This window comes from Tiliqua scincoides, chromosome 3 (assembly GCF_035046505.1).
Source record: "Tiliqua scincoides isolate rTilSci1 chromosome 3, rTilSci1.hap2, whole genome shotgun sequence".
In the NCBI taxonomy this organism is placed as follows: domain Eukaryota; kingdom Metazoa; phylum Chordata; class Lepidosauria; order Squamata; family Scincidae; genus Tiliqua; species Tiliqua scincoides.
The window spans coordinates 86,149,750-86,221,690 of NC_089823.1; the positions used below are offsets into that span (position 1 = coordinate 86,149,750).

Consider the following 71,941-nt stretch of genomic DNA (forward strand, 5'->3'; position numbering starts at 1 on the left):
ATACACAGGAGTCTCTACATGCAGGCTTTTGCTTCCTCTGGGTTACTGTCAGTGATCAGACTTTCAGGATAATATAATCTGACCAAAGGTCAACTTCAATCCCAGGCAATTTAGAAGGTCAACCTCAAAACCAGACAATGGAGAATTGTCTATCTCTAAATACAGGAAGAGATGCCTATAAAGCCTTGGAAAGCACACTGGCACAGCTCCAATTTGTTTAAACAGGGCTTGTGCCAGAGAGCTTCCCTAAAGGATGATGCCCTTAGTCTACTTCCCTGCCCCTCCTTGGGAGATGTAGCTACTCCACAGGCAAGAAAGCTCTTTAGAAGTCAATAAACTCATATGGTATCTTGGTGGGTGTTCCCCTCCACCATCACAGGCAACAGAACCATGTGATATCTCAAAGGCTATGTGCCAACTGCTCATTAGCAAGTATTCTCCTGAGAAACCTCTTCACCAAAATGGCTGCTCTGACAAAGCATTTCCTACACATAACATGGCAAGGCGGTTTCCCATACCTGCAATAAGTATGCACCATGAAGCGTGAGCAACAATTAATGGTTTGTAATATAATAGCACAGTTTACATTAACTCTGTAGCAATCCAGTATGAACAGTGAACATTGCAGTAAGCTCCTCTGTAATTAGCAATCAACACATATTTTTCTAATTTCCCTGAAGACACAGTTCTTTGCAAATGGAACGCAATAGTTCACTGCAAGGACTGTTGCAGAGGCATAATGCTTTTTCAATTAGCACCATATGCCTTTCCCTTCCTCCTCACCTCACAGCATCTGTTAAGTAGTGCCAGCACAGATAGATTGTTTTAGAGTAGTACATTAGATTATGATATTGAGACTTTGGACTTGATTTTGTCAGGTAGAGATTGGATATTTCTGTGTTTCCATAAAAAGCTGAAAAAGAAAGGGAAATCAATATTTTATAGTAATCAATCACCATAGTATAGTATCAAATCACCATAGTAATGAGATTTGATAATCACCATGGTCTTAACATCAAGAAGAACAATGGAACTGCACAATTCCTATGTCTGCATCAAGGCATTTTTTACACCTACATCAATAACCTGGTTTTGTGGCATGAATCTTCAACACATGGAAAAACCACTGAATAATGTTTGATGTAACATGACCAAAGCAACAAGGAAAGAATGTCAGTACACCTCTTGCAAAATTTACTAAAGGAAGAAAATAAGATGTAGTAAAAAAATGTAAAAATTGTACTGTTCTCATTTGGATCTATCAAACATCTTTTTACTTAAGTCCCATGGTAGAAGATCCTGGGGTGTTTAATAAGCTCTCTTAAAAATAAAATATTTCAGCGTCATCCATGACAAAATGCAAGAGGGAAGGTTATTACCCACAGCAATGGTACAGATTTCATTCTCTTGCTTGTTTTACTGTTGCATAAGCTGCAAAGTGTCATAAGTGTGTTTTGTGAATTGGTCTTGCTCACTTTAATTTTCAGACATGGGCTGAACCCTGCAGTGATTTGCATCCATCAGTATATATACAAATAAAGAACATGGCTGTAAATACAGCATGTGGAAATTCCATCAGTTAATTGCCCAGGTTTCTTGAAAAACGTTTCAACCCTGGAGATTTTTCTGCCTATTACCTCTTCACACTGTCAGAGTCCTAAAAGCTCTTAGCCATTCCCACAAGTTTTCCCATTAAGACTTTTTCAGTCCCTCTGTCCTGATCATGTGGTAGTCACAAACTGCTGCATACATGTTGACCTAAACTCAGAAAAAGATGGCTGCTGGTGATCCTTCTGGAGAGTCTGAGCCTCAGAAGTCTAGAAGTTAACTAGAGGTTCTGAATCAAAGCTGCAGCAGGTTCTCGGTTTAACCACTTATGCAAAATATCTAAGCAGATGCAGGATTCATTCTGTGTCTGAAAATATCAAGCCTGGTACAGCAACCCCATATTCAGACTGCTGGCCTAGGCAAGTGTTTTCTCTGCTGATAACTGTGGCCATAATTTAGCAGGACGGCTATGTGCAAAGCTCTTTACAGCTTCTAAGAGTCTTTCTTCCATGGAGTGTAATTATACTTGCCCTTTGACAAAGCATTTTGAAATCTGGAGATTTAAAAGCATTCTGATGCCATACAATGAGATGCTATTTGGGGGACAAAAAGCAACACTGATATCTTACACACACTAGCCATCCAACTGAAGCAACTCTCAGTATTGTAAACTAGAGATGGACAACTTTTTGAGAGATGAAAGTAGTTTGAGAAAGACATCATCTCCCATGTTGGTTGTACAGACAGACATGTCATTTGTCCCACTGTTATCTGCGGCATTTGGGTTTGCAACTTTTTGAAACATGCATAATGAGCACACATGCAAGCAGCAACCCCTCATTCAAACTGCCCCCAACATCCTGAAGCTATCATCTCCAGGCATTGCCTGTACACAAGCACCAAGGTAAGGTGCTGGGAGAAGGTGGCCAGTATCTCATCCTTACCTCCTTCCTCTTTCACTTCTACACTCAGAAGCTTTAAACCCACACATGCATCTAGCAGCCTCTCAGTTCCATGGAGGCTGGTACCCAGTCTTTCAGCAATGACCTTTGAGGATAAGTTCTCCTTTGACTCTTTCAACAAATCAAATACTCCCAATTCGCAGGCAGCAAACATAACCTGAAACGAAAGGAAACAAGCAGAGAGCTTCAGCTTAGTAATCTTGACTGTAAAAACGAGTGATGACACTTGCTGGTTTCCACCCACAGTCTGAATGTCTGTTTTTCGGCATGATAATAAAACAAGCATATCAAAGCCTATAGAGCCAGCACGTAACATGAAGACAACAGATTTGCCCCAGAAAACCCTATATAAACTGATTACACATATAGATAGTATATCCATAATAAAAAGGTTTCTCTTTCAGATTCTAATATCTTTGAAACATTATTTGTAAGCCTTACCTTTGATATTAAGAATCCATTCTGGTACTGAATTAAGATATGAGGATATTCGAGGTCTTCTGTGGAGCTCATTTTTCTCTGCTGCTGTGAGAAATCCTCTTTCCTTCTTCATTTAAATAAGCCTCTTTTGCCTGAAGACACAGATCATTCTGGGTAGTCCAGTTTAACTGTATTAATGCCAATCCATAATGTCAGGACTCTTGTAAAAGTGCTGACTGAGTCTCTGAAGGTTCAGCTTTCTACAAGAGAATGCCTATATCAGGATTCATTTGCTCCAATAACAGTGGATCAGTCAGAATAGTTGTGAGCTACCCATTAAAAGACAGAGAAATGTTAAAATATATTGTTTTGGGAGTTAATGCATGACTACTGAATAGCTTCAAGTTTGCAAGATTTGCTATGTGCAATGAGCATTTTATATTCTTTTCATTCCTACCTTTTCCTAGCAAGGCTTAAGCATGAGCTGGTGTAATTTTCCAGTCTTGATTATCCTGATCACGATTTTCATGGCAGCACTGTGCTGACCTGCTGACAGCCTTTCAAGGTTTCAGCTTTGCCAAGAGCGGGCTGTACTGTACAATTTACAGAGAACTTGATGATTTGGCAAGCAATTTTGCTGATTGACATGGCTATTAGAGGCATATATGGAATGCATTACAATTAGAATAGGTAGAGGCATATATGGGATGCATTACAATGACCAGAAGGGGCAAAGAATCTCCTTTTCTCCAAGTCATCAGTGAAGGCCTGGGGTGCCCCAAATAACCTTTTCCGTCCTCCACACAGTGGACTGAGGGCCCAATCCTATCTAATTTTTCAGTGCCGATGCAGCAGTGCCAATGGCATATGCGCTGCATCCTGTGGTGGAGGGGTAGTCACAGAGGCCCCCCACAAGGTATGGGAACATGTATTCCCTTACCTTGGGGCCACATTGCAGCTATACCAGTGCTGGAAAGTTGGATCGGATTGGGCCTTCAGGTTATTATGGAGGATACAAACAAACATTTAAATAGTCAGTAAGTATGCAATTCTTCACACAGTTACTTAGGAGTCTCATTAAACTCAACAGGACTTCTGAGTAAACATGCCTAGGATTTTACTTGCAAGTTCCACTATTTGATAAAAAGAACACAGCATATTGATCTTCCTACCGCATAGCAATTTACACATACATCTTCTCATTTCTCTTGCTGTGTAATGTTTTGTGAAGTTTTCTGTTGAAAAACAGCGTATCAAAATAATACGTAATGAATTATATGCCAAGTTACCCTTCTTATTCATGTGTGGAGGCCTGTGCCTGTGGTTGCAATAATCCTGACTATATTACACACTTATGCAGCATTGTTGATGTCACACACAAAATTGTCTGCATCTTATTGTTGTGCAATTTCTTCAGCATGCTCTTGAGCAATTGCTCCCAAAATAGCACAAGTTGTCACTTCATGTCAATGCGTGTGCCTTAAGATACCGCCCCATTATTTGCACGTCTGTACCATGGAGTTAACCAGATGCAATAATTACCTTCCTGGCACAACTCAACAAGCAGCTGTCTCTCTCAAGGATATCCAAGATAATCAGCTAAAAAGATTTTCTACCATGCTGCATATGAGTAGAAAAGAGGATCGTAGGGCCCAGTAATTCAGCTGATTGTGCAGAGTTTGCAAAGTGTTCAACCTCCGTGTATTGTTATTGACAATTACTTTCTAAGCTCCTTATTAGAATATGAAGAGGATAACATGAGGATTGCTTTCACTGTGCAAGAATGTTTTAAGGTACTCAAGCCTAATGCTCCAAAGTGCTTTTAGCTGTTGTGAAAATCTGTTACTTGGGTCTGCCAAGATTTTCTCTTTCTTCCAACATATTATAGAATAGCCATCACAGAAATGTCATAATACAGTCATGCAAAATATTTGAAATTGTCATCTGAAGCCAGGCTTAACAATAAAAAGAGAACACAAATGAGAACTTGGTGCTATGCTCCTTGCTTTCCCAGATTCTGTCACCATCTCATCCAGGGAAGGGAGGGAGAAATCAATGTTTAAAACTATGCCTGAATATTTTCAAGGTTAAGCTATTACAAGGACACTCATTATATTTGTTCAACCTCATCAGAAAAATAGGAATTTGCCTTACCTTGAGTAAGTCTTGTTCCTGGTGGAGGCAGGGGGCATTCCTCACCAATACAATTGTCCCTCTCTGTGCTGGAGGTAGGGCCAACGAAAAGACAGACGGACTTCCAGGAGCACAAGGATCCAATCCCCAGACACTACTTGCCCAGCCGCCGCAGGATCCTCATACATGCGACCGCGGCTAGTTGCAAACTTGCATCACAATTGCATGCTGTTTGGAAAACTGCTTTGCACATAAATGGGGAGCCAAAGCTCAGTTTGAGAACCACTGAAGTAGGATGTTCCCAGTTCTAACTGAAGATATTCCTCCCCCAGAGTAATGTTGGAAATTCTTGGCGGCTCTGTTGAAATCTCCACAAATACTTTCAGTACTCATGCAGATAGAAGGAGATTTCTGGACACACCACTCCATTCCTAAAGGGTTAACTATTCTACATGAAAGCAGTTCTCTCCTACTTAAGGCTTTATTTATGAACCAGTGACCATGCAGTAAGCATGGTAGGGGGAAAGGGAACACATTACCAGGGCCCAGGTTTTCTCAGGCCCAGCCTGGGCTGCAAGCATTTCATGAGACAAATTTGGTCTAATTGCATATCTTAGTATATTATTGTTAATAGAGTTGGCGTCCGGACTTGGTAGATATCTGGCAAGGCACTAAGGACAACTTAGTCCTTATATCTGTCTTTGGGGTGGTGGTAGTGCAAACAAAAAGTAGTGTCTAAGTCGCATTGTCACCCATGCAGAGTTTGTATACATACAATGCCACATCACCATGTTTGGCTGTACATTCATAGCCAGAAAGGTGGGAGCTTATACCATCAACATTTTTAAAGGCCGAGATGCCATTACTCCCACTTTTCAGAACAGTCAAGCCTTTTGGAATTAAGTTTTCAGGTTTGTTCCAGGCCCAGAGAATGTGTGTCCAGGCATTACCAGCAGCAAACAATGACTTCCATGTTCAGTGGGAGTACATCTGCAGTCAGATCAAGCCACAGACAATGTATGCCCACCATGTCCTCTATGTGTGCTTTCCAAGAGAATTCTCATTTACCACTGTTGAGAAACAGTGCTGGGATAGATTGACCTTTGGGATAGACCAGCAAAGAAATGTTCTTGCGAGTGACATTCAACATCATGGCCTCCCATTCCCCGTCTGCTGCTCTCTTCGGTTCTCTCTTCTGCAAGTGACAGTCCTTGTACTACTTTTGATTTTTCAACTAAATTCAAAAATTAAGACCCAAAAGGTTGCATATCTGTAACTGAGCAGTGTTTTGTTAGTTTTCAATCAATACATTAGAAAACCAATGGAATTTGCCCTCAGAATGAATGAAAGGGCCTTACATTGCTTGGCTAAATATGAAAGTAAGTGAAACAAGAATGTAATAATTACAACTATCAATGGAAATCTTACAGAACAAATTTACTGGCTTCAGGCAGCACAGAAATAGGAGGACCCTTTTCCTTGCAACATAATCCTACACAGTTACAAGTCAAAGGGTAGGCACTTATTAGGAAGCTTTAAAGAAATTCTTAGGACACTCATCGTAAAAGCACCAGAAGTGAACAAGGCAGGAATTATGAAAGCAAAACTTTGGCCAGTGAATCCAAATTAAGGATTAACCTTTCTGGAATGTAAGGCAAGTTTACTATACAATAAAGGCAAATTCTAACAGAAAGAAGCCTCCTTAAGACTTCAGCCTCCAATACACTGTTCTGCTTTTGAAATAACTGAAGGATTCCTTTTAGTAATTTGATATGTTTGTTTTTTGGACATTTTTGGACATAGTTGAAGGTAACACTTGAGGTTTTTGATAGTCAGAAGATGTTGTGTTGGGCATAACAAAAATGCTAGTCAGAATCTATGCCAATCCACCTTTCAAAAAATCTAGTATATTACAACTTCTCAATACAGTCAGTTCTCACTACCCACTAGGGCTAAGTTGCTGGGAAAACCTAATGGATATTGAATTTGCAGATACTGAATCATTGAGCCTATGGGAAAAATGGGGTTTGGTTCCATGAGAACACTTCACCATACACTCTCTGAACGTTATGAACTTGAATCTTATCTTGAAGTCAGTGGGGCTGGGTGATGTGAGGGCTCATGCTTCCTCCTCTGTGCTGGCTACCCTTGACGTTGAAGGTTGCTGGCCCAACAAGGCCTCGGAGTTCAGTGGTAGATAGGGTTGCTTCACCCATCTGCCTCTTCCACCTTTCTAGGTTCCTGGGTTTGTTGGTTGCTGTGCTGAGGGGGGGGGGGCTCTCTGCAAGCAGGCTGCCCCTCCCGAGTGCTGACGCAACCAGCTGCAGTGGCACCAGCCTCCATTGGAGCCTCCAAGGGGGCAGCAGATAGTGCTTAACCAGCCGTGCTCCCGGGAGCACTTGCACCCACTGAACCCCTTCTCAGGTACGCCATTGTTGTTGCTAACACATTCATAATTTAATTGGAAAAATATTTTAAGCTACTAATTACTATTAAGTTGATACCTGTTCCTTTCTATCATGATGCTCCCAGAAACATTGCAGTTATACAATATTCTCTATAGTATCAAGTAAGTGATCTGTTAAGAACAGTGTTTCTCACTTACTTGATTCTATAGAGCAGTTTCTCAAACTGTGGGTTGGGACCCACTAGGTGGGCTACTAACCATCTCTCTATTGACAGAAAAGCATGGAAAATTTGGGTATTGAGAAGTACTACCAGGTGTTCTAGTATCTGGGTGGGAACCAGTGAACTGTTTGACTGGATTATTACATAACCATGAGCTTGCAGGCAGAGTCCCATCTGGTGAGTGCCAAGCTCTGCTTGCTCCATGGACAACACCTTTATTAAAAAGTCATCCAGGTAAGGGAAAAGAAACAGTCCCCTCTGCCTGAGATATGCCACTTTTGTGAACCCCCTTGGGGAGTCCATTAACCCAACAGGAAAGGCATGGTACTGAAAGTGTGAGAATTTGTAGAACCTCAGATACCTTCTGTGATTTTGCAAAATCTGTTGAACCACCTTAAATCTAGGATTCCATGCATCTCTCTCCATTCTGTTTCAGTACAAAAAAGAACACGGAGTAAAACCTGGTGCCTCTCTTGGCAGAGGGAACTGCCTCTATCGCCCCAATATGAAGCAGCTGATATATGGCTGCTAGCATAGCCGCATGTTTGTTTGCATCCCTTGATATTGGGATGTGCCAAACCTGTCTCTTTGTTTCCTTACAAATTCCAAGGAATAGACTTTGGAGACAGGTTTCCAGGAACCACGAACCTGATGTTGTGTTTAAAATAATAACAGATGGCTAGGTAAGAAAGCTAAATCTTATTCCACTACATAAGGATAAACTCACTCAAAACACTTGGGAGACATAGTAATTGCAACAACTTAGTGCTGAGTGCTCCCAAAAAGTATGAAAAAATTCTAGTACTGTATTTGACTTTAGTTTTCATGTTTGTAGCTCAAAATCCAGAGCTAGATGCAGAATGCTAACTGCCAACTTATTTCTGTTTACCTCTTTTACATTTCTAAGTGTGTATGTACACAAGATCTCAAGCACTGGTATTCCTAGAATATTTGGTCAATGAATTATCCAATGCAGAGATGAGTGCCTTGCAAAGTCAAACTATGAACAGGATCCAAAAACCCACAAACCCGTTTCCAGGCATGCAGTGGGATTTTGTGACTTTCCACAGCAGCTTGTGTGTACCCCGAAGCCCCCTACCCAGCACTCTGCATAACACAAGGAGCTGTAGCTGGAAGCAACAAAGGGCAAAGTTCTATAGGACAGAATTGCTTTTAGACATCCACACCTGCTTTTTGGAACCTATGCAAAGCACCAAATATTTCACAGATTTTAAATCAGGCCATAACATATTGAATACATCTTAGACCCCTCTCCCATGCTTCAAAACATAACTATATTGAGCTTAAAGGTCAATGAAAAGTTTTCCATACCCAAATAGAATATTTTCAAGACATCATCTGAGTGGAAAAAACCACAAAAGCATATTTCTAGAGTTCTGCTTAGGACCAAATATGAAATGTAGGTCCAGTTAAGATACATCAATGTTCAGGAGATCTGCCTGTTCAGGCTCCTAAAAGAAGTAAACCATCAACAGTAGATAAAAATGCAATCATTCAAGGCTCTTACCTACTGGTAGAAAGAGATCACTTAACGTTAAATATAACCATCTCAAATTATCTGTACAACTCAGTAACTGACACACAAATACACTCCAATCAGATTTAGCACTATATATAGAGACCTTTAATGCACTGAAATATGAAATAGCAGTCTGGGTTCACTGGCAATGGCTTTTGTGATTTTACCGTAAGATGGTAAAAAAGCTGGTTTTGCACTGCAACATTTTTTGCAAATTCCTGAGCTTCATTCCAGAAGCAACGGTACTATAAAAAATCTTAAGAGAAACAACATATTTGAACCTGAAAACTGCAGGTAAAAATAATTTAGCAGGAAGGCTCCTCTTTCAAAAGACAGACGTCTCCAAAATTGCATTAAGTATTTCAATCAATGGTCTAAACAAAACAAAAATGCCAATCAAACAGTAATACTACAGTAACCTCTATGTCTACTTTCTCAGAGGCTTTAAGATCCTAGTATATTCTTCTGAAATGGAACAGAACTTTGACATGTAAAATAGCAAACAGAAGGACTACTTGGGCCCCTTAATGATCTATTAAGTATGCATTCCTCAAGACAACACAGCACTTTATAAAAATACATTTGTTTTTATGGTTGCATCTAGCACCAATTCAGATAGCAAAAAAATCCTGCACAAAATTGAGTTCCTATGAAATCAAGTATGCAGTAAATTGTCAAGCTTGCATTTCCTATTAGAAACATACACATGCGATTTTGAAAACACAAAGCTGCTGTGATTGCAGTCATTAGAATCCAATAGGGGCCCAATGGAAGAATTTAGAAAGAAACAAAATTATCAAAGCCTAATGAGGCTGTTTATCATACAGAAAGTGTGAACAAGAATGATCAGAATGGATGGTACTGTAGTAAGCTAGTTGAGAGCACAAAAAAAATATTTTTGATAAGTATGGTTATTTGTCTCTTGGCTCCATAAACTATATTCAAGTAAAGTTTCCAATTGATTTCTTCTTCCCCCGATGCAAGAGATGAGAGATCTATTCCAGACCTGTCCAAGTCAGCCCTTACAAAAGGCCCAGTCCTTTATTACCTACTCCAAGTGCTTCTTTGGTTGCTCAAAGATCTCTTCCGGTGTTTTTGTTTCTTGCTTGCACTCTTGTGACCATGACTGCGTCCTCTCTTATCTTGTTCCCTGTCACTGCTAAAGGACTGCCTTCGTCGTGGGTGTTCCCGACTTAAGCTCCTCCGGTGAGGGCTGCTACTTTTAGTTGAGTGTTTTTTATGAGAGTGTCTCTCTTTTCTGCACTTTTCATCCTCGCTACTTAAGCCTCTTCCATGCCTGTTCTTTTCAGTTTTGTCTTTGCTATGGTGGTTATGTGTGTCTCTATGCGCATGACTCTTCCCCTTACTTGGCTCTCTATTACACTTGCCTTGTTCAGGCAGCAAGTCCTTCTTGTATGCTTTTTGTTCATGGTCTGGTGTGCTCTTGTGTTGCTGATTTGCAGGGATACAGGAAAGAATGCCTGAACTATTTTCACCAGAAACCATAACCTTGTTACTAATACTAGCTTTAGTTTCCCTTATGTGAACTTCCTCATGAAAATTGCCATTTAAGTACTTTGGTTGAGAAATCATGCTTTCAGTAATTGTTACGCTGTTTTGACAGAGTTGAACTGGTCTGGACAAAATGGACTGTGCTGAGGTAGATGTGATGCAATGGAAAACCCTTTTAGGTGTTTCCAATGGGGTGGTCGCTAGGGCATTCGTTTCCATCTTTGTCAGATGGGTCACTTCGGTTTTCTTGTGCATGAGGTTGCTTAGCAGTTTCTCTCTTAACTCCTTTTCTTTCCTCTGCAGCCCAAGAGCTCTCTCTTTTTCCTCCTCCACACGGCGGAGTTCAGCTGCTTGTAGCCTCCTCCGCTCTTCCAACTGCTGTAGGCGGACTTTTTCCTCATTGTGCTCCTGCTCCAAAAGCTTTAATGCCTAAAAGCATTGAAGAAAGATATGCTTTAGCAAACCTAAAGGCAACCATGTTCATTCTATGACAAAACTGTGCACAGTATCAGAACAGTTAAAAAGAAAACCAGTTCAGACAGGGGCCAGCACCAACAAAAAAGAGGTACTGTTTCAACAAAAAACAGGGATTTGCTATAAGATGTATTGTTTTTTCATTCCTAAATTACTAATTGGTTTTCTGAAAGGTTTAACTCAGGCTAGCTCCCAGAAGACAAGTGCAAACATCACATTTGTCCTCTGGGATCAAAAGTACAATTTAAAGTAAATTCTACTCTATAGTCATCAACATTTACATGCTGCCAATTGAATGGCTATACAGACAGCTTAAGGCCCAATCCTATCCAATTTTCCAGTGCCAGTACAGCCATGCCTTTGGAGTGTGCACTGCATCCAGTGGTGGGGAGGCAGTCTCACAGCCTCTTCAAGGTATGGGAACATTTGTTCCCTTACCTCAGGGCTGCATTGCAGCTGCACCGGTGCTGAAAAGTTGGATAGAACTGGGCCCTTAGACATCAATTTCAAGAAGGTTGTAGCTTCAGGAGAGTCAAAACATGGTGGGGATTTAGTATATTTGTCTTCTTGATTCAACTGCTAGAGAATGTTGCTAAGATTTTACCTATCATCAGTAAAATATTATTTGGGTCCTAAAATAATTTACAGGCAGTCTGATTCCATGATGCTGCCAGTCATAGGTTGGCAAGCATAAACTCATAAATGAAAATTTCTTCAGTACAAAAACAAATCACCCTCCACATCTCTCAAGCATGTGACTACAGCAACAATCAAGGAGTTGTGCCACTTTTGTGTCCCTTGGGATTTTGCACACAGGCCCTTAAATGTTTCCCTGAAGATACCAATGCTAGGCAACTATCTCTTGTTTGGTAAGAACTGGGGCAGGTGGGAGAGGACACCCAGATGCTCAGCTCCAAATTCTTTGCCACATCTCCCAGCTGCAGATATGTCAGTGTTTTGCATACATTACAGTGCACCCAAAAGCAAGTCTAATTGGCTCAGCCTCATTGCACTGAAGAGCAGCGACCTACCAGCCCTTCAAAGCACCGTTAGCATTATTTAAGCACTGTGAAATGCAATAATTGACCTGGTAAATTGAACAAGAGTTGGAAAACATGGAAATAGTAAATGAGAATTGATCTACATAATTCTTCAATACATCTCACAATTTCACATTTAGTCCTTACAATTAGGACTCTCCCTCCCTCACTCACTCTCAGCCTTTCCCTGGAAATCTGCCCAAACGTTTAGTCAGTTACCTTGGCCCTACTCAGCAATTCAGCAATGAGTCGAATGGACTGAAGGTTTCTCTGAGCTAAGATGAGCTTTCTCTCCTCTAGTTTTATTTTTTCTTGCAATTTTTTCTGCTCTTCAGCTTGTATTTTTTCAAGCCTTTTCTTGTTTCTCCGAATTTCACGGTCCTTCTGCTTCTGCTCTCTTCTGCGCAACTTCTCTTCTCTTTTCCTCTCTCTTTCCAACTCCTCAAGTTCTTTCTGTTTCCTAAAGAACACAGGCCACATTAGTCATGCCAAGTAAGAGTTTGGTTTTCAACTGATGTTAAAAACAAAACAAATTCCTGCCATTTAAAGAAAACATTGGTCTAAGTGAGTATGTCGAGTAAAAGTTAGGAAATTGAATCACTCTGATTACAAATCAATAATTGTAAATGTTCGCCCTGGTCTTAAAAATAATTAAAAAGGCCAAATACAGAAACAGATAGCATTTTAACAGTTTTATGGATAATTATTGCTGCAAAGTGCAAACTGAATCACCAGTTATATGTCCATTATAAATGTCAACCAAATGGCATTAGAGCCAAACTAGTCACAAATACAACTACAGTATTCTCATCTTGAAGGTGATACCATGAAACTCTGGAAACGTTGTCAGATGCAGTGGTAGAAGATTCCATGACTTTAGTAAAAGATCAACTACTTATGTGTCTGGAACCAATACGTTTGGGTGAATTCTTTTGTAAATAAAATCATCAGTCTGCATTTTTGGTTGCACGTAAACAGTGGAGAGTATAGTTGCGTACTGGAATAGCTCTGCTACAACCATAACACGTTGTGAAGCATCATGTGTGCAATTGCTTTATTCTACAGTTAAACACTTTTGATTGGCATATTGTCCCTCTAACACTACTTGTGCCCAACAGCAGTTTAAGCATATTTGACCCATTAGCTAATATTTGGATAAATAAGAAGGCAAGAATGAAGTGGCAAAGTACGCACTAAAGCCACTTAGAAGAGTGCAATCCCACTGAGATTGAAGTAAACTCAAGGACTGCAATCTTGTGTCCTCAAAAGTTTGCAACAGATCAGATGAGGTCTCCAGGAGCTTTTCCAAAATCTTCATTAAGGGCATTTACTACACATCTATTTAGTTTTAACAATGTAGATAGTGCAGTTTTTATTAGATGTGTAAACAGCCTTGCCATAAATTGTTATTTTCTGAGAAAGATTATTTTACTCCCAGAAACACTGCATTACTGTTTTCTCTAGTAGCTGAAGGTCAGACTTTCCAAGAATATTTGAAATAACAGCTTCCCATTTTCAGCTATGAGCATACAGGTCCTTAAACTAAGTTCTTGATGCTTAGTTAACCATATAATACTTTAAAATATTAGACAGAGTTCATATTTCTGCCAAAAATAAACAGTATAAAATATACTATGAAAAATAAAGGCATACAAGTATATTACATTTTCTAAAACGGTATTTGCCAGAAAGAAATGCGTCTACCTTTCTTCTTCTTTTTGCCTTTCCTCTGCTTCTTTTTCTTTACGTTTGTGTTCTTCTCTCTGCTTTTCAAGTTCTTGGAGCTTCTGTCTTTCAAGCTGACGTTTCTTAATTGAAGCATCACTTAGATGTTTTGTTGAATCAAATGAAACCTTTTACAGAAATGAAGGAGGGGAATATATTGAGACAATTCTATTTAACTTCAGGATACAACTCTAATTCTTCCATTGATTAGGTTCAGAAAATTGAAAACTACAGCCACACCAGCACATTTTTGCCTGGCCCACAGGTGTACACATTTGGTCTAAATTACATATATGCAATTGGGCAGAAACGACTTAAGGAGAACATACTAAATTCCATTTTTAAAAATCTAGTGCTAATATGTTCCAATGGTTCTCAAATTTTGTCACAGTGTGCATCTGTAAGACATTGAAAAAGATTTCCAAACTTTTCCAAGTGTAACAGGCAACCAGATGTGCTTCACAGTCCTTCCTCTTGTTCTTTGTGCAGTGGCGAAGAGAAAACTGGAAGAGACACATCAGGGAAAATGGAACTATAGCATGCCTTAAGTTGTTTGGGGGCATGTAAGATGGCAAGGGATAATGGATCCTAAAAAAACAAAATATTCAGAAAAGATGAAGAATTGTTGCACTGATTTTTGTTGACTATCCACACAAGCATATCATCCAGCTATAACTGAGTTATCACCACAGAGGAGTACATGTTTTTCATTCTCTTCTCTTACAGGGATACATTCAGGTCTAGGTTAAGGAAAGCAAGTTGTGGGAAACTTTCTACTGCTAGAATGAGCCTTGGAGAACTGTGGGCTCTCATGTATTCCCCCTCTTCTTTTCAGGTGAGAGAGAAGATTTAAATTTAAAGTTTTCACTTTCAGTTTGTACTAAACTGCTGTTCCAGGAACACAGCACTCGTTTCAAGAAGGAATGCCCCACTCCAAGGCACAGAATGAAGTGCAGGAATCAGTGCAAAATACAGATAAAAGCAAAGGATTCCAAGAGCTGCCACACAGGGCTCAGGAACAAAAAGAGATGGATAAGGTATTATTTTTAAAGTGATATCTCACTAAGAATCACAGGGTTGTACCCTAAGGCTTTCTTCCATTCACAGAAGCCTAGTTTGACAAAAATTGTTTTGCCTCCCCCGCACAATCTTCATTTGCTCTCTCTCATTTGCACAATCTTCATTTGCCCTGTGCTCTCCAAATAGCTGCTCCCCCCACCAACTTCCAGAAACAGATTTCCAGGGCATTGTAAAAGCTGCCCCTTCTCCCTTGTGGAAACAGGGCTTCTTCCACAAATGGAATATCTTAAGATACAGTCCTCTACATCCAGTCTTTCACACACATACATCACCACAAGATATATACAGGAGGTCTGCATGTTGGTATAAATTTGGTGACTGCATGAGGCCTTAACTTATACTTGTCCTCTTTTTTTGTAGTGCCTATTTTCTTTGCAGTCATGTTTTGTGCATTTTTAATCTCTGCATGAAGCTGTTTGTCATCCTTCAAAGAATTACATTTTCTCCTTTTTGTTCACCCCCTTGAACCTAGTTTGCAGAAAAGCAGAGTACAAGCCTTTTAAGTAAATACTCTTGAAATGTGATGACGCGCTACACAATAGAAGTTGTTTTCTTTCTTTCACTGAATGGTTCATCATCACTTGTTGGAAAATGGAGATAACAGAATGTTTAACCTGAAATTGATTTCGAACCTCCTAAAAATATAAGCAGCATGCAACATTTGTTTCTTAAAAGATGTACTAGGAACATCTCTACAGTACCTCACCTTAATGTTACAAGCCACCGCTTTGCCATCTTCACCTTTGTACATCAGCTTCATCCCTCGCAAAGCATTCATAGCCTTGATGAAACCTGCATATTCCTCATACTGAACATAAGCTTCAAAATTCAAATGGCCTCCAAAACTGAACGTATGAAAGTTTCTGCCAGTCATTTCTTCCCTATATGGGTCCAACATGGGTATATCTACATTACGTATTTCCCCAAATTTACAAAAAACCTTGATAAGAACTTCTTCATTTGGCTTTTCTGTTCCAGAGTCTTTCAGTGCAAACCATTTGCAAGGCAGACCTTCCAAATGAATAGTGTCTGGCCTTTCCCCAGGCAGAGTTTCATTCATATCTTTTGCATCACGAAAAAAGGAGTCCCAGTCATGGCGAGTAGGAAAATCAATTTTGTATTCTGCAGCACGAACTTTTAAGATGTCTGAAAAGCCACTAAGTTTTATAGTTTTGCCATCCAGACATGCAAGGAAGGATTTAACCAAACTCTTATTTTCTACCTCTCCTTCAAAGCGGATAAAATCCATGGTGCTTTTGGAGATCCGCAATGTTGAGAACTGATGCGTTTGCACCATTCCTTTCAGCCTTTCCATCACTTCCCAATTGGAAATGGACTTCCCTGGCTGCTTTAACTGAGGAAGTGCTACACTAATAGTCATTTTGGTAATCGGTTTAAGGTATAGTCCATAAGGAGCAGAGAGCTCCACTGCTTCAGATGTGTCATGAATTATTGTAGCGGCCGCCATAGTTGCAAAAAAGGTAATAAAACTAGCAAAAAAAGACACACAGTAGGCTTATCTATCTTGTAGACACAGAGACAAAACAGTCTTTCTTTGAATAAATTACCATTTTAACAGCTTAGCACTTCTAAAAGTAGTATTCAATGGTGAATTGGAAGTCTGTAAAAATTTGTCAACACATATATCAAGTTCATGAATAGGGCAATTCTTTTTCCTAATCACGCTGCATCTGTGTATTCCAACTGCCAGCAGCACAAAGTCTTAGAGAAACTATAAAACTATCTGATACTAAGTTTTACAGAGGAGCAACTGAAAATACAGAAACAGCAAGTCTTCCAAGAGTGCTCTGCTTCAGAGTGCTTGCAGGTTATATGAAGTATCACAACCATGAGATGAATTCCAGATGTTGCAGCAACCAGAACAATTTTTTATCTGTGTGGAATTGAAAGAGTTAGATTATAGTCTTGCACAATCACATCAGACCAAATCAAAACATGGTGTATTGCTGGGTATGACATATGAAAAAGCTCCTTTCCAGCACAATCCAGTGCACAGTTACTCAGAAATGTCCCAATGAGCTCAACAGAGCTTAATCCTAAACTGTCTTGAAATTAACAAAAACATTTGGTTGTAAATTGAGAATACATCAAACTGAACTGTTTTATGAGCAAAACTCCATGAAAAGGTACAGTCTCAACAATGCTGATCCATTACTCCACCAAAATGGTAAAACAGTCAATAAGCCCATTATGCCATACTATTTTGCAAGAAGTGTGTAATATTCTATTTTACTCTTACATCTATTACTAATACTAAATACTATTTACTAATACTATTTTACAGCTACAGTGCGTGCAAACACAATCATAAAGGCAGGTGACTTTTTCAATGCCATACAAATGATAAATATAGCACAACAAATTGAAACAATGTTTTCCTGGTTGTATACAACCCCAAGCAGACTGCTCAAAGACTGCATGTTATACCACTGATGGGAATACTTCATTTATCATAACATGCAAGATGAATATGCATTTTTTCCTCCCACTGAATGTATACCTGGTTCCTATATCCTAGTCCATGTTTTATGGGATAACACAACATATAATGACAAGGGTGTCAAACACAAGACCCATAGGCCGAGTATGGTCCCCAATATAATTGGGCTCTCGGCTTGATAATTGGACACTTTCATATCTTTAAAATATGAACAAGATTTGCACATTTTCTCTTCTGTCATTTGCAGCTAATAAGTTTCTATGTGAGAACAAAAGTGCTTATTTCTGGTCATCCACTTAATGATGTCACTTCTGGCCCGCAGCGGGCACTATGAATGCTAACTTTGGCCCTCTGCATGTAATGAGTTACATCCCCGATATATGGAGAACATAATACTACTATTTGTAATCTGTAAAGGCTGTTTATAATTTGATTTGGCAATTCTGTCTATTAAACAGGAACACACTACATTTGCCTGAGGTTTGGGTTTTTTATTTTTATTTTTCATTTTTTAAACAAGACTGCCTTTCTTAAAATTTGCTCAAGAAAGCAGAGTTTTGGAGGGCAGCTAAAAGCAACAGTGCAATCCTATGCCTGTTCACTCAGAAGTAAATCCCACTGAGGACAAGAAAATATTCTTATGCAAGTGGACATACATCTAATCACACAATGGTTACAATGTCCTTGAATGTTCTAATGCATTTTTTTGTACTGGCAAGCTGAATTGTCCAAGGTCATCCACACTTTACTAAATTAAAAGGATATAACCTTAATCTGCTAGACTGCTGGGGTTTAATTAGTGGGACACACAAGTCGATCGCACCCTGACCGAAGTTGGTTGGACCAGCAGCGTCTACTTTCTTCAGTCATTAAAGGTTTCTTTGCAAGAACAGGAGAGACAGAGAGAGAGATATTAAGAGTTTTTTTTCCACAAGAACAGAACAGGAGAGGGGGGAACACAGGGAGAAGCCCTGATGGATGCTGCTCTGAATGCTGCTTTGGGGAGATAAAGCTGCATAGAAATTCACAGCACAATCCTATGCATATCTACTCAGAAGTTCCATTATATAGGTTCTTGGAACAGTGGAGTTTTGCCTTTGGATGCTTGATGACGTGTACATTGATTGTAAAATGAAACATTTTTAATTCATCAAACAACATTAGTTCTTTTGAAATTTTATGGCCTGTATACCCAGAAATTTTAACCATGAGTGAAGTTCCATTATGTTCAACGGGACTTACTCCCAAGAAAGTGTGCAGTGGACTGCAGCCTGAGTACACGGAATCTGGGAAAATGGCTGGCAGCAACCAACTACTTGCAGTGGCCTTCCCGGTGCCCCTGGGAAGCACAGAAGCAGCAGGGCACGAAGGAGGCAGCGACTCTCTGTTTACTCAAGGCACCTGACGCCCACAGCGACACTGCCCCTGAACGCAGATACACACGCACAGGAGAAGCTGGTCCTTCCTGGCCTGAGAATGGCTGCAGCAGACTTCACAACAGTGATGTTCAACTCACGGCATGCTGACAAGACGATACAATTGCCAAGGGACCCCGCAGTTTTTTGGCAGCTGACAAGGCCCACCACGCTGTGGGGGGAGGCTCACAACCCCCAATGACCCTACTAACAAACACCCTTTCCTCAAACACCCAGGGCACACCCACGGACCTTCCGTGGTACACCAGTGGGCCACAGCACATTGGCTGAAGGCTGCTGGCTGCACAGCTCAGACTATTCTTTGCTGCTCTTGGCCATTTATACTGCTGCTGGGGAGCCACGTCCCCCACTAAGTGACCTTCCCCAACTCCTGGGGCACACTCACAGCCCACCAGTGTGCTGTGGCTCAGTGGCTGCCAGGGGACCCCCAGGACGGAAGGGGAGGCCTCCCAGCCCCAAAGCAGGCAGGGCGCAGAAGGGCAAGCTCCAGCAGGCTCTCCGGGGCCGGGGCCGGGGCCGGCTCCGCTCCAGGCCGGCAGCGAGCGCGCTCCTGCCCTCCCCCCGCCCATGTGCGCGGGGGGGGGGAAGGAGGAGCGGAGCGCGCGCCCTGCACTGAGCCTCACCACGCTATCCCCGCCAGTTGAACCACCGCCGAGCGGGAGCGACGAGCCGACCTGACAGAACGGCGCCGACGACGCTCCTGCCCCTGCTTTCGCACCCACCGCTCAGTCCTCCTCTTCAGCCTCAAAGCTGAGCCGGAGGCGCGCGGCACCGGCCTTCCCATACTGCCCCGCGCCACCAAAACAAAAGCGCTTCCGCTTCCTGGCGGCAGGGGGGAGAAGAGAGAACGAATGGCGTCACGGAGCGGAAGTGATTTATGAGAAGCGGAAGTGGGGTAGGCCGCGGGGGGGTCTCTTGCAGACCATAGAGTCGCGCGTGCGTTTGCGAGCGTCTTCAGATCTACGGCGCTGGGCGCCGAGACGTTCATCCTTGTGACTCAGCGCCGTAGAGCGTGAGCGCCGCCTGGCGGCTGGCTGTGCGGGTGGCGCGCTGGGCCAGTGGGAGGGGGAGAAGGGCTCGCTCTGCTGCGAGCAGTCGGTGTGTCTGGAGGGGGAAAGGAGCAGCACCGGCGTCTCCCTCCCCTCCCCCCTCAGGATGCGTCTCTTTGTCCTGCCAGAGGCCCTTCTGCAGTTAATAAATTATTTGTCAGAAATACAACTTCATTTATTTTTAATAATGTGCATATTTTCATATGTATACAATATGTATGCAAATATTTTATTTATATAAGAACATAAGAACAGCCCCACTGGATCAGGCCATAGGCCCATCTAGTCCAGCTTCCTGTATCTCACAGTGGCCCACCAAATGCCCCAGGGAGCACACCAGATAACAAGAGACCTCATCCTGGTGCCCTCCCTTGCATCTGGCATTCTGACTTAACCCATTCCTAAAATCAGGAGGTTGCGCATACTCATCATGGCTTGTACCCCATAATGGATTTTTCCTCCAGAAACTCGTCCAATCCCCTTTTAAAGGCGTCTAGGCTAGACGCCAGCACCACATCCTGTGGCAAGGAGTTCCACAGACCGACCACGCGCTGAGTAAAGAAATATTTTCTTTTGTCTGTCCTAACCCGCCCAACACTCAATTTTAGTGGATGTCCCCTGGTTCTGGTATTATGTGAGAGTGTAAAGAGCATCTCCCTATCCACTCTGTCCATCCCCTGCATAATTTTGTATGTCTCAATCATGTCCCCCCTCAAGCGTCTCTTTTCTAGGCTGAAGAGGCCCAAACGCCGTAGCCTTTCCTCATAAGGAAGGTGCCCCAGCCCCGTAATCATCTTAGTCGCTCTCTTTTGCACCTTTTCCATTTCCACTATGTCTTTTTTGAGATGCGGCGACCAGAACTGGACACAATACTCCAGGTGTGGCCTTACCATCGATTTGTACAACGGCATTATAATACTAGCCGTTTTGTTCTCAATACCCTTCCTAATGATCCCAAGCATAGAATTGGCCTTCTTCACTGCTGCCGCACATTGGGTCGACACTTTCATCGACCTGTCCACCACCACCCCAAGATCTCTCTCCTGATCTGTCACAGACAGCTCAGAACCCATCAGCCTATATGTGAAGTTTTTATTTTTTGCCCCAATGTGCATGACTTTACACTTACTGACATTGAAGCGCATCTGCCATTTTGCTGCCCATTCTGCCAGTCTGGAGAGATCCTTCTGGAGCTCCTCACAATCACTTCTGGTCTTTACCACTCGGAAAAGTTTGGTGTCGTCTGCAAACTTAGCCACTTCACTGCTCAACCCTGTCTCCAGGTCATTTATGAAGAGGTTGAAAAGCACTGGTCCCAGGACAGATCCTTGGGACACACCGCTTTTCACCTCTCTCCATTGTGAAAATTGCCCATTGACACCCACTCTCTGCTTCCTGGCCTCCAACCAGTTCTCAATCCACGAGAGGACCTGTCCTCTAATTCCCTGACTGTGGAGTTTTTTCAGTAGCCTTTGGTGAGGGACCGTGTCAAACGCCTTCTGAAAGTCCAGATATATAATGTCCACGGGTTCTCCCGCATCCACATGCCTGTTGACCTTTTCAAAGAATTCTATAAGGTTCGTGAGGCAAGACTTACCCTTACAGAAGCCATGCTGACTCTCCCTCAGCAAGGCCTGTTCATCTATGTGTTTTGAGATCCTATCTTTGATGAGGCATTCCACCATCTTACCCGGTATGGATGTTAGGCTGACTGGCCTATAGTTTCCCGGGTCCCCCCTCTTTCCCTTTTTAAAAATAGGCGTGACATTTGCTATCCTCCAATCTTCTGGCACCGTGGCCGTTTTGAGGGACAAGTTGCATACCTTAGTCAAGAGATCTGCAACTTCATTCTTCAATTCCTTAATAACCCTTGGGTGGATGCCATCAGGGCCCGGTGACTTATTGATCTTTAATTTATCAATGAGGTCTGAAACATCTTCTCTTTTAACCTCTATCTGACTTAACTCCTCGGTTAGGAGGGGCCGTTCGGGCAGCGGTATCTGCCCGAGGTCTTCTGCCGTGAAGACAGATGCAAAGAACTCATTTAATTTCTCTGCCATCTCTAAGTCTCCCTTTATCTCCCCTTTCCCTCCCTCACCATCCAGAGGGCCAACCGCTTCTCTGGCGGGTTTCCTGCTTCTAACATATTTGAAGAAGCTTTTATTATTCCCCTTAATGTTGCTGGCCATGCGTTCCTCATAGTCTCGCTTGGCCTCCCATATCACCTTCTTACATTTCTTTTGCCACAGTTTATGTTCCTTTTTATTCTCCTCATTAGGGCAAGACTTCCATTTACGGAAGGAAGCTTCCTTGCCCTTCACAGCCTCTCTAACTTGGCTGGTTAGCCATGCGGGCACCCTCCTGGATTTAGTGGAACCCTTTTTTCTTTGTGGTATACACCTCTGCTGGGCCTCTATTACTGTTGTTTTAAGCAGCCTCCATGCACTCTGGAGAGATTGGACTCTTTTTACCCTCCCTTTCAACCTCCTTCTAACCAGCCTCCTCATTTGAGGGAAGTCCGCCCGTCGGAAGTCAAGGGTTAGAGATTTGTCTGGTATTCTTCCCCCAGCGTGCATGTCAAAACGGATCGCAGCATGATCACTGTTCCCCAATGGCTCAGTAACGTTTACATCTCTAACCAGGTCCTGCGTACCACACAAAATTAAATCCAGAGTCACCTGTCCTCTGGTGGGCTCCGTGACTAGCTGATCTAAGCCACAGTCATTTAGCACGTCAAGAAATCCGGTTTCATTATCGTGACCAGAACACAAATTGACCCAGTCAATATGAGGATAACTGAAGTCCCCCATGATTACAACCCTGTCCCTCCTTGTCACCTCCCTGATCTGTTTCCTCATTTCAAGGTCCCCATCCGATTTCTGTTCTGGAGGACAATAGCACGCCCCCAGTATTACATCGCTGCACAAGCCTGGTAATTTAACCCACAGAGATTCTACGGTGGAGTCGGACCCACCTTCAATCTCTACTTTGCTGGATTCTATCCCTTCCTTAACATAAAGGGCCACCCCACCTCCAACATGCCCCTGCCTGTCCCTCCTGTAGAGTTTATAGCCCGGGATTGCGGTATCCCACTGATTCTCTGCATTCCACCAGGTTTCCGTTATGCCCACTATATCAATATTTTCCCTTGTCACCAGACATTCCAGTTCTCCCACCTTTGCTCGTAGACTTCGGGCATTCGCATAAAAGCATTTATACACGGAATGCCCCAGGATGGGCTGCTTATTCGCTCCTTTGTCCCCGCATCCTGTCATTGTGCCAAACCGTCTATCACATCCCATCACCCTACCTTTCCCAATTTCTTCTCCTACCCTGCCTTTGTCTTGTTGTTCTCTAACCTCCCCATCCTCATCCCATAGGGATGAGGAGTCCCGAACCGGATGCCCCTCGGCTCCTGTCGGCCTTCCCCCAGGGATCAGTTTAAAAGCTGCTCTGCCACCTTTTTAATGTTATGCGCCAGCAGTCTGGTTCCATTCTGGTTCAAATGGAGCCCGTCCCTCTTGTACAGGCCCCGCTTGTCCCAAAACGTTCCCCAGTGCCTAACGAATCTAAACCCCTCCTCCCTACACCACCGTCTCATCCACGCATTGAGACCCCTGATCTCCGCCTGCCTAGCTGGCCCTGCGCGTGGAACAGGTAGCACTTCAGAGAACGCTACCTTTGAGGTCCTGGCTTTCAGCTTCCTGCCTAAAAGCCTAAATTTGGCCTCCAGGACCTCCCAGCTACACTTGCCCACGTCGTTGGTGCCGACATGCACCACAGCCGCTACCTCTCCCCCAGCACTGTCTACCAGCATGTCTAGACGAGAAGTGATGTCCGCAACCTTCGCACCAGGCAGGCAAGTCACCATGCGGTCCTCACATCCGTCGCAAACCCCCCTCTCTATGTTTCTAATAATCGAATCCCCCACTACAAGAAGCCCCTGACCCCCCTCCCGCCGAGGAGTATCCCGAGTGCGCTCAGATACGGGCCCATCCCCTGGAGAAGGGATCCCCCCTAGGGGATTGTTTCCCTCCTCTCCAGGATGACGTCCTCCAGTCCCGAGACTTCCCACCCGGGCAACCGAGGAGCTGCACGCCTGAGGTTGGGACGAAGCCTGATCGTCCCCGGAAGTCTCCCCACGGTCCTCCTCTGGCTGCCTGCGCTTCTCCAGGTCAGCCACCAAGGCTTCAAGGGAGCGGATGCGTTCCCTGAGAGCCTGGAGCTCCTTGCACCGAGGACACACCCATGACTTATGCCCCAGAGGCATATAATCATACATGTGGCACTCGATGCAGAACACTGGATAGCCCCCACCCTGCTGTTGGCTGTCTGACTGCATAGCTTTTTTGTTGTTGTTGTTTTATTTAGGGGTCCTTTTAAAAACCGTACAATGGATAGCAGCCCTCTTCTCAAGGGAAGAGGAAGGGCAGTGTATGGGGCACTGGCCTCCTCGCCCTGCTGCTGAACTCGCCCAGATGCTAAACTCTTGTGCCTTACCTGGCACTTAGTTCCCGAGGCACTGGGTTCCCAGAGGCCACACGCGTCTGCAGAGAGCCTCACGCGATGGCCCGCCTAGCTTTATACTCCTGGCTGGCTCCTCCTCCCTCCTTCCTTCCTGATTGAAAGGGGGCTGGCCTTCCCAGGTGAGTTTACAAAAGCTCATATATATACATATATATATAAAAGCTCATATAAAAGCTTATATATATACATATATATAAACACAAATAATATATATATATTATATTATACATATATGTATTATATATATAATATGAATTATATATTATATATAATATGTATATATACACACATAAAATGTATATTGATAATATGTATGCTCATTACAGATAAATATAATGTATATGTAATACAATAAATGTAATAATAAGTAAAATAGTGTTTAAGTGAACCACATGATATGAACGACGAGTGTTTTTTTGCTTTTCTTTTGTCGTGTCCTACATTTCGGGGTGCCTGGTCCTCTTTTGTGGCTGTGACATGTGGTCGCCCTGTGCAGCGGTCCCAGGTGTGACAGCTTCAGCATCTATTCAACATGCAATTCAGCCCATCAGGCCCTGAATCAATGTGACTCAAGTTCACCACAGGCTGGAGGAGTACTGAGCACTCCGAATTTGGCACTCTCCCATCACCGATGCCTGACACAGGCTACATCATCCATTTCATGACTGCCACGCCTGGTGTGTTTCTACTCCTGTCTTACTGAGGGCCCAGTCCTGTCCAACTTTCCAACACTGGTGCAACTGAAATGCAGCCCCGAGGTAAGGGAACAAGTGTTCCTATACCTTGAGGAGGCCTCTGTGACTGCCTCCCCACCACAGGATGCAGTGCACATCCCAATGGCATGGCTACACCAGTCCTGGAAAACTGGATAGGATTGGGCCCTTAGGGACTCCAGAAGATGGTACTGGAAGATTGTTGCTCTTGCCTGTGGGATCCATCTTTCAGAATTCCACAGACTATGTCCAATGCTTTTCAGCATCCACACAAAACCAGTGGAAAAGGGTTCCAGAATTTTGGAGTGAAGTTCCATCAGAATTGACCTAATTCTATTCTTCCTTGTAAATCAGGTAATCTTGTTGAATGAGTAGATGAACGTGGGTGAATGAACTGAGCTCAGTTCAGACAAGATGGAGATGTTTACGGTGACTTGTCTTTTGACTGAAGCTGGTGTCTTGGTGAGTTACACTCACCAGAAAGGAGCAGGTTTTCAGTTTGGAAGGCCTCCTAGATCCCCCTGCTGAATTGCATGGCAAATGCTGTGGCCTGCTTCACATAGTTGAAAAGAATTAGGGGCCTTCCTGACTGCCCCCAAAAGCAGGATGCAGCACATACCCCATTTGCACAGCTACATTGGCACTGGAAAGTTAGTTAGGATTGGACTGTTAGGCTGCAATTCTGTATAGTTTCCTGGGGTAAGCCAAGGAAGTGGTGTCTATTCAGAGGTAGACAGGCATAGGATTGTGCTGTTAATGGGTTATTTATTTAGTAATTAACAATAATACTGTATAACTCCACTAGGGGACACTATACTCAGATAAAAGATTAGCTATACAATTTTAGGCACACTAGGAGAGAGGCAGAACCCAATCCTATGCATGTCTACTCAGAAGTACATCCCATTATAGTCAATGGGATTTACTCCCAGGAAAGTATGGATAGGATTACAGGCAGCCTCAGAGTTAACCTCTCCACCAGATGGTGCCCAAAGCAAGACCTCTCTGGCTGGAATGAGAAGGGACATATAGATGATGGCACACCTGTGTGTATTCGTTCAACAGGTACACACAAGGCATTTGTAAACAGGTCACTATACTATATTTTTCCAGTATCCATTATTTTTTCTAGTGCAATCATTCTGCTAATGTGTCCATTTAAACAATTAATTTCACCATCCAACTTTGGGATTCCAAAATACAGGGCGTCTCAAGAAAATGTGTACACACTTTATAGTGTCAAGTTTATTATAATTCATGTATATACTGCTTATGGTGTACGCAGACGCTGCTGCTTGAGCTAGTTAGTTAATGATGTAGACCAAATGCTCGAAACGTTCTCGAGTGGCATCTATACACCACCTATGTCAGTGACTAAGGGTGCAATTTCCACTTTCCCACTAACCCACTTTCCAGCACCAATATAAGGGCAATGCAACTCTGAGGTAAAAGAACAAACATTGCCTAACCTTGAAGAGGCCTCTGTGACTGCCCCCCAAATGCAGGATGCAGCACATGCCCCACTGGCATAGCTATGCCAGTACTGGAAAGTTGGTTAGGATTGCACTCTAAGAGATCTGCAGACATCCACCAATGAGTGTGCTGGAATAGTTCCACACAGCTCTTCAGTTTCTTCCCTGAAATGTTTGAGTGTTGCAGGTTGCTTACAATAAAGTATGTATGAATTAGAGCTCAATAAAATGTGTGTACATTTTTGGAGACACCCTATATTGGCACTTCAATACTGATCTTCAGTAATAGATCCTGTTTTGAGGGTCACCTCACCAAGAGCCCAGTCTTAATGGAGGATTGCAGAAGGTTGTACTGCTACATGTAAATAATCGTCTTGTGCAGAGGAAATGATGCCTGATTAGGGCTTCCAGCTTCAGACTTCTGGCTCTGGGGAGCAGCAGGGCAGAATCTGTTGGCTTGTGTATACAGCCTGGAGGAATCTGAAAGAGGACCAGGAGTGTATCAGCTCAGAAGACAGGGTTAGCTGGCATGCTCCAGCTTCCTTTTTTCTTGTTCTGTGAAACACAAGGATAATAGACTTGCCTATAAGGCAGACCCCCAGATTGCAGCTTGGGTAGCCCCCAAAGCTACAACTCTGTTTCAGCTTAGTGAGAAGGATGTTACCTTTTCCAAAATCAACATGGTATCTCTGAGCCCAAACCTGGGCTTGGCGCGCAGGCTGATTACCGGCGCACACTGTCACATACGTGCCATAAGGCACATTTGCAAAGCTTACCACTGGGCAAGTGCTGGTGGTAGCGCCGGGCAGGCGTCTGAGCTTCACCGCTTGGCAGTTGCACGGACCGCCGAGCCGTGGTAAGGTAAGCAGAGGCATCGGGGGAGGCAGGGAGGAGGCGTTCCGGGGAGGGGGGAGGTAGGAAGAGTGCAGGGGAAAGTGTACTGGGGGAAGGAGCGGGGATGGAGGGAGGTGGGACTTCCCTGGGACCTCAGGTGGGATCCTGAGTGTTTGTGTGGGGCTCGCTGCCCAACACAAACGCTTTTACCTCACTGTCGACCTTTTGGTTGGTGGTGAATCAAGTAAGCCCCATTACGGTGCTACTTCCCTTACCCAGAGGAAGGGGATGAAAGTCCCCTTCTCCTGAGGTGCCGCCCATGGCTGCCCAAGGCTCACAGGATGCAGTGGCAGCCATTTTCAGGGCTGCCGAAGCCGCGTGCCCTGGGAGCTCAGGATTGGGCTCTCAGTTTTTCTATGTGTTAGACAATCTCCTAACCATTTTTCCCTGCTAGTGAAACAACCCACCAGCAATCTACTTGACAAAGAAATGGTGGGCCAGTGCATGTAACAGTGCTGATTTTCTAGGTTGCAGTGATGCACTAGTGGCACAAGGAAACCCTTAGTAGTATATCTGCTTCAACTTCTTCAACCTCTCCAGACTGAGAGCAAAATCCAAAGTCCAGCTGAAATGTCTGCGTGACTTCCTCTTTGCCAACGATGCAGCTGTCACTACCCACTCTGCCAAAGATCTCCAGCAGCTCATGGATCGTTTTAGCAAGGCCTGCCAAGATTTTGGACTGACAATCAACCTGAAGAAAACACAGGTCATGGTTCAGGATGTGGACTCACCTCCCTGCATTACAATCTCTGAGCATGAACTGGAGGTTGTCCATGACTTTGTGTACCTTGGCTCAACGATCTCCGACACTCTTTCTCTCGATACCGAGCTAAACAAGCACATCGGTAAAGCAGCTACCATGTTTTCCAGACTCACAAAGAGAGTCTGGTCCAACAAGAAGCTGACGGAACATACCAAGATCCAGGTCTACAGAGCTTGCGTCCTGAGTACACTTCTGTACTGCAGCGAGTCATGGACTCTTCGCTCACAACAGGAGAGGAAACTGAGCGCTTTCCACATGCGCTGCCTCCGACGCATCCTCGGCATCACCTGGCAGGACAAAGTTCCAAACAACACAGTCCTGGAACGTGCTGGAATCCCTAGCATATATTCACTGCTGAAACAGAGACGCCTGCGTTGGCTTGGTCATGTCGTGAGAATGGATGATGGCCGGATCCCAAAGGATCTCCTCTATGGAGAACTCGTGCAAGGAAAGCGCCCTACAGGTAGACCACAGCTGCGATACAAGGACATCTGCAAGAGGGATCTGAAGGCCTTAGGGATGGATCTCAACAAGTGGGAAACCCTGGCCTCTGAGCGGCCCGCTTGGAGGCAGGCTGTGCCGCATGGCCTTTCCCAGTTTGAAGAGACACTTTGCCAACAGACTGAGGCAAAGAGGCAAAGAAGGAAGGCCCATAGCCAGGGAGACAGACCAGGGACAGACTGCACTTGCTCCCGGTGTGGAAGGGATTGTCACTCCCGGATTGGCCTTTTCAGCCACACTAGACGCTGTGCCAGAACCACCTTTCAGAGCGCGATACCATAGTCTTTCGAGACTGAAGGTTGCCAATACAATATATCTGCTGATATTGATAGTGCAGGAACAGCCCATCCGAGAGGCCAATTGAGGTTGCCTCAGGTAGCAGATTCGTTGGGAGTGCCCCCTTCATGCACCCACTTGCTATCACTTCTCCTCCACCTCCCAGCCCCAGGACTAGAAAAGGAAGAGTGGATGGAACAGAAGAGGAATTGTGAAGTGTGGCCTAATGTTTTATTTATTCATATTTACATTTGCCTGATATACAAGCCTGTAGGATTAATTGACCATCTGGGAATAACTTTTTTAAAAATGCAAACAATAGCACATTCCTATCATTTGGAATATCCCAGGCAGAGTGTACACTATTACTAACCATGCTGTCATACCGCACACTGCACTGTCATCTTCAGAGAGAGATGGAAATAAATATTGTATTGCGCAACTTCTGCTTTTTGGGCTACTACAACTTGCTTACAGTCTGACAGCAGGGTTTAATTTATAAACTCCATGACCGAATTATACAGCATCCTTTAGACCAGTTTCAGGTGGGTCCCCATTCATTTCAATGTATATTTTATTTTTAACATATTAGGCTTATATACACAGTATGTGACTGCATTTAGGGAAATGTGACAGAGCTGTAATTTTAACCAGAGCTGTACTTTTAACAAGCTACAATATATATGCTTTTAACAATGGTAGTCAATGGGGCTTACTCCTGGGTAAGCATGAATAGGACTGCAGCCTTTGGGATCTTTGGGGAAATTTTTTTTAACAGATCAACAACTGCTTGGGAGGGACAGGAGAGTTCTTCTTTATTTAAATTACATTTTTAAACTTATTGTAAACTTTTAATTAAATTTGATTTTGTCTTATAGGGGTGTTAAAATTTTGCCAGCTTGGTGATGTCACTTCCAGCCATGTCATCACTTCCAGGATGGCATCACTTCTGATGGGTCCTGGTGCTAAAAAGTTTGAGAACCACTGCTTTAGGCTGTGAATGTATTTATTACAGACTGAAGATATAGTGTCGTGACATTCCAAATGACAGGAATGTCAATACATGTCAACTATGATGCCCCTAGTTTGACTATCATTTCTGCTGTTGAGACAGGGCCATAGAAGCAAGCCAAACTTATGCTAAGATCAAATTAAATGCCAGGCTCACACATTATAAGGATATGTTTTGTTCAAATGTTTAAAAGCATATATGTTATGTTTAGCAAGCACATTTGCTTAGCAGATATAGGGAAAATGTTTGTGGCTAGATATTCACAAACAGATTTAGGCTGACAGACCAAATGCTTAACGTATCACATCACATGTTCAAAAGTCAGCTAAAATCCATCTCTGAGTCGAACAGGAGCAATTTCTGTTAGAGTCACATTCAGTGAATGCAGGCTAATTAGCAGTTTAATAGGAGAAAATGAAGGTTTGGGTCCATTTGTGTTTCTGTTGCAGGCTGACTCTAGGAAACACATGACCCAGCCTGCATATAAAGAAATCCCTTTGATTCTTTAGAACTTTTAGCAAGAAAAGGCCTTTTAAATAATATATTTGGGTTTCTTCTAAAGTTAAAATACATCAAAGTTCCATGTTAAGATTGATTAGATGGATTAAAATAAGGTAAAATCAAATGAACTTGAATTCACCCCTTCCAAAGTGCTAGGCTGAGATGGCACAAAAGACCTTCCAAATCGTAAAATAATTTGACACATCAACATGTGTCAAGCCTAATTGAATTGATATATAGAGCTAGGCAGCAGTTTCAAAGAAGTTAGGAATGCCCCCCCCCCAGCCCATAGGGCTGCATTTAGACAAAGAGAAAAATAGGATTTAAACAGAGAAGATCCAGTATTTTAATATAGCTAAATAAGCTTTCTTTAAGAACCCAAATGTTAATGGGTGTTATAGCTAAGTTAGTTATTTGTCTCTATGATTCAAGGAATAGGATGCTTAGCAGTGTTTTAGAACAAAAGAGAGCATTTATGGTCTCTGAAGTTGCAGCAAAGTAGCCAAACAATAAATTAGGAAGATGTTACAGCCAATGACCAACAGACTGCTGTGCACTAATGAGTATTGCCTGTAAGGGTGTAAAAACTCAGAAAGAGATGTCTGAAAGCTGCTACAGTCTTACACCCAAGGTACACAGAGAGTCAAAAAGAGATTTTTGCATTCAGATTGCCTTAGAACCGAATGCAGTTTGAAATATATTTTAATTAGAAGATTGAAAGTAAAGAGGGCAGCTAAAGCAGGATGCACAATGATGAAATATAAAGGCACAGTCTAGTTTAATTAGAGCAGAGATTATACAAAAGGGGAAAACTATTAAGTTTACTTAGAGCCAGCTCTAACAAGCAGGTCTGTCTCAGCCTGCTGTCCTAAAAACTTCAAGCCTTTCAGGATTTATTGCATCTCACAGATAAAGCTCTGATTCAAATAACAGGCTTGAAGATCATGAAAGTCAGCATGTACGTTAGAATTCTTCACTGCTCTAATAGTTAAAGAATACAATTGAGGATATGGATAAAAGAGTAGATTCTTGCTTTTAAAATTAGTTGAATTAAAACATAGAATGGGGAAAAGCTAAAATAGGAAAATACTTAAAGTCTCAGAAATATCCCTATAGTCTTGAAAAGCAGAGGCAGCACAGTTAATCAGAGGTAATATAAACAAGCCCATGAATGCAGTATTCTTATCTAAGCAAAAGTATTCCAGACTTTATGGAACCAGATAAGGCACAGGACAGAATAAAATTCAAAGAGAGGCAGAGAAAACTAAGGGAGTGCTCAGACTTTGCCTGGGTGCCAAAGAAGTTTAAAGTAAAAGAATAGTTAATTTTGTATGACAGGACAAGATATGGAACTTGGTAAGAGGTAAACATCTACAAATCTTGGTTGACAGGAATCCATAAATAAGGGCATCTGGAAGATATCAAAGGGGCCCAAATTAACAATAACATTCCAGAGATGCTGCCTGCATTCTGAAAATGAACAGAGAAATCAAGGATTCTAACAGGGAGAGAAAACACTCAAAAACCTTGTTTTTTAAGCAAAATATGGATTGTTTGGTATCAAATTAAAGCTCTACATCCACTGGGGATCACAAAGAACCTAAAAATAAGTTCTTAGGAGGTTCAAATTAAATAATAAAGAAAAGTTCAAGAATTAAGCTCTGAATAAATAGTTCAACAGTGCCACCTATTGATGATGGGAAAACCATAATCTTTCATGATGATGGGAAACCTGAGATAATCAAATACATGTTCCATATATGGCACAACCAATCAGATGTTTAAAGCTTGTGGCCAATCAAAGGAAAGGCTCCATTTTTGATGTAATGATCTTTTTAGCCAATGATAGTGAGACTTTTCAGACAAAGAAACCAGGACTATTTAAGCAAGGGACACTCATTGGAACATTGCTATTCTCTGGAAGCACTGAGAATTGACACAGCTCTCTGTGCTCCCCTTTTTGAACAACAAGAGAAGCCCATTGCTGGCAATGAATAAAGCTTGCAGATGACCACAACTTGAGTCTGCTGAGTTTGTTCTTGAACCCTGCAGTTACCTCGCAACACTGTCTTAACAGACTACTTAGAGTTATTGTAAGGCTCTATCAAGATAATACACAGGACACATTTTGTACAGTCAGAAAGATATATACATAGAAATACAAAGTGTTATATCCTCACTCTGCCAAGCCAAATGTAGTCCACCAAGTGCTAGAAAATGATCCCCTTGTTTTTGCAGTCTCACACAAGCAGCAAAAACAGGAGGTTTCTCTAGATCCTGATAGATTACCATAGATAGCTAATGTTTGGTTTGGTGGACCACATGGTGTACACTTGGGTACAATGACATGTTTGGAGAATGAATGGAATGTTGGGAACTACTTTTTATCACCATTTGTACTAAACTCAGGTCATCAACTGCCTATCAGTTTGGAAGCAAAACAAGGTTGCCTAAAAATGAACTGATGGCTTCTACATATTTGGGAGACTCCTTAAGAATGCAGAAGTATTTATGTTTGTAAATTAAAAGAAGAGAATGTCGACAACATGCACACATCCCTGAAACAGCCCTGTGAGCTTGCAGTTGTTATGGAATGCTGAAGGCATAGAGCAGCTGACACAGAAATGTTAAGGATACCCTTTGGAAGAAAAACTGGAAATTGGAGGGGGGGGGGCAGGAAATTATGGTTGGGGGAAACAGCAGAAAGAAGGGACTGCTGTTTGGTGGTCCACACCAGCTGTGAAATGTTATGGAAAAGCACTGCTAACATTAAATACAAATCTCCAAATTCTGCTGTCTCATGACCAAAAAAAGCAACACATCAAGGGTCTAAAAAGACATGATGTGAGTGATCTCTGATAGGATATTCCAACTTTTTAATAAAACTTTTAGCTGTAAGGAGGAAGAGCATGTTTCACTGCTTTAACCCATTTCTTCCCAGTTCACATGTGTACACATTTGATCCCTGTTGCATATATGCAATGTTGGGCAGAAATGCTTAACCCATTTTTGCCCAGCCCGCAGGTGTACACATTTGGTCCCTGTTGCGTATATGGCTTAAGGAATCTGAGAGTTGTTAGAGCTACCCTTAGCATACTACTGTCTCCAGAATGCATCAGCATAATAGAAGTGCACTGAAAGTGGATTAAAGCTAGGGTTACCATATGGTAAGTCTAACTAGAGCATAGCCCTGGATAGGCTGAGCTTGGGGTACCCAAATTTATTTTGTAACAAATTTGTTTTGTGCTGTATAGCTTGTTTGTACTGTATAGCCCCCTGTACTGTATAGCCCCCCTGTACTGTATAGCCCCCTGGAGGCCTGGGCCCCAGGGTTTTTGATCCTCTGCCCTCCCTCCTCAGGCCTGCTTGGAAGAAAATACAGTTGTGTTTACCTTTGCTAGAGTTTTTCCTTGCAGGCCCAATAGCAACTTTGGGGGGGGGGTGGCATTCTGAACAGGAACACTATGCAGGGCAAAGAGGTTAATGGGGGTGGTCCACTCAGGTCTGCCCCTGACCTGTCCACTCAGGTCTTTCGGCCCCTGGCTTGCCACTTCAAATACCATGCGAGGAGGGAGTGCTTTGCTACCCTGTCCCCACACTCCTTCCTTCCTTACATAGGGTTTAAAGCAGCCATTTTCAACCACTGTGCCATGGCACACTGGTGTGCCGTGAATGGTCCCCAGGGGACCACTGCTGTGCCGCGGGAATTTAGGAGAGGGTCATTTATCAATAGGACCATTGGGGGAATGTGAGCCCCCATTGACAGCAAAGTGTGCCTTGTCAATTGTCAAAAAGCTGATGGTGTACCTTGACCATTTTAGTGCCTTGCCAGTGTGCCATGAGATGAAAAACTTTGAAAATCACTGGTTTAAAGGGAGTTCCACTTACCAATCTTCTGGATCATGTCTGGTTTCTTTGGCCTGTGCAGCACCATCCTATGCATATATAAATCCTAAGTCCCATGGTGCTCATTGGGATGTACGCCCAATGTACGCCAAGTGTGAATAGCCTTATTGTAAGTATAAGACTACGATCCTACATGTTTAATTGAGAGTGAGCCACATTGAATTCCGTGGGATTTACCTCTGAGGAGAAATGTGTAGGACTGCACTTTTAGAGTCCGAGGTACAAATGATGGAGAAAACTAAAGTCCTTGGGTGAAGCGCATAAAAATGTGATTTTTGTGGGCTATGCCAAAAAGCGAGCAAAGGAAGTGGGTCAGGGTGTTGCAACACAAAGTGCAGTGAACGTTTCAACTGGGAGCAAAATGTGTTCACTTGACTCAGGAAACTCCTGGCTGCCTGATGTGGAAGAGCAGAGAGGTAAACAAGTTCTTTAAAAAATAACGTAGATGGTCATAATTACTGTTTTTGTGAGCAGATTTGTTTAGCTTCTTAGGCGGTAATAGGCTTGATTGTTCAAATTGACTAAGTGTGTGTGCTACAAAGCTCTATTGTGTTGCTCAGACAAACTGCCTTTGAATGGAAATGAAAGATTATTTAGCTAAGATATGAGCCCATGTGATGAACATGGTTTAAGCTGTAATCTTGTACCCACTCACTTGGGAGCAAATTCAATTTTACTCAGTGGGGCTTACTTCTGAATAGACCTGCCTAGGATTGCATTGTTAAGAAGATAAAGGATGTGTCTTTGTGTTTTTCCTAAGGTATTCATTTTGTGTGCCTTTGTGTGTGTGGGCCTGTCCAGGTGTAATAGTACTAGTCATAATACGTGCTAATAGGCAGACATCCAAGTGTGAGATTGCATAATGACATTTTACCAGACATTAATTTATTATGGACTTCAGCTAGTTCTTTCGCACAATGAACTATTTCCCACACTTCTTTCACACATTGGTAAGTGGCATGCAGGAGTAACTATACTGGCAGTCACTTAAAATGATACAGCTTCTGTCTGCATTGTTAAAAAGATTCTGTTTAGAAGACAGATTCTGTCCGAGAACCGCTCCTTTTTGAAAACAGTATTTCTAAATACGTATGACAACACAAGTTTAAGGAAATGCTCCAGTTCCCCATCACAAAACAATTCAGCAACTTTTCCATGGTTGCTCAATATTTATTTCCATTGGTCCACTGGGCAGCAGCGTTTGTACCCCCTCCCCCTTAATAGCATCCTGAAAGCACCTCAGCTCCATAGAAATGTCCTATCACACAGGAAAAACACTGCAGACCAGGTCGCTGAAGATAGTGAATATAGCAAATCCTTGGTTGGCATTCCTGGAGCATTCCCTTTAGCAAGACAGGGAATCCAATACACACTTGCCAATCCTGAGGGCCCAAAGCTCATGGCTATTGACACAATCAGTCCTGTGCTGGTGCAGTAACCGCTGCCCTGGTGAGCGCTGTTGCAAACATGCCATAAAGCACATTGAGACAGTGCAGAAAATAGGAGCGCCTGTGGGAAGACCTGCATTGTCCCACCTAGAGGAATCCAAACTGGAACAGGTAAGAAGTTCTGAGCAGTGCAGGGATAGGGCAAGGGCAGGGGAAGGCAGGGAGGGGTCTAACAGGGCAAGGGGAGGACAGGGAAGGCAAAGGGATGGGCAGCTCCCAGGAGGGGATGGGGTCAGTGGCAGCCATGCATGCCATTTCCTATTCCCCTCCCTGGGTCTGAAATCCTGAGCTATTTAGCAGGCTCAGGTCCAAGTAGACCTGTTGTGCATGCTGGGGCTTTTGCCAGGGCAAGGTGACAAATGCACCCTTAGCTCAAGGAGACCTCCAGCCTCCTCACTTCCAGCACAGGATGCAGCTTGGTTACACTAGCTTTGGTGATGGTTAGGACTAGGCTGCCCATGACATTTGGACTTTCACAAGCACTCACCTTTAAGGTTAGGTATTGATGTTGTTATTGCTTATTTATATGGAGCCAGCCATGTACAAAACAATTTATATAAAGGGGAAAAACCGGTCCCTGTCCCCAAACTCACAAACACAATGGCCAAAGCACTTTAACTGTGTGGGCTGGCTCTGTAGTTTTCCTTTACTTGAGAGTGCAATGTTGGGTGGGGGTAGAGCACACGCAAACTGCACTGAAAATGGGACAGGCACTATAATGTTTTGCCCTCCTCCCCATTGGGATTTAGATGGTGTCTCCCACCATGCACAATTTATCTTAAGACGTTTCAGTCAAAAGCCAGCTGAAAGCACAATTGCGTGGACCACAACAAAACTACAATAAAGGGTGGGGGGCTTTAACAATTTTCCCTGTCACAGTTTTGATCTGGATTGTGCAATTTATTTTTTGAATGTAAATAGCATGAGGGACACACACAATTTAGATCAGGACTGGGGCAGGGGGAAAGTGTGAGAAGCACCCTACATGCTGCTGAGACTCACATGAACCCTCAAGCTATTTAGAAAAATTAAGGAAAAAAAAATTACCAAGTCAATGCATGCATTATGCTAATGTGTGATTTGGCCCTTAAGAGGCACATGGGAAGCAACAGAGGAGTGAAAGTGGATGCAGCAGAAGATTGGGGAAGAATGTACATTTACCACATGCACTTTCTTCCAGAAAGTTACAGTACAATATGGGAAGAGAATCAGGCAAACTATTTCACATAAAATTGAATTTTGAGGAGAGATGAAAAGGAAATAAGGGAGATGACATCACAGAGACATTGTGGGGGGGGGGGGTAGTTTCAGACACAGGGACTGCAAGGGAGAAATAGCAGCAATGTTTGAGGGACCAGGACATCTTTAGATGGCTGACAGTAATGTGGCTGGGTCACAGGGTTGCAAGCAGGGATTTCTCGCAATATGAGAATGGAGGGATGGGTGTAGCATTTTGAAGGTACGAGGTCAAAGCTTATGCAGGATCCTGGATTGGACAGGAAACCAGACGTGATGCTTAAAGTGTCATCAGAGCTTGCTTCCTCTCCTTGACTAAAATAAACAACCTTAGGATCAGGGCTATGGGGTCAGGGAGGGACCATTTTTCTCTTTTACCTTAGGCTGAACAAAACACATCCACTCTGTGAAGCTGCTATATGCTCCGGGAAGGCAAATATCTCCTAGGGCTAGCAGATTTGGCAGGCATTTTTGTTGGGACTAAGCATGGTGGGAAAGAGTTTGATATACCCACCTTGTGCACTGTGGTCCCTGTCTTGATTGTCCCCGTGTGGATGTTGTTTCCTTTTTAAAAAATCACACATGCAGGGCCAGGTACTGTACACATTTAATATAAGCCTCAGACTAACCCCAAGATAATGTTTAAAATGTAAATTCTGCAAGGGAGGAGCGGATGACACAGCAATGCTCATGGTAGTGGCATCATCAGCTCTCATGGATGGTTGACACTGCTGCTGGGTGCAGGGTGCACATCAAGCATCCTTGAGACACAGTATTTATTTAGATATCTGGCCAATTTTTCTTGTAAAGTTAACAAGCTGTGTGCATATCAAATGCCCTGGGCTCACACCACAAAACTATACCCTGTTAAATGTCCCTTCCTCCCAAAGGTTGTGAGTAGTACCAGTGGCGACATGACAGAGTTGCCTCTGAATGAGAGAACATTCGAGTTACACTATCACTAGAAGTATTTGTTTCCAGTGAGTAGCATAGGTTTACATCCTAAGTCTTACTGAAACAGTGGGCTTACTTCTGAGTAAGGTGAATAACACAATCTTCATATACCTCTAACTATCATTGTAATATTTGCTTTATTTACAAATAGAAAAACCAAGCAGAACAGGCATTCCTTCTGCAGGCAGCAATCTCAAAATAATAACTTTTGACCCCTCCTGACCCCTCAAGACTGGACACCAGTTTCCAGCTTACTCCAGCTATAAATCCTCTCTCTCTCTCTCTCTCTCTCTCTCACTCTGCAAATGCCCAGAGTCATTGGAGGAACACTCAGTTTCCTTTGTTTCCTGACTGGAGTCAAGGTGTTGACAATCTAGACACAACCATAGTGATGGTCTCATCCACAGCAATCAGATTTGTAACATCAGCCATTCACAATCAGTCATTTTTGCCAAGCTGCACTTGATTTGTGACCATTACCTACCAGAAACTGCAGAGAGGCAATGCAGGGTGGTCTCAGCTGAAGGTTTCGCAGTTCTCAAAGGGAGAATTTCCCACTATCCTTGCTGTTTGCCAGTGACTCCTGGACATCTCCTTATCTGCAAAATACTAGTGTTGCTTCATCTGCTTTTTTTCAGCCTGGCCTCTTCTGCTCTGACCACTGTATCAGTAAGAATCTCAGAAGAAGATCCATAGAGCAGGAGGTCTCTTTCTGAACCTCTAGAACAACTGTTTTTAAACAATCTTCCTTGCTTTATGGAGCTAGTACGTGCTGAGAAGGAAACGTGGGCTGAGCTATATTTGCCCTAAATTCAAACACATGACCACATCTGCTTCTTTCTCTGACTGCAAATGCAGAACACCACAAAGCAAGTCAGACACTGGTTCCTAGCACGAAAATCTCACTCAGACCTTGCAAGAGCTTCCACACAAACTGGTTGTAAGAAAGAAATACGAAGCAAGCCTCCTTTAACAACTCTATTTTCCAGTGCAGTAGCATAGCTAGAGGGGTGCAAAGCACTAAGTTTTGCAGGGTGCATCACCACAGCGTGCAAGTGGCCCCTCCCCTTCAGAGCCATTCTGGGCTGCTAGAGCAAAATGGAGGCATCTCCGGAGGTCTCTCCCCTGGCTCTGAAGTGGAGGGGGAGAGGTTGCTTGCATGCTGTGTTGAGGCACCATGCAAAAAACTCAGTGCTTTGCACCCCCTCTAGCTATGCTACTGTTCCAGTGACTATTGCAAGGTTTACCTATGTTGGTTTTTCTGACATCTGAGGAAATTAGTGAACCAGTTCAGATGATACTTCATTTGCACAACTGGCCTCAGACATTTAAAGACATGTGCGCATATAGCACATGCATGGCCTGGCCCTTCCCCTCATGTTGAAGAGAGTTAATCACATAAAGTGTAAGCCAAATCATCCTGCTGATTTCTCATTCATGGATCTGAAGCCCCAGCTAGTATGTGGCTGTCCCATCTAGCAAGGAAAGCTGGTTGAGACCTTGACATTGTGTCAGCATTCTTAATCACAGTCCCATTTTAGAGCTAGGGAAACTGAGGCTCAAAGTTAGATATCTTGCCTGAGCAAGTATTTGTGCAAAGGATACACTTGGCCTTGCTGCTTCAGTAAGAAATGCAGACAGCCTCATGCCTCAGTTGCTCAATTAGCTGTGCACACAGTTGCAGCCTGTTCTACAAGGCTGTGTAGGTATCATGTGAGGGAAGACAGATGTGATTTAAAAAGCAGGGATGGGTTGTGCCAAAAGGAATAAGATAATTACAGCTGTAATATCCATTTGAAATAAATGCAGGGAATCACTAGCACCAGGAATGTCTGCATTGGTAAGTGTCTTCAATGATAAAGGTTCATTTCAGATACAAACCAATTCATAGTTCATTGAACTGAACACTGAACAAGCCTGCCCAGCCCAAAACTACACTTCTCTCTTTGTGCATTTGCCTGAATCAGACACTTCCTGGATTTTTAGACCAGTTTCCCATAGTGTTTGAACCGGCAAGCAATGTGACTTAAGTGATCCCAACAAACCATGTTTTGATCTTGAAACATCGTGGGGAGACTGGTTTTAAAACCAGGAAGTTTATGAATCAACTGGGTGCATGAGGATGCATGTACAATCCGGTTGGGAAAATGTTCAGGTGGATGAAGAGGGACAGCGGCAGTAGACACAAAAGATGGCTTTGCTGGGTCATTTGAAACAGGCCAACGACTGAAGTGTCTAGGGGGGCATTCCTAACCAACTTTCCAGCACAGACCTAGCCACAATGCAGCCCTGAGATAAGGTAACAAATATGCCCTTACTTTGAGGAGGCCTCCTTGACTGCCTCCCCACTGCAGAATGCAGTGCACGCCACATTGGCACAGCTATGTCAGTGCTGGAAAGTTGGTTAAGATCGTGCCCTAGATGAGTTTTTTGTATGGTAGGATAATTTTCCTGATAGTTTTGCCATTTTTCCCCCCATAATGGACCACTTCTTATATTTAATGAGGTAAGAGATAAGGTTGTTTCCCTTTTTTTCTGAAATTTGCAAAGTAGAAATGTAATTGCTTAAAGTCAGTAATCATTTAATAGTCATCAGTCATTAATTGAAATCAAACGGAATGTGATGAAAATGAAATTTTACAAGGGCCTCCTGTCTAAACTATGAAATGTTGCTGCAAACAGAGACAAGCGAGATCAGGCACAGGTATTGTGGTGAAAAGATCTGAGAAATAACTGAATATGTAGGGCTGATCTTAATCATACTCTGAATATAATTTGAACAATGATTCTGTAGCATTGGTTCTACTACTCAACATAGAGAAAATATGTGCCAATTGTGTAGGGCATGGGTTCTCACACATTTAGCACCAGGACCCACTTTTTAGAATGAGAATCTGTCAGGACCCACCGGAAGTGATGTCATGACTGAAAGTGATATCTTCAAGCAGGATAATTTTTCACAATCCTAGGCTGCAATCCTACCAATTTACCCAGGAGTAAGTGCTATTTAGTATCATTGTTAAAAGAATATACATAGTAGCTTGTTAAATGTACAGATCTGTAACATTTCCCAAAATGCAGTCACATACCATGGTAGCATCAAGTCTAATATTAAAAATAAAATATTAAAATTAATGGGGACCCACCTGAAATTGGTCCACAACCCACCTAGTGGGTCTCGACCCACAGTTTGAAAAACACTGGTGTAGGGTATTAACAGAGATATAAATAAGCAGATGTCAGTTTCTTTGACAAGTGGTGGAGTTATTGGCAGGTGAAAACAAACTGAAAATATCTTCTAAGAACTTTAGAGAATGAATTGATTAGTTGTCCATTCACTGCCTGTCCACTACCCACTGTCCATTAGCAGGTTATCTGAAAGGTACTATGAAAAATATAGTTTGGAGGACTATACTTAGTTTGGAGCAGTGGCATCACTGGTCTTGGTACATAAGAACATAAGAACAGCCCCACTGGATCAGACCATAGGCCCATCTAGTCCAGCTTCCTGTATCTCACAGCAGCCCACCAAATGCCCCAGGGAGCACACCAGATAACAAGAGACCTGCATCCTGGTGCCCTCCCTTGCATTTGGTATTCTGACATAGCCCATTTCTAAAATCAGGAGGTTGCACATACACATCATGGCTTGTAACCCATAATGGATTTTTCCTCCAGAAACTTGTCCAATTCCCTTTTAAAGGCATCCAGGCCAGATGCCATCACCACATCCTGTGGCAAGGAGTTCCACAGACCAACCACATGCTAAGTAAAGAAATATTTTCTTTTGTCTGGTCTAACTCTCCCAACACTCAATTTTAGTGGATGTCCCAATGGTGTGACCCCCATGGCTCCGCCCCTACCAGTCTCATTCCAAGCCTGTCCTGTCATGAGAACTGGGCAAGCTTTCCAGACCAGCCATTCACCGTGGCACTCCAGGATCAGCTGCTGACTGTGATGCCTCTGGACCAGCTGACTCACTGCTGACAAACTGCTTGCTGCAATGTTCCCAGATCAGTTGCCTGCCATGATGCCTGTGGTATCACCCTTCTGGGTGACCCCCTCTGAACCCCGTCTGCACCCCCGACCCTGCACCTGGCTAGTGATTCTGCTGGTTTGGAGAAATGGCTGAGAAAGATGTGTAAAATGGTTTTCATGACTACATAGATATTTGTGAGACAAAACATTTGACTTATTGTTTTGTAATTCAACCGGAAGGAAATGCACAGCAAAAGGTGATATCAATGATTTATTATTATTGAGGATATATTTTTTATTGACACCTATGAAGTGTTATGTGATTGTTGGACTATGCTTGCTATTAACACATTTTATCTGATTAATTTCATTTATGGATTGTTCTTTTTGCATGTTTCTTTAAAAAAAATAATATAACAGACGAATACACTTTTCTTGGGGGGGGGGGCATCACTGCCATCTGCAAAGGCATAGAAAGCACCATTTTAAAATGGCATTTCTATTGCTGTTGGCAAGCACAGGTTCAGTATTTTGGTGTGCTGAGTTTTCCAGTGGCCTTTTCTGAGCAGAAGATTGTCCAAGTCGAAATCTAAATTGAAACCTTGTAAATGGGGCACTAAAACAAAAAAAGTGTTGAGTCCTGCACAATACCTATAGCACAGATTCAATGTCTTATGCTAAGGAGTTTGTGGACTCTCCAGAACAGCAGAAGCCATCCTGTTGAAGCCAGAAAAGTGTCTGGGTTCACTTGATTGAGTGCACAGAGTACAACCAGGATACGAGAGTGGGACATGCTTCAGCTACCAGAAAAAGTGAGATCCCAGACCAGTGTCATTTTGCAGACTATGGCTAATTCACACATGCATGTTCATTCTGAGATTTCTCATTCCCCAATGAGCAAAATGTGTGAACATCTCCCAAAGAAAAGCATTGTGATCAAGATGATGTGATAGGTGGATGTTGTGCTTGACCTGATATGACTGCTGCAGTCATGATGATAAACTTGATAAACATGCATATGTGAATGAGCCTTCAAGCATGGTATGCACTAGATGACTGATGAAGAACACAGACCGCCAACATCATACACACTTCCTTGGGAGTAAGTCTCACCATTTCACTTAGTGAGATTTGCTGCTGCGTATGCATAGGATTGACCTGAAAGTCATCCAACAAACGGAAGTCCTGCCTATATCTGAAGAATGGAGACAATATAATGTTACAACTGAACTCCATTTTTGATATCTTGGCACCAGACCAACATTCCAGCAGCATTCACGGAGTTTATTAGTCTTTGCTCCAAAAACATTATTATGTCATAGATCTGCTATTGTATATTCATCCATTATGAACTCTCTTCTAGTTCAGGGCTGGAAAGAAGGTGAATTGGCTTGAGTGCTTCTTGAAAGCTTAAGTACAAAGGCAACACCTTTTCCTGGGGAAGACAAACTTGACCACTGTCATTCATGCCTTGGTAACAACATCTCAATTAGATTATTGCAAAATGCTATCTGCAGGGCTGACTTTGAAGAAAGTTCAGAAACTACAATTGGCTCACAATGCAGCTGCCAGAATACAAACTATGTCATACATAGCATATAAATTCCGTATTATTCTGCCTTGGTTTGATTACCATTTTGTTTCTGGACCTAATCCAGTGCGCTTACTTTAACACAGAAAACCCTTAAACAGTCAGGGGCTGGGGTATCTAAAAGACTATCTCCTCTTTCACAAACACTCAGACGAACATCAGAGCCTGGTCTGCACCCTACAGCCATCTGAGCTGTGGCAAGCAGATGTACAAGACAGGGCTTCTTCAGCTTGTAGACCCTAAACTCTGGACTTAGTTTTGTTTTGTAATTCACTTTATTTGGTTTTTATATTGTTGCTAGCCCAGAGGGCAGAGAGCAGAGAATCTTAGATGAAAGGAAAGGCTTATAATAGTCTAAAAACAAACAAATAATCAGGTGGACCTTCTTCACCTGATATCTTGAACTAGCAATCGCGAGCACCTTCTCTCTGTGTGGCTTGCAGAGATTGGCTAACTTGGCACACCCAATACTCAGACAACTCAGTCTTAAGAAAGTACATGGTACAAGGAAGCGACCCTCAGCACAATGTGTGCAAAAGAAGGCTCTGTAACAGGAAGTGTGTGAGTGACATACTCAGCCTTCTCTCTGAGAGCGTTTGAGCCCCAAAGAACATGCAAGAATTAACCTTTGGAAGCAGGGAAGCCTTTCTCAGTTACAAAACAGTGAGGAAGGATGGTCACGCAATGACAGCTGTATTTCAACAAGCAGGTTCCTGTTTTCATTATTTTTGCAAGTCCTACGCTGCAAGGAAAAAAAACACATCCTGATGTACTTTCACACTGCTTCATGACAGAAGGCAGTTGCTATTCTCACACTGTTTTTATCAGCAAATAAATTGCAAAAGGAGACCAGACACAGAAGCCATTTGCCCTCCTTTCCCTCTCTTTTGCCTGCTCTCCCATAATATTGGCTCAAGTTGACCTTCAGTCAAGGTCCAGCATGTTTGTATGAATCCAAATGCCATCCTATTGTTTAATCCCATACCCAGACTTATGTACGGCTCCATTTTGCTCTCCCTGCCGGGAATGGCTCCGAAGGGAGGGGCCGCTTGCCTGCTCCCTGCCAGCCTGGGTGCTCCGCCCCCTCTCCAGCTACGCCACCAATACAGCGTAAGCTTTTATCCGTCACAGCTACCAGCATCAATTTGGTTTCAGAGTCCACAAACAGTGTTGTTGTCTCTGGAAAAGCAAATGAACAAAAAATGGTTGCTGATGAAAATAATGCACATTTAAAACCCTTTGTCTGATATTAACGCTGAAGAGTCTGTTAGACAGGAGTTAACATGCCCACATGTCAGTTTTACATTGCAGTATGCTAAGAGATTTTGTGATAATATGATGGTGAACTAGTGATGAGGCACTAAGCACAACCACTTTGCTTTGTGCACATACCTCCACTGGTTGCCTCATCTATATATATAAAAACACTGAAGCATCACCCTTCAGAGAGTTTTTAATGTCATACCCTGGATACTGCATACTGTCCCATAAATCTTCAGTTGAAATAAGCAACAAAGTAGTGACATCTCATCCCATCTTTTCCCTCTGAGGTCCTGTCATTCATCTGCTGCCTCATCTGTTGTGCAGGATACCTTGAGACCTGCTTACTGCAACAGGTAAGTGACTGGATGACAGAAGTAGAAAAGGAATGGTGAAGAGGAAGGCTGGCTGTCTTTTGTGAGCTTGTGATTGGCTGCAAAAGCTTGAGCCTGTTGTCGCTTGCTCACAAAAGGCTCCAACATAGTGGACATAGTAGAAATGGAAAGGGTGCAAAAGAGATCGACTAAGATGATTACTGGGCTGGGGCACCTTCCTTATGAGGAAAGGCTACGGCGTTTGGGCCACTTCCGCCTAGAAAAGAGGCGCTGGAGGGGGGACATGATTGAGACATACAAAATTATGCAGGGGATGGACAGAGTGGATAGAGAGAAGCTCTTTACACTCTCACATAACACCAGAACCAGGGGAAATCCACTAAAATTGAGTGTTGGGAGAGTTAGGACAGACAAAAGAAAATATTTCTTTACTCAGCATGTGGTTGGTCTGTGGAACTCCTTGCCACAGGATTTGGTGATGGCGTCTGGCCTGGACGCCTTTAAAAGGGGATTGGACAAGTTTCTGGAGGAAAAATCCATTATGGGTTACAAGCCATGATGTGTATGCACAATCTCCTGATTTTAGAAATGCACTATGTCAGAATGCCAGATGCAAGGGAGGGCACCAGGATGCAGGTCTCTTGTTATCTGGTGTGCTCCCTGGGGCATTTGGTGGGCCGCTGTGAGATACAGGAAGCTGGACTAGATGGGCCTATGGCCTGATTCAGTGGGGCTGTTCTTATGTTCTTAACTTCTATACAACTTTTTGAGTCCTTGTGAACATTAGCCTAAGAAGAACCCTGCTGGATCAGGCCATAGGCCCATCTCGTCCAGCTTCCTGTATCTCACAGTGGCCCACCAGATGCCTCAGAGAGCACACAAAACAACAAGAGACCTGCAGCCTGGTGCCCTCTCCTGCATCTGGCATTCTGAGGTAGCCTTCTTCTAAATTCAGAAGGTTGCACATACCCATCATAGCTTGTAACCTGTGATGGACTTTTCCTCCAGAAATTAGTCCAATTCCCTTTTAAAGGCGTCCCGGTCAGTTGCCATCACCACATCCTGTGGCAAGGAGTTGCACAGGCTAATTACACTCTGGATAGAAATATTTTCTTTTGTCCTAACTCTCTCAACACTCAATTTTAGCAGATGTTTCCTGGTTCTGGTGTTGTGTGAGAGGGAAAAGAACATCTTTCCATCCACTCTGTCCATCCCCTGCATAATTTTGAATGTCTCAATCATGTCCCCTCTCAGGCACCTTAGACTGAAAAGCCTGAACGCTGTAAGCTTTCCTCATAAGGGAGGTTCCCCAGCCCAGTAATCATTTTGGTTGCTCTCTTCTGCACCTTTTCCATTTCCACTATATCTTTTTTGAGATGTGGCAACCAGAAATGGATGCAATACTCCAGGTGTGGCCTTACCATTGAATTTTACAATGGCATTATAATATTGGCCATTTTATTTTCAATACCTTTTCTAATGATCCCAATCATGGAATTAGGCTTCTTCACCGCTGCTGCACATTGGGTCAACACTTTCATCGAGCTGCCCACTAGCACCCTAAGATCTCTCTCTTGATCTATCACAGACCACTCATAGCCCATTAGCCTTTATATGAAGCTTTGATTTTTTTCTCCAGCGTGCATTACTTTACATTTACTTACATTGAAATCCATCTGCCATTTTGCTACCCATTCTCCCAGTCTGGAGAGATCTTTCTGGAGCTCTTCATAATCCCTTCTAGTACTCATCACTCAGAAAAGGTTAGTGTCATCCACAAACTTGGCCACCTCACTACTTAACCCTGTCTTCAGGTCATTTATGAAGAAGTTGAAAAGCACTGGTCCCACAACAGATCCTTGGGGCACACTGCTTTTCATCTCTCTCCATTGAGAAAATTGCCAGTTGACACCCAGTCTGTTTCCTGGAACTGGAATCAGTTCCAAATCCACGAGAGGGCTGGCCCTCTTATTCCCTTATGTGTAGTTTTCTCAGTAGCCTTTGGTGAGGGACCATGTCAAACGTCTTCTGAAAATCCAGATATATAATATCCACGGGTTCTCCCACATTCACATGTTCTGTTGACCTTCTCAATTAACTCTGAAAGGTTCGTGAGGCGAGACTTACCCTTATAGAAGCCATGCTGATTCTCCCTCAGTAAGGCTTATTCATCTGTGTCAGTGATTTTCAATCTTTTTCATCTCACAGCACACTGACAAGGCACTAATGTCGTCAAGGCACACCATCAGATTTTTGACAATCGACAAAGCAAACTGCACTGCTGGCAGGGAACTCACATTCCCCAATGGCCCTACTAATAAACGATTCTCTCCAAACTCCCATGGCACACATGTGGATCACTCATGGCACACCAATGTGCCACGGCACACCAGTTGAAAATTGCTGGTCTCTGTGTTTTGAGATTTCATCTTTGAGGAGGCATTCCACCATCTTACCTTGAACAGATGTTTGGCTGACGGTCTATAGTTTCCTGTCAACATTCCAATTGACTACTTCCAAAAGTTTAGATTTTGTGAGCATCTGCTTGGTTTGTGCTCAAAACTTCCACCCTACTTTGAGTGGATCACCAAGGTGCCTGGGCACGAAGTAGCAGATCCTTAACTATCCATGTGTTTCCATCTACATGTTTCGTTCTTACTTTTTCTCTTGAACAAGTCATACTAATTGTGCAAAGAACTAGTCAGAACTCATAAAATAAGACAAGAAAACTAGATATCACTGTCAGATGCAGCAGAATATTCCAACAAGTGTCAAGATGGATGGGATTATCATGTTTAAAGAAGTGCAGCCTTGGTCCATGTAAATGGAGTGCGAGAGAGAGAGAGAGAGAGAGAGAGAGAGAGAGAGAGAGAGTTTAATTCTGTTAGACTGGGACACATACTGTACTCTCTGTTCTCTCCATTTATGGACCATAGCCCTCTCTTCCATAGACAATGTCACAGTTAATCCCTTGCCCCCGTTTTATTTCAGACCTGTTTCTGCATTTATTAGCAGTCTCTTGCAGTGATCGCCTTTCTTTTTCTGGGAGTTGCATGCTCTGATGCCACATCATGGCCTTCTTCTGCAACTACAGGCTGCTCCACTAGGCATCACTTGTGCTTACAGGGCCAGCCTATTTATACACAGATTTTTTTATACACGGATTTGACTCAATACGAATGGCCTCTGCAAATGAGAAGGAATGTGCTGATCCCTGGAGAAGGGGAAAAATGCATCCCTTTAAAATCGGTTTAAAAAAACTGAACAGTCCTTTAACAATAGCCTCCTTAATGAGAGAGCTGGCTGACAATCCATCAATCCTTCTCTCTCCAGGCGACTCCTCCCTTCCCCCTGAGCACTGAAAGAAAGGTGATCCCTTTGCATTGGTGAAGGGAGAGGGTGAGTGTAAGCTCTCAGCTCTTTGCAAGCTCTTGGAGGAAGACTGATTGATGGATTGTCTTGATAATGACTCTTATCTTACATCACAAAGGTCAGCAAGGCTGTTTTTAAATCAACTAGCAAAGAAACTTTGTTTTTTTAATTGATTTGCATTTTTTGCCATCCATGTGAGTGCTTGGAACGGCAAATAATTAGTCTCAACCTGTACACTTTTACTTGTCCTCCAGCACAATTGTTGGGGTCAGACCCATCCCAGCTATGTCAGGTGAAAAGTCACCTCCTGCAGCAGGCTGGGTCAGATGGCAAGCTGTTGAAGGGTGTCCTGTACATTATACCAGCCAGCCACTTCTCCTGGCCTGACACATGTCTGCTGGCCCCATGCACTCTCGGAGCACACAAAATGAAGATGGGGAAGGCTGACCTCTTCCTCCACTGATCTCCAGCTTCACCACTGCTTCTTTTGAGGTGGCTGGTAGAGAAAATGTTGGGAGCAGAGGCATTCTCCATCCACAGCATCTCTTCAGCTGGAGGTGGCAGAAGGGCATGTGCATCCCCTACTAGCTTGCTGCCTGCCCCAGCCTGCCACCTTTTTTTAATCAGCACATGTTTCCAAGCATACAAGAGGCTAGGGCTGTTGAACAGGTGGTGGGCAAGGGTCTACCACTGTGGCATGCACCATTGATGGTCTTCACGGGGGGGGGGAGTGAGTGCTGCAGGGATGCTGCTTGCATATGTGTGATATGGTGCATGCTGTTGAGAGTAGGGGGATTGGTGGAGGAATTTGAAGGGTGGGCAGCAAAATGGGAGTTAGGTTTAGGTGGTGGTTTGTCTTGAACTGCTGAGATAGGGGCTGACCCTCGTCCCTTTCATGATGTGCTCAAGCACATTATTTTACTAATAGAGCAGTCCATGTGTGCTAAGTTGAAATTATGACAGTTTATAAGTGTTTACTGTACATATTTCTGTCAGCTGAAATCAGCAATGGAGTAAAGCCTAATCCAGACAAGACAGATGTTATCCTGGTCAACAGAACCACTGATTTAGGAACCAGAGTTCAGCTTGTGCCGGGTGGGATAACACTCCCTTTAAAAACCCATAGTTTGGGTGGTGTCTCTGAACCCAGTCTGGCTGAGGCACTAACTGCCTCTGTTCTGAACAGATCAGATGTGGCCCTATCTGGACTACCACATGCATGGGTGGCATCACACTTAAATGGCTGCCATGTGATCTATGTGTGACTGCCTGATGGCTGCTCAGCAACTTCAGCTGCTTCAAAATACAGCAGCCTGATGGCTATTTGGGACAGGCCATCTGGAGCACAAGATCCTGCTGCTGGGATATCTTCATTAGTTACTAGTTTACTTCTGGGCAGAATTTAAAGTGCTGTGTTTGACCTGAAAGCACTAAACTGGTTGGGACCAGGATACACAGAGATCCGTCTCCTGCCGTATGAAACCGTTAGCGTTATTAAGAGCAGCAGGGGAGGCCCTTCTCAGTATTCCACAAATATCAGATTTACTGGCTTGAGTGGGACCCAGGAGAGAGGCTATTCTGCAACACCCAGTCTTTAGGATTCCCTTCCAAGCAAGGTATAACTGGCCCCATCCTTTTCAACCTTCTGCAAGACATTACAGGTGTGCACCCTGTAGCTACGTTCTGGCAATACGCCGGGATTGAATATCTGACAACCACGTGTGGTCACGTGGCTGTCGGGGGCACACACCCCCACCCTCCGAACATGAGGGTTGTCTGAGCCTCCCAGAGGCAGTGCAAATCTGTGCGCTGCCTCTGCAAGGCTCAGACTGAGGGAAATCGCGTCTCTTGCACAATTTCCAAGTTCCTCCGTGAAACTGGAAGTCGCGCAAGAGATGCGATTTCCCTCAGTCTGAGCATTGCAGAGGCAGCGCGCAGATTTGCACTGCCTCTGGGAGGCTCAGACAACCCTCTGGAGGGGAGCGGAGTATCCACCTTCCCTGCGGAAGATTTGCATTGCGTCAGGCACTGCTTGACAACAGGGATCGCGGTCCTGCTCCCTGTTGTTAAGTGGCGCACGACAGTATTTTGGTGTGTCCTGTGGTAATGCTATTTTTAATCTTTCTATTTAACAATCTTAATTTTTTTTTTTCCAGTTGGAAGTTGCCTTGGGCATAATTTTGTTATGATGAAATTTTTGTTACAGAAATGTCTGAAGTAAAATAAATGAGAGTCAGCTGACTCTTTTTCACATTTAAGTGAGCATTTGCCAAGAAAGATTCTACAACAAACATGATTCTCCAGCCACACATAATGAAGGAGGATTTTACTAGATCAGCATTTCTCAAAATGTGGGTTGTGACCCACTAGTGGAATGCGACCCAATTTTTGGTGGGTCATGGGGCCACCATGACTAGGAAGTGGCAGGGCAATATGGCGCACAACCCTGAAGCCACTTCTGGGTAGCACTGACCTGTGCCTCATATAATTTGCCGTGTCATGCCCCAGAATGCCTTGCCAAAGTTACATGGCATAACGTGGCCAGTGACACAGGGTATGGGCTGGCATGACCAGGAAACAGCTTCTGCATCATGTACCATATTTCCCTGCCGCTTTCTGGTCGCGGCTAGCCCATGACCTACTGCTGCCACCAGTGTGGGTGACAAGGGTAAGGAGTTTGAGAATGCCTGTACTAACCTTTGTCTTATTCTTCAATCTAGAACTGAGCCTCCACAGTTGAGAGTTTTTCTTCTGGATTGTTGACAATGTCTCAGGCCAATGATTCAAGCCTTGAGAAGAGCACACTGGAGATGCTTCAAAGCCATATGCTCCAGGTCACTTTGCCTGCACTCTACGCCATTGTTTTCAGCATCAGCATCCCTCTGAATTCCGTTTCTTTGTGGTTCCTTTGTCGATACTCAAGGCCTTGGACTCCCATCATAGTGTTCTCCATTAATTTGACCATCTCAGACTTGCTCTACAGCATGCTCCTCCCTTTTCAAATAATCTATCACCTGCGGAAAAACAACTGGATTTTTAGCGACTCTCTGTGCCATGCTGTCACTGTTCTGTTCTATGGAAACATGCACTGTTCCCTTTTAACCATGACCGGTATCAGCATTGAGCGCTACCTGGGCATTGTTCACCCCCTGCGCTACAAAGTCATGAGACCCATTAGAACGTCTCTCCTGACCTGCATAGTCATTTGGGTCCTTGTTTTATTGCCACTCCTCCCCCTCATGCAGAACAAATTAACTCGTCCAGTAGAAGAGCTGAATATAACCACTTGCTTTGACATTTTGCCTAAAAATATGTTTAACGGGACACCCCATTTCATCGCTTACTTTGGATCCCTGATGTTCTTCTTCTTTGTACTACCTCTGTTCGTCATGGGATTTTGCTACATCTCGATCATCCGAACACTTCTTCATTCCTCCCCTACACATCTCACAGAAACAAAGAAGCAGACAGTCTATTTGGTCATAGTGTTGTTGATGCTGCTCATTCTTTGCTACATGCCTCACATTGTTGTATCGGTTGTCCATTACATCCTCGTTTTTCAAGGGAAGACAGCCTATGTGGAATATAAACTTGCAGTTGCAATACAAAGCTTCAATTGCTGCTTTGACCCATTGGTCTATTACTTTGGCTCCAAAGAGTTTCGGCGAAAGGTACAAAGGAAGCTTTGCAGATGTGTGCCTGTTAGTTTAAGTGACCATACCCCTATTTTTTCAGAACACAATGTGCAAATAATGCCCAAACAAAAGGAGCCAAAGAAATAGTGAGTGTTATTCTGGAATGCAATAAACTGCCTATTATTCTGAATTGCACTGAATCCTCAAGAATCTTCAGGAGTCATTTCACTGTACATTCTCAGCTGTCCAAGTTATGCAGAAAACTTTTTGCCAACCATGAACCTCTAGTGCAGAGTGAACAACACTTGTAAATTCCAAGAGCATACAATCAAAACAACTGATGCCAAATACTACTCACTGTATAAGGAGTACCTCTGATTAATGACATAGCTATTTCTGGACACATGTTACGCAAAAGAGTAAGGCAGTGTTTCTCAAGGTTTGTCCTCTACCGTACCACTTCACATGGTCCACCTATCTGAAGTACTACCTTACCACTGAAGTATCACTGATGATGACATCATCACCAGTTACTTCTGGGTTGGGAGGCCAGATACAATGCAGCAGAGACCAGTAAGAGGCTCAGGGTGGGCGGGAAGACTTTTTCAAGAACAGAAAAGCATGCTTTGGAGCTCTACCTGCCAAGTGTCCTACGGCGTTTGTTGCATCATGATCTTGGTCTCACTACCTGGCAGCAGGTGTCCAGGGGTCCTGTAAGTACCACCAGACATCACCTCAAGTACCACTGGTGGTACCCATATCACTGGTTGAAAAACACTGGAGTAGAACAACCAGAACAATATTCAATAACCATTCAACCACTTTTGATAGTTTGGACCTGATGGATCAAATATCATTAGAAAAATTCATTGCCTAGAGATAGTTTGCTTTTGGGACAATCTTTCTGGAATGTCATGAACTACACTGGCCATTCAGTTACAGATGCTGTAGCCACACAGCAATTGAATTTGAATAATTATAAACTTAAATCATTATAGTGCTGTTCTTGTCTATTAGTTCTAGTCTGACAAAGCTATGCAGACAAAAAGCCTCATGTGAAGCATATTTTGTATGAAACTAGCCATCTCTTACAGTATACTGCAGATATTCTTAAATCCCGAAGGCATATACTTCTAATAAAACAATGTGCATTGTGTCTATGTTTTGATCTTAAACAAAGCCAACTTAATGATTTTCTTTGTTGTCGGTGGAAGGTTTGATGGACTTTGCCGAGAACACAAGGTCAGCTCATACAGTCAGTGGAATCCAGTGGCTAAACTATTCCTATACTGAATTGTTTCATGCTACAAGTGGCAAAATTGTATGTGTGGCCATTCCCATGTGAAAGAAATGAAAAAGTATGATGGCATGTCAAGGATGAAGAGAACATTCCTTCCACTGCATATGCAAGTGGTAGAGTCCAGAAATAGGTTTAGCACTTGATGACACTGATGAAATTGAAATTGGCCCTCTGGTGTGGGAAGAATTAGCCCTCTAGTATGGGAGACCAAAACTTACTAATTATCATCATGACAATCACGGCTAAGTCATCATATACATGGGAGGGGTTTCTTTTTCAAATCTTTCCAGTGGCCCCCAGCATTTTGATAGTTTTTCAGGAGAAGAAGCAAAAGTGTTTACCTCGCTACAGTCCTTTGTAGGGCACAATCCACACCCACTTGATAAGAGAGGAAATCACTTATACTCTGCATATCACCTGCAGTCTGCCTCTCTTAAAAAGAGAGACCACAGCCATTTTAAGAGAAGCAAAAGCAGATGCAGAGTGAACTAATCCTTTCCTATATCTTGTGGAGAGGGGAGAATTGGACTTAGTTCTGCAAATCATTGCAGTTTGTCTTGCTTTAAATGATTCCTGCAACCACTTGAAGAGTGCAGTTATATTTGGAGCCCAAACACACCCTTCTTCTTTTCCAACAAGTGCTTTGTCAAGAGAGAAGAAGAAATCCCAATTATATGGTAAAAATAATTTTTTTCTTGAGGACCACTGGAAATAAAGTGTTGACCCCTCTCCCATAAAGGCAATTTTCATTATAAATCTGGTGCCACATTAATGCTCAGCTCAGTTCTAAAACAGAAAGCTATTAATCTCTGAACTCAGCTTTCCGAATCTCTTCTTTCCTTGCTTGTTACTCTATGCTCCCTCCATTAGACAGTACTGTCCTCTCCAGTTGTCCTATTAATGATCTCTGTTGCAAGGGGTTGCTGAAAGAGGATTCTGGGAATATATTTAAGAAGTGCCTTGATCACCTTTCTAATAGGAAGTGAAAGTGTGGGATGAACATCTTTTGAATAAACTGTCATACTGGAAGAAGGTAAAAATCTAACAAATCCATGGTAAACTGCAATTTTTTTCACAAACAACTTTTAACCCGGCAGCCAAGTCTTGATTTTCCTAAATGTGCCTGAACCTTTAAAGCTAATTCCGTATTGAACACAAAGAGCACATGGCATCAGCCAAAAATGGGCATTTGTGATGAAGGAAGTCATGTGTCATCCTGCTGAAAAATGTTCTCCCATTAGACTGAAATGGATCATCACTTATGAGCATACATGGAATAGATTAGATCCAGGTCTTTACTGATTATGAATGTAGTTCACAGCCACATAAGACAATGATACTTTTGCTACTGTTTGTTATCTGATAAGAATTTTAACCTTGGTGGACATATTCTGGCTAAGAATCAGAGTCTTCAAAGACATTCAATGCAGTTGAAGCAGGCATTAACCAGAACTTCCCCCCTCCCAAAGGTAGGAATACTTTACATCTATAGCATACCTGCCAAATGCATTCACCTAAAGATCTGCATGACAGAAAAACTTCAATATACGCCATAGGAAGTGTGTTCAATTGCTTAACTGCCCTTACAGTAAGGACATTGTTCTTAACACTTAATAGTATCTTTACTTTCCTGTAATTTAATGGTGCAATCCTATCCTTGTGTTACACTGGTCAGGGAGCTTGATGAGGAAAGTACTGTTACTAAATCCCTTATGCTGATGCAAGTACCAGTTATGCTGACACACAGCCCAATCCTCATGAGGGCCTGAGCTGCAGAACACGTGTTCTGCCAGCATGCGCTGTTACAAAAGTGCCAGAGCCTTCCTGCTGGTAGTCATTAGGAGGCCTGCCAGTAAGTCCAGTGGAGGGTGGGGAGGGGGTTGAACAGGGCAGGGCAGGGCAGGAAGGAAGGGGGCGACAATGGGGGTGGGTGGTTTGGGCCTGGGAGGGGGATGGGATCAGCAGTGCCAGTGCAGGCTCTATCCAAACCCCCTTCCCTGACCTAATCCACATGCACAGATCAATGTGGACTTGCACTAGTGATATCGCTGGTGCAGGTGCATGTTGACCCATTGTGGCTGCTAGGCTTAATCCAGGATAGGCTTATCCCCGGGTAAGGGGACAAATGCCTGGAGGAGACCTCCAGCAGCCAAAAATCCCTCATAGGATACAGTGGAAGCTGTGCCGGCACCGCTGCATGGCTGCATAGGGATTTGGGTGGAATTGGGCTGACAATGAAGTTATGATAGTGTTCTGATGTTGTTAAGGTGTCATACTTTTGTCAGTACCATGTTCTATGGTGTAAGCGGTCAGGAGAGGGATGTGGTGAAGTCATGGTAAAAATAAGAGATATAGATCAGAGCATTTGATGTTATTCTCCAGGGGGCTAAATCCCACCTCCTCCACTAGCAAGAGTTCCTGTAAGGAAAAAAAAAAATATCCACAGGAGTCAGTGAAGAGTGTAACCGCCCCCAGAATTTCTCCACCACCATTCCAAGCAACATCAGAAGATAGGATCTGAGCTCGCTTTAGAGGAGCCAATCAAAGCACAGCACCAGCAGCATATAAACCCAAGCAAAGAAAGACACATCTCAGAAAATACATCTTGCAGCATGAGCCAACATGCTTTTGTCCTCATGTTTAATTTGCTCACAGCTTTGAGACTTCCAACAACTTTCAGAATTCTGTTGAAAGTGCACTTTGCTCAAACAAAAAGCCAGAGCTAATAACAATGTAGGCAGCACACATTGCTAGCATTTGCCTTCTCAAAACTCTACAGCAGGGGTGCTCAATAGGTGGATCGCGATCTACCGGTAGATCGCGAGGCAAAATGAGTAGATCGCGGAGCCCTGTCTCTCCAAACTGTTAATATGTCAGTTTCGTCTAGTGACTAGACGAAACTGACATATTTAGCTAAACTGACACTGAAACTGACACTTTAGCTGCTCTTCAGGCATGCAGCAACAAAACTGAGGAAACCTACTAGACTCCAGCAGGGGCTCCATACATTAAAGGGGGTGTCTGTCAGACGCTTCCTTCCCCCCTGGTAGATCTCCGGGCCTTGCTGGGTTTCAAAGTAGCTCTCGAGCCAAAAAAGTGTGAGCACCCCTGCTCTACAGGAATCCCGTCTCTCAATATCAAGACTTAATACAAGTTCCCACTTCTACAGTTAGGCATGCAAGGACAAAAGGCTCCAAATGAATAAAGAAGAGTTAACTTACTAGGGAGGATGAATGCATGCCACATTGCAGAATTCCTGAAGATCTTCCATATTAACCTTTCTCCAGGCTCCTGAAGATTGATACATCCATGACCGCACCCATGATTGTGTATGCTACACATCCCTGACCAAAGAGCACCTCCCCCATTCTATTGAGTATGGGGAGCCTTGGCAATCACTCAACTCCTTGCTCTAATTCAGCAGGCTGTAGCGGTGATCTCATACACAGAGGACTCAAGGTATATGCACAATCTAAGTTCCCATCATGGAGCAGTGCAGGTGACAGAGAATCCAGCCACCCTTGCTGGTGAATGCCAGGCACTCCATTCCAGTTCTTGCTTTCTTGACCCAACATTCTGGATCTGACTTTCTTCTGTGCAGGAACAGAGCTAAGACATATGGCAGCAAAACAACCTGTAACTGCAGACATCTTGACATTGCTACTTCTTTCACTAGATCAGGAGTGTCCAAAGTTTTTGGCAGGAGGGCCACATCGTCTCTCTGACACTGTGTCAGGGGCCGGGGGGGGGGGGAAAGAATTAATTTACATTTAAAATTTGAATACATTTACATAAGTATACATAAATGAATATATTAAAGTTGAACTTATACAAACGAATGTCTTGCAATAGCTCAAGGCCTATAAAAGGCCTTGCACAAAGCAAGGTCGGCCTTTCCTTTGCTGCCGCTGCTGCATCACAGACATGAAACAACAAGCAGTGGAGGGAGCCCTCATCCCACAGCTCATGCAAGACGTCAAACAGTTGCCCTCAGGCTGAGAGCAGTTGTGTCGGGCCAGTGCAGGCTCCAACAAATCTCCGGAGGGCCAGAGGCTCATTGGAGACTGGGGGCTCCCTGAGGGCCACATTGAGAAGCCTCGAGGGCTGCATGTGGCCCCAGGGCCAGGGATTGGGCACCCCTGCACTAGATGAAAGCATTTTCTCTCCCATGAGGTGAACCCTCAAATGTGGACACTAGAGGGACTCTTAATGCACACCTAGAAGGATTATGTCCTACATCTGTGTGAAACTGCTGAGAAAGGGCAGCAGGAGGCTTTGGCTAAGAAGACAGCAATTTTCAATCAGTGTGCCACAAATAGTCTGCAGATGTGCTATGAGAATTTTGGGGGAGGGTCATTTATTACTGGGGCCATTGGGAGATGTTAACCCCCACCAGCAGCATAGTGTGTCTTGTCAATTATCAAGAAGCTGTTTACAATTTTAGAACCTTGACAATTTTAGAGCCTTGTCAGTGCGCCCTGAGATTAAAAAGGTTGAAAATTGTTGGGCTAAGGTGTCATTAAGATGCAGCTCTATTGCTCACTCCAGTTCCAAGGTGGCAGTGGCAGTGGCAGTGATAGACTGGTGCCTGTGGTCGGTTCAGGAGTGGATGAGGGTGAACAAGTGAAATTCAGACAAACAAGGTGCAATTGGATTTCTGACCATCTGGGAGTGGTTGTCCAACCTACTCGGATGGGGTTGCTCTCTTCCTGAAAAAGCAAGGTATAAAGATTGGAGGTTCCAGTGGATTCAATGGATACGCTGATGGTGACAAATGTCAGGAATGCTTTTTATCAGTTTAGGTTGATTTGCCAGTTGGGGGTCTCTCAGAAAAGAAGAAACAGTTATTTATGCATAATTGCTCCAGACAGGACTATTGCAATGTGCTCTAGGGACCACTGCATTGAAAAATGACTCAGAAGTATAACTGATCCACAACTTTTGCCTGCTACCCATTAGATGGAACACAGAATTCCACTCTAATTTCATCTGAATTGGTTGCCCATTCATTCCCAACCTTCGTGCTGTCCTTGGTCTGCAAAGCTTTAAACATCATTTTATCTCTTCATCTAGATGCCTTGGTTTCTGTTTTGGTTGGCAACCTTCAGTCTCGAAAGACTATGGTATAAGCTGACAGCACCCGGTATTCCCAGGCGGTCTCCCATCCAAGTACTAACCAGGCCTGACCCTGCTTAGCTTCTGAGATCAGATTAGATTGGGCATGTGCAGGGTAACAGTTATTAAATTGTGGCATTTATTGATTGCATTTTGATCCTGGATTTTTGTTAGCTGCCCTGGGGGTCCTTTAGGGGGGGACCTAACAGCAGAGGATTAAAAAAAAAAAAAGTCCTCAAGTGAATACATGGTCTTCGGGCTAGTTACCTCAAGGAACTGCTGCTCATATATAGATCACCCTGAGTTTTAAAAACTGATTTGGAGACCCCACTCATTGTGCCTTCATCCCAGACCATGAAGTGAATGGGCCTCTGCAGTGGTGATGATGCCAGATCCTAACCCAGCAGAGATTTAGCTGTTTTTTTTAAATTTTAAACCTTGTTATGACAACATAATTTTTAACACACATTTTTGTAATTGTTTTAATGGATTTTAATGTTATACCAATTGCTATTAGTTCATATAATTTGAATTTGTACTTTTTATTTTAGTAATCTCCATATTGTATTTTAAAAAAAAATAAAATTCTGTAAGCTGCTCTGCGCAGAAGAGCGGGGCAGAAATATATTAAGCAATAGTGTTAAATAAATAAGTGGAAATAGGTAAGTTGAGTTGTAAATAGCATGGAGACATGGCTGTGGCGTCCCCGCTACCCTGCAGTTTGTCAAGTGGTTTTCAAAGGTGCAGAGAGGCCCTGCAAGAATGAAAAGGATGGCATTTCCATTCTGCAATGAGGCTTCTGATCACACTTTGACACCTGCATTGTTCAATAAAAGCTACGACTTGTTTCCGCTGTGCGCTCCTCTGCTGGTTAGCAGGCAGGGTGCTCTCCAGGGAGTGGCTGTCATTGTTCACTAGCACCTTTTTTTCCTACTGCTATAATTGTGCTTTTGACCTTAGTGCTGGGGAAGGGCAGAGTATAGCAACGAGTTGCACACCAGCATAAGATTTTGCATAGCAGCAGCCATCTCAGCTGCATCAAGAGATCAGCCTGCCCATCCACTGCTTCCTGACCCAAACCAGTAGACAGTGTAGTAATTGCTCTCCCTCTATTTCTAACTCAGTTTTCAGTATCTGAAAACCATCAGCGCTTTCATGCAGGAGATTGAGGGCCCAATCCTATCCAACTTCACAGCATTTGGTGCAGCTGCAATGCAGCCCTAAGCTAAGGGAGCAAAGGTTCCCATACCTTGAGGAGGCCTCTGTCACTGCCTCCCCAACACAGGAAGCAGTGCATACTCCATTGGCACAGCAGCACTGGCACTGGAAAATAGCATAGGGCCCTAAAATGCCAGCCATTAAATGAAGTATGCCTAGATGTATAAGATGGTGTAATGGTTTGGCAGTTGGATGTAGACCTGGAAGATTCAGGTTCAAATCCCTGTTTAGCCATGAAGCTTTCTGGGTGACCTTGGGCCAGTCACTATCTCTGGTAAACCTAGGTGGGTCCCAATAGAGTGTCATTTAAAAAAGTGAGTCCCTGTGCTAAAACCTTTGGGAACCACTGCTATAGGTACATCTGAATCCTATAGCAAAAAAAAAAAAAAAAAAAAAAGGTAAACAGGGGCTTAAAATGAGCATATGTTACCCAGCATTGAAAACATTTTATCAGCAAATTTCTCCCTCTACACCCACCTCTCCTATGACCTCTTTGTTTCTTAATATCCATGCTCATGTATCGAAAATCATGCGAGAGGAAGGAAGCACCACACCCAGCAACTCAGGCGATTTTTCACTATCTTTGAAGTGTATCATTACCAACCACAACAGCAAGACGTTTTGTACAGAAAAAAAAAGAAAAATCAACTGGTGCTCAATAGTTCTCATCCTTTACTTTTTTGACAGCAGCATGTCAAAAGTTTAAACCTGTAAGCTTTCAAGCATGCCTTTTTATTAAACAAGCAAATCCATCAAAACTGCTGGAACCCAATTATATGGTCATGTCAGTGCTCTGCCCATCTGTAGAACTGATAGGAGACTCATGACTGGTTCTCAGGAAATGGTTGGCAACCTTCAGTCTCAAAAGACTATGGTATAAGCCTACAGCACCCGGTATTCCCAGGCGGTCTCCCATCCAAGTACTAACCAGGCCTGACCCTGTTTAGCTTCCGAGATCAGACAAGATCAGGTATGTGCAGTGAAAGAACTGGGGAAACTGTTTTGTTCTTGGGAAGGAGAGACCGGAAGTGGAAGACTTGAAAATCTCCAGGATTGCTGTCATTGGTGGCCAGGAAAGGACTGCTAATTCTGGGAGACTGCTGGAGAGTCCTGAAGGGTTGACAACCTTATATGTGCTGTTTGCTACTTGCTGCTGTGTAGTGCTTTCTCTGTCTGTGTAGCATGTTTCTATGTGACAAATTTTAAGTCAGCCAAGTTACTGGGGATCATCAGGCAACTTAGCTTAGCAGGGTACATTAATAGCCTTGGAGTTGGAGGTGAAGGCACAGCTTGTAATAGGGTTGTGAAGGTTGAACTGGGTCCTGGAGCACCCAATGCCTCTGGGCTCCTAGGATGCACACAGTACCTTTCCACTGCATGTCCTTCTCTCTTGCTCCTTCCCATGTGGCTTCCATCTCTTTCTGCCTGCCTACTTGGTGACAGCACTGTGGGCAGGGGGTAGTTACATTCCCTCCCATCATTGTAAGGAATAAACAAATAAATAAACAAATAAATAAACAAACAAACTTTATTTATATCCCGCCCTTCTCACCGAAGGGACCCAGGGCGGCTTACAACATATTAAAAACAGGTTAAAAACATAATTTAACCACAAATAAAAACATATTAAAACACATTAACAAATACCCATAAAAACAGTAGTCTTGAAGAACAGGAAGAGCTGCTGTTACCTGCCCTGGTTTGCTTCCAGGAAAACAAGTTGAGTAACCAAGGGGACAGAGAGGAAGAACATAATAAGAACATAATGGAAGAAGTTCCCACATACGTAAGTTACTCCTTGGACAACTGAGGGCGCAATCCTAACCAAATTTCCAGCACTGACATAGCTGTTCCGGAGCGGCATGTGCTGCATCCTGCAGTTGGGGGGCAGTCACGGAGGCCTCCTCAAGGTAAAGGAATGTTCGTTCCCTTACCTCAGTGTTGCATTGCCTTTACCTCGGGGCAAATTGCTGGTAAATTGGTTAGGATTGTGCCCTAAGTTGCTCCCAGCGGTCCTCGGTGCACAAAGGGCCTCAGGGAGCAATTTAGAAAAATTTAGAGTCATACTGTGACTCTATGTGCAACATGTAACTAGATTTTTAAATTATCCCTGGTTTGGCACTGTGTGTTTCTGGTCTGCGCCCTGGTACGTCCAGAACACTCCAGAGGCCTTACACTGTCACAGAAGAGCCAGAGATACACTCCCATTTGAGCAAGAGCCTGCCCAGTAAATAGGTATTGACAGTCAAGATGGTGGTATTATCTTCTGGCTTATTGGGCCCCTTCATAGTTTAAGGCCCTGGAAACTGCCCAACTCTACTAACTTCTAGCAAGCCATGTTAGTCAGCATATGTCTTGCATCAACATCTGATGCTAAAGCAGTAGCCTCCAAACTGCAGCCTGTGGGCCAGGTCTGGCATGCTGAAATTACCTATCCAAGTAATGGCGGCATGGTGGTGGTGGGGTTTGCATTCCATACTGTACCCCCCCACACACATTTTGCTGCCAGTCTTCTCAGAAGCTCATGCCAGGCCCCCTCTTCTGCCCCAAAATCAGAGCCTGCTGTGAAGTAGCAGAAGTGGCTGCTTTGTATGAGTTTCTGAAAAGATTGGCAGCAAAACTTGGGGGCTGCAGTGTGGAATGGAAAGCACTGGCACTGCTGCGCCACACCCAGATGGAGACTCCTGTGCTAAAGGATAGGGGCCAGGAATGAAGAAAGCAAAGAGTTGTTGATTCTGTGCAGTTTCTCCAGCTAGATTGTCTTCTAAAATCAGCTAGAACTGGTCCAAAACCTGACAACACCTGATCTGACCACTGAGATGGTGCTAAGTGCTATCCGCCTTAACCTGGTGGCATGCCAGCAGATGCCAGGTGCAAAAAGTGTCACCACTGCCCATATCTTTTCCTCATCCTCTTTTTCCATGCTCCCTGCTCTTGCTGCTGCACCAAAAAGGGGACAGGAATCGAGCAAAAGAGGAAGTGTGGTGGAGAGGAGAGTGATGGCTTTGAACCATTCCTTTCCAAGCCCAGGGAGAGTGAGGGGAGATGGTAGCAGCAGTGGAGAAGGTCAAGGGCAATGCAGGCTGGTGTTTCCCCCATTAATTTGCCATCTGGTGTGACCTTTCAGTTTGCATTGTTGATGGGCTGGCTAGAGTTTGGTACTAGAGCCTATGTTTGGAAAACCTGGACAGAAGTGGAGAATTTCCGCTCTTCTCAGGTTGGTTCCCCCTCTCTCCCCCCTGCCCATGTTTAGGTCTTAAATACCTGCAGGTCTTAACCAACACTGTTGGACTGGTTGGCAACCTTCAGTCTCGAAAGACTATGGTATAAGCCTACAGCACCTGGTATTCCCAGGCAGTCTCCCATCCAAGTACTAACCAGGCCTGACCCTGCTTAGCTTCCGAGAGCAGACGAGATCGGGCATGTGCAGGGTAACAGTATTTACAGTGGAATGCTTCTCTCTATCTCTCATACTACAAGTCATTTACAGTTTCCCATGATGCTCCTCAACAAGTGTTCTCCTCGTTCAAGAGAAAGCCCTGGCTCAGCAACTCACCACGTTGCTTGTTCTTTCTAGTACTGCTTCTAACTGGTTCCAACAAATCTCACACAGTTTTAAAAATTCAAGACACCCATCACAGCTACCAGGAAACATATTTGCATAAACAAGCTTGAGCCCAGTATTTACTGGGTATTTACCGTTTAAATAGGTATTTAATTTACCCAGTTAATTCAGTATCCGTTTTTTGTTCCTCATGCTAATTAGCTTGCAGCCCAGGATGGACATCCTTGAATCTCTAGGCCAGGCTAAAGTGTTGTGATCCCCTCCCCATAATTGCGCCCTGGCCACACCTATCCAAAACTGACCTCATCAAATGAAATTGATTTCATCAGATGAAGAATGTGCAGCCATAAATTGCTGCTACACTGTACCTGTGAAAGATCCATTCATGATGTTTCACATGCAAATAGGACCTTAGAGACAGTCAGAATGCATAACATGAAGAAGATTTTGAAAGCCTGAACCAGTCCAGTAATGAACTGATTGCTGTTCACATGCCTTAGGTGGTGATTGCTGGTCACATGCCTTCAATCAGTTCACCACCAGCATGTATAGCCTGTTTTTCTCTAGACAGTGAAGGATGGTTTTGTGTGTGGTGTTGTGCTTTACAAACCTTTGACAATACCCACCAAAAGACATGGCTAGGTGTTGATGGTTTTACTGGACCATGGCCTTTAACCCTGGACAATTTTAACTGCAACAATAAATATGTATAGGTTGAGACGTGAAGTCTACCACTGATGTGGCTCCCCTGGCACCCTTATTATGCCCGTATTAACCATCTGTTTGGGGCCCTTTTTTTCCTTTAGTCGCCTGGAAGCCCTAGAATTCCAACATACTTTGCCTATTCCGGCAACAGTAAAGTGGTTATAATTCCTTATAGGAATTTAGGAAATGTGACATTATTGACATTTGCTTAGTGTTTGGTGTCTTGAGGGATGAAGTAGAAGTCCAAACCCGAAAGTGAAGGGTACGTTGCTGTGGGCATCGTCTCTCCAAATGGCAGAACACTAAGAATGAAAAAAGGAGCTTAGTGAAAATGAGACTCAGGGCATAGAGAAGATGCTCTAAAAATAGTCAAGGAAAGTGCTGTTAGCATTTGCAAGCAGTTAGTGGGTTTATCAAACCCAAAAATTGGGTTTGGGTTGGGTTGCCCAAAAATTGTGGGCAGCAGCTACTCCGGAAGAAAAGTACAGTTTTCACAATTGGCTGGTGAGTCTCAAGAAAAGCATGTTCAAGAAAAAAATAATTATATATGTGCCAATTATATATGCCGAATTATATATATGCTAATCACATTATCTGATACTGTAATGAGCTACATTGAAAAAGCTTTAAAAAGTATTATTAATATATAATTATTCTGCATCATTAAGGATGAAATCCTATACAAGCTTACCTGAGAATAAGCCCCATTGAATATAATGGGACACACTTCTCAGTAAACCAGTAGTTCTCAAACTGGCGGGCTGCCACCCACCAGCCAGGGAAGCACTCCTCTCTGGCCCCCTAAAAGGCAGGGTGGGGTGCAATGGCAGCAACACAATCCCCAAGATTGTGCCGCTGCCAAGATCAGAAGCATTTTCTAAACTTTCAGAAGTCAGCACTGGCCAACAGGGGACATGGGGAGCCCCATGGAGGCTTCCACAGGGGTCCCCAAGCCTTTGATCGAGTGAAAAATAACAATTGGAAACCACTACTGGTTTTCTATCATGAAATCGGAAGTGATTTCCAATCATTATTTTTACTCAATCAGAGACTTGGGGAACACTGTGGGGGCACCTGCAGGGCTCCCTGCACCCCCTGGAGGCCAGCACTGACTTCTGTAAGAAAAAAAATTTCTGACCCCAGCAGTGGCGCAGTCTTGGGGATTATGTCACCGCCATTGCCCTACCCCCACAAATACTTAAGTAGTTCCCAACTCCTCAATAGGAGTTTGGAAACTACTGCAGTAAACAATGATAGGATTAACTTTTAGAGCTAATAAAGTTTTCAAGGAGGACATTTGCACCAGTGTTTCACTGTTCATTTTTATCTTGTGACCTACCCGCATTCTGGTCATGAGTGACAGGTCCAAAAGACAGGTTCAAAACTTTTTCCAGGATGTAACGAAAGGTTTTGGTCAAGGGAAATTTTAATCCTTGAATTAAAGTGTGGTGTGGAGATCATGGCAGCTGTGCCATAGGACTTTAGCAACAGTGCTGGCCCAAGGCAGCCTGGGGCTGGAGGCAGCATGCCAAACACTGCCCCCTCTCCTGATGAGGTGCCAGACCCTGCTTCTCTCACTCCCTGAATTGGAAAAGGAAGAGAATGTGTGGAGCAGAGGTGGACTAGAACATCTCCATTATTCTAGCCTACTACTCATCCACACTGCCTCTTTCATTCTGTCTCTGCCTTCCTTTTCCAATCTGAGGAGTGGAAGGAAGAGGAGGAACAGTAAAGGCAAGTGGGTGGGTAAAGGTAGGTGCCCCGCCAGGGTGCTGGGTGAAGCAACTGCCTCAGTTAGCCTCATGTATAGGCCAGACTTGTTTAGCACTTGAATGGGGCTTCCAAACATCAAAAAGAGATCCCCAGAAAACTAGTTTCTGAGCATGCTTCAGTGCTTGAAATGCAGTGAGATGAGGTGGGAAAACCTCCTACTTATTTCAGATGGACCTGAAACTATCCCACTTCTTAATCTGAGTGCAACTCAGGTTGAAACAAACACTTCCTGTTTTCTCTCTCTGCAAGCCCTGGCTGTCAAATAAATGTTATGTAAATTTAAAAATACAAGAAATTCATCTGATTGAGTTGTACTAGATGGAATCTGGACTGACAGATTTGGAATCCCATGATATGTATAGTACCTTTAGGATCTTCACTGGAATTTTTTTAAGATTCGAGTCTTTATGGTTGAAAGTCTGATAAGCATGTTGGAAGCCTGGCATGCAGAGAAAGCCCAGCAATACAACCGAAGGACCTTTAAGTTACCTTTGACTCACTTTATGCTTGCTCCTCTACTCACAATCATAGTGGCAAACACAGGGTGTTTATCAGGCTCACTGACAGCCCAATCCTAACTAACCCCCTCTCCAGCAAGGCAGCTCCATCAATGGAGTGCATGCTGCATCCTGTGGGGAGGCCTCCTCAAGGAAAGGGAAAATTTCAGGGCAAGCTTCTGCTGCCCCAGTGAATCTCCTTGGATCTGCACTATTTTGTTGGCAAAAGTCTGAGAAGAGTAAGGGAGAGGGAAGGGGAAAGGAACAGAGATAGGATCCTGGCATGTGCTAGTGCTGCCAGCATCCACCCCTTCCCTTCTGCCCACTTCCTTTCCATCTAGAGAGTCCGCTGTTCCTCCCTCTCCCTAGCCCATTCCTCCCACCACCGACCCTTACCTGCACTCTCACCTGTAGCTGGCAGCATTGGATGCAATCAATGGTGGTTCCAGAATGGCTAACAGCCATTTGCTGAAGTTGCCATCCTATGGCCACTGACAACAGTCATTTAAGGTCCAGTTAGGATTGGGCTGTTAAATAAGCACAAGGGTGATTTAGAAGGGTACTCATGAAAAATGTACACCATGCCAGAGAAAATCTTCAGTGAGCCCAGCTGTGCAGATCTGTTAGGTGCTATTTGAAGGACTGGCATTGGAAGATCCAAACCCCAGCCGCCTGACCTGCACAGCTCTCCTCACTCAAGATTTTAGCTAGCTCAGACTGAATTGTTCATGGGGGAAGAAAGAACCTCTCCACACACTGTGGTCTAGGCTGCAGTTGTCCCCAATCAGCTGTTTTAAGTGAAAAGGTGGGCCAATTGAAAACTACCATGATAGCACATATATATGCACAACTTCTAGTTTGACCCTGAGAAGACGGCTCCCTACCTGATGGAAGGAGTTGATGTGTGACTACCAAGGGAGAACAAAACAAAAGCAGTTCTGATTGTATCCTGAAAGAAAGAGGCAGAGATGCAATGAGAAAACTGAACAATAAGTAGTAATTTTTAGAGTGCAGGAATGTCTTTCACAGAACTTATGGCTGCTTCAGGGAATGCCCTGCTATTTATCTCCATCTAATGCTCAATTTGTGTATTTACAATTACATAATATATTACAAAGACCACCTTAAGCCTTCAGTGATCCCTTAAAGGAGTCCAGAATCCAAGTAATGTTGCACCTCACCCCTCAGAGAAGTGGGGAATAAGCACCACAATAATGTCAGATTGTCCTCCCATCCTCCCTCGCCTGCAGACAGGGTGACCAGATGTCCTCTTTTTCCAGGACATGCCCTCTTTTTTTAGCCTTGTGTCCTGGAAAAGAACTTAAATGTCCTCATTTTCCCTGTGAGCGGGCCCCTGTAGGCAGCGTATAGCCTTCTTGTAATTAATAAACTATATGTAATTAATTACACGCAATATAGTTTTTAATTTAATAATAAGTAAAATAGTGTTTAAATTGACCTCATCAAATCAATATATGACTGTTTTTATCTTTCCTTTTGTCATGACCTACATTTTTCTTGGATGTCCTACATTTTGGGGTGCCTTGTCCTCTTTTGCAGTTGTGCTATCTGGTCACCCTGCCTGCACAGCATCTTTCCCGCATTGCTCTCCCTGCTTGAATTGCTCTGAAGGGCAGGGGCCACTTTACAATGGTGTTCAGGTGCCTGAAAAACTTAGCATTTTGCCATCTCTCCAGGAATGCCGGTGACCCCTCAATTGTACCCTTGTTGTAGGAAGCCATGGCAGTCAGTCTTTGTCATTCCTTCCTTTTCTTTCCAGGACTAGAACATTAAGCTCCCTTTTCACCGTTTTAACTAAGGAAAGAGACCTGGGAGCTGAAGGTTCAGGGAAGAAGCAGAAACCCTGTGCATTCTTCAAAGAGTTGGGCACCCAGGCTTTTTCCAGGTCAGGGTGTAAGCACCCCAGAGTTGCACCACTTGCCCTATCACTTTTTACATAGCCTACTATCGACATGCGTGTTAGTTCTGAGGAAATCACAGACTTCCCCCTCATGCATTCAAAGCCCCACCTAGATGTGGTTGCCACACTTAAAAGCAAGACTGGCTGTGCCCTGCATGTGACAGTTCCCTTCCTGTCATTTGCCCTCATCACAGAGGAGTTCTGTGGGCAAAGCTCAAGAACAGCTGAACCTCTACTTGCCACTGGCTCTACCTATCAACTTCCTTGTGAAATTGTACTCTTTATATTCAAGCCCAGACTTCCTCATTCTCTAATCTCTTTTCTGTTTATGCAATCTTGGTTTGAATATATATATATAGCAAAAGTATATCTACGTCCTACTGTCCCCTACAGACATTCTTTTTCTCTACTTGTAGAGCACAGCGTGCTTTGAATGCAGAAAGTCCCGAAATTCAATCCTGGTATCTCCAGGTAGATAGATTTGAAACTCAGCAACAGCAGATTCAGATGTATATTTGCATGTAAAGAGCATTGGGTAAAGGGTATGTATGGTATTCTCATTATGCATAAAAACTGCATCCAAAGAAGTGTTTACGGTAAAATGCTTAAAAACAATCTACCAGTCAGTAGAAGCCATTGGAAATGCTCAGAATCAGACACAGTTCTAAACACATCTGAAGCAACCCTAAAGCACTGGCAACCAGATTTTCAGAGGTCTTTATTTCAGCCCAGCTCAAATGTGTACACATTTAGCCCCTGTTGCATACATGCAGCCTTGGGCAGAAATGGGTTAAAAACAGTGGGAACTGGGAACTTCAGAAAAAAAAAAATATTAAGTTTGCTCTGTCACGCTAGTAACAAGCAAAATCAGCTAACAGTTTCCTTCTTCTTAGTCTGAATTGTACCAAGCACCCTGATCCTGTCTGGCAATCGGCATTCAATCATTTGTAGACAGACAACATGGAATAGTATCTCTGAGAGCAGCTAACTGAACAGGGGGTCTCGGGTTAGATCTGCTATCTCAGCACACAAGGGAGGAAACAGTTAACTGTTTCAAAATGTATGCATGCATGTATGGTCATTTCCTGAGCTGCAAATACGACCAAAACAACATCTTCTAATTTACTTACCATCGCATCTGGCACTTGCATGCCATGAATTAAGCTCCAGAGCAGGTAATGCATTACTTCTTTGTCATATTTGATTAGAAGGATATTTTGATTATATATAAAAAAAAATTAGATATCTTCTCATGTGTGTTATTTAAGTCATTCTAAGTTTTGCTGCAATGAGAAGCACCTTCTAATATAGTCACTGATAACTGCAACATTTATACACTTATCAAACCAGCTTATAATAGCTTACTACTAACAAATAGCAGGGAGAGAACAAATAGGAAAGCAGGCATGTGATTGAGTAACATCGCAATTATTAAAATGAAACTGTCAGATCAGGCTCTGGTTCTTTTCTTGGTGAAACTGCATCAGCTGACAAAGTGAAGTAGCATTCTTGATAAAGCATATCCAAATTCCTTACAAAAAGCTGGATGCATTGAGATAGATATATAAGTACAGTACGCTGGTTTGGGAGTCATTTTGAAAGTACTGTTCTAGAGGGGTGAAAAGGTGGGCAAGCAAGAACAGGCTACACAAAACTCAGAAGAATAACTGGCATAAAATCATTGCTTTAAATTTCCTCACACTATGGAAGCAGAAGTTGGTTAACTTGGTCAGCTCCAAGGGCATTTCTTTTTAAGCTCACAACTCCATAAGCAAGTAGTACTTATTGTTTCTTTAAAAAAAATGGGGGGAAAAGGAGCAGGTGCGATGAAATAAACTTTTGTGGGGAGACTGTGATTTAACCATATGTATAGTTTGTCTTGAATGAGAAAAGGAAAGTTCAAAAGTTTGAATATGGATATCTTAAAAGTACAGTCGTAGGAAACCCCAAAGTCAGAATCAACGTTCAAGCAACTGAAGATAGATTGAGTACTCTGTGTGAGAAAGATCAGGGAGAGAAGCTAGCAGTCATGTTTGCCTTGTCAAGTAATACTATGTAGAAGAAAGTGGTTCTTATACTAGGAAAAATGTGATGTTATGAACCTACTGTGGCGAAGGCAAGCCCAACAACCCATTTTCTGTGGAAATCAGCAATACACTATTGTATGCTTTGTATCTGGACAAGACACCGGTCTCTTGGTCAGGAGATCTGCTGATTCATTGATGGTGTGCTAGCCAGTTCTCAGTGGTGGTCCATTCCCCTTGAAGAATTGAAGTTCACAGTTTGGGAGTGCTCTCCCAGACTCCCAAATGTTCAGGTGACAGCTGGGTTCTGAGATGCTTTTCCTCTGATTTGCAGGGCCTATGAGAGGAATTTTAGCAGGGGGTACAAAGTTTCTTCTGGGCCCCTTCCCAAAGAGGAAGGGGGGCAATGGGGGCAGGCAGAATGGGGGGCAAAATAGGGCGGGGGATAGTGCTGACAGCCACAATTGTCTTTGGAGCTCACGTCTACTAGGCTTCTTGATGTAGAGTCCAGGTCTACCCAACCATGCAGCATTAGCAACTAGATAAAGTAATATGGAAAACCAAACACACTCCTAAGTCTCTCCAAAATTTTTGAAATTTAGAAAATTGATTGCAGAATATTAGCATTATCTTATTTAGGCTCTCACTAGAATGGATCAAAATGAACTTCTGCAGCAGCTGTAGCCCCACAGCTGGGTCCCTGAGCTTCTATACACTCCTTCATGGTTATGGGATCCACAAGCCAATGAGCTACTGTAGCAGGCCAGTTTCCTGCCAGATTTGACACTGTATTAAGGAGGGTCATGGATGCTTTCCTGGGCCTGGTGTGTATGGCTTGCAGCAGCAGTTAACACTGCATGCACATGGTTGTGCCCCAGCATTATGCACTGGTAGTTAGTTCAGGTAACTTAGGAAAAGGTAATGTTCCAGGAACTTTCTGGGCCCCTCCTTTGGCTCCTGGGGCCCCTTTCTGACACTGGGCCCAGGTACAAATACTCCCTTTACCCGCCTCTCCTAGGCCCTGCTGATTTGGACGGTGCTCCAATTAAGAATGCTTTTGTTTTAGGCAGACCTGGCTATGGTTACCCATGTCTTAGGCTACAATCCTGTACACTCCTGGGAGTAAACCCTATGGCGCTCAGCGCAGCTTGCTTCTGAGTCGACATGCATAGGATCGTGCTGCTAGTCTCCTCTCCTTTGACTTACTGCAATGCTCTCTACATTGGACTGGTCTTGAAAACCTCCAGAAGCTTCCGCTAGTTCAGAATGCACCCTTAAGACTGTTGGCAAGTGCCATAGCTCTAATGATGATATGACACTTTTCCTGTTTGTTTCCAGGTTCAGTTGAAGGTTCTGGTCATGACCTTTTAATGCCCAAAACAGCTTGAAGTCAAGATACCTGGAGGACTGCCTCCCTCCATATGAGTCTACCCAACCTCTA

The 71,941-nt window shown here is 43.5% G+C and overlaps 3 protein-coding genes and 1 pseudogene across 4 annotated transcripts in view; 1 reads left to right on the top strand and 3 right to left on the bottom strand.

Annotated features, from left to right (window-relative positions):
• ASMT (acetylserotonin O-methyltransferase) overlaps positions 1–3,038 on the bottom strand; it is a 15,570-nt gene extending 12,532 nt beyond the window's left edge. The window contains exons 1-3 of the mRNA XM_066621108.1: positions 2,952–3,038; positions 2,493–2,667; positions 784–913 (exon numbers count right to left, since the gene is read on the bottom strand). Of these exons, the coding sequence (XP_066477205.1) occupies positions 784–913; positions 2,493–2,667; positions 2,952–3,023 (377 nt within the window). The 5' untranslated portion in view covers positions 3,024–3,038. The remainder of the gene's footprint in view (positions 1–783; positions 914–2,492; positions 2,668–2,951) is intronic.
• A 6,285-nt stretch (positions 3,039–9,323) lies between these two features.
• On the bottom strand, positions 9,324–38,777 carry AKAP17A (A-kinase anchoring protein 17A). 2 transcript variants are annotated; one of them, XM_066620773.1, is made up of 5 exons: positions 38,696–38,777; positions 15,769–16,956; positions 13,962–14,110; positions 12,477–12,717; positions 9,324–11,172 (listed from the first exon to the last, which is right to left on the bottom strand). In XM_066620773.1, exons 2-5 carry the CDS (start codon positions 16,528–16,530, stop codon positions 10,276–10,278), a joined length of 2,049 nt encoding a protein of 682 aa, XP_066476870.1. In that variant the 5' UTR covers positions 16,531–16,956; positions 38,696–38,777; the 3' UTR covers positions 9,324–10,275. The 2 variants fall into 2 exon arrangements, with proteins under 2 accessions (XP_066476870.1, XP_066476869.1); XM_066620772.1 differs by lacking the exon at positions 38,696–38,777 and adding an exon at positions 19,634–19,736.
• Positions 38,778–51,512: 12,735 nt separating this feature from the next.
• LOC136645070 (P2Y purinoceptor 8-like) lies at positions 51,513–52,702 on the top strand. Its single transcript, XM_066621321.1, has one exon. It carries the CDS (start codon positions 51,513–51,515, stop codon positions 52,527–52,529), a length of 1,017 nt encoding a protein of 338 aa, XP_066477418.1. The 3' UTR covers positions 52,530–52,702.
• A 10,642-nt stretch (positions 52,703–63,344) lies between these two features.
• On the bottom strand, positions 63,345–63,467 carry LOC136646332 (5S ribosomal RNA; annotated as a pseudogene).
• Positions 63,468–71,941: the final 8,474 nt, after the last annotated feature.

Excerpts from the sequence above, each read along its gene's own strand:
- LOC136645070 (XM_066621321.1), top strand. The coding sequence starts at position 51,513 with ATGTCTCAGGCCAATGATTCAAGCCTTGAGAAGAGCACACTGGAGATG.
- AKAP17A (XM_066620773.1), bottom strand. The coding sequence starts at position 16,530 with ATGGCGGCCGCTACAATAATTCATGACACATCTGAAGCAGTGGAGCTC. Across the intron at positions 12,718-13,961 it reads AGGCAAAAAGAAGAAGAAAG|GAAACAGAAAGAACTTGAGG; the intron begins GTAGACGCATTT and ends TGTGTTCTTTAG. Across the intron at positions 11,173-12,476 it reads AATTGCTGAGTAGGGCCAAG|GCATTAAAGCTTTTGGAGCA; the intron begins GTAACTGACTAA and ends CAATGCTTTTAG.